Genomic DNA, 72,089 nt, shown 5'->3' with positions numbered 1-72,089 from the left:
ATGTTGGAAGGAAGGTGGCCTATAAATATTCTGTTCCACAACAGCCTAATCTCCACAGCAGTGTGAGATTCCATGGGTCCAGGCGCTTATGCAGGGTTTGTGTTTCCTTTTGAAATGAAGCACAGCGGAGACTGTGGTGTCTTTAGGATATATGGTTCATTTACACATATCCTCAACTTGAGTCTAGACGGAGGAGAATCCCAGCACTGCACCCCATATAGATTGTCCCTTACTTCTCCTAGCAGGCTTGGGTTTAAAGACAGGGAAACCCACCTTGCTCTCTGTCTTTGCTACATCCTGCCACTGTCAGCCCACATCGTGTCCTGCCCCCCTCCTTCCTCCATGTTGCTGCTAACCAAGTGAAACTATTTCCCTCCAACCTACTCCATCCCAACCTGAAATCCTTTTTTAAAAAAAGATATTTATTAAAATTTTCCAATTTAATACAAAAAGAAAAACAACAGACAAAAAAGCAAAAATACACAGTTAAAACAAAACAAAACAAATATAATTCCCATTTCTTATTTCCATTACCTTATATCCCGGACCTCCTCTCACCTCCCCCTTTTGTATTCCAATTCAAATTCTTAATTCAGCAAATCCTTATTATAACTTAATATAACTTATTTTAGCTTGTTGTTCAACCTTTACATTACAGCTGGTAACCATTTATTTTCTGTCCAACATCATTCTAACATTCATTAATTTTGCAATATTTCTGTAAATAGTCTTTAAATTTCCTCTAATCCTCTTCCGCCGACTCTTTTCCCTGGTCTCGGATTCTGCCGGTCATTTCTGCCAATCCCATGTAATCGATCATCTTCATCTGCCATTCCTCCAGAGTGGGTAAATCTTGTGTCTTCCAGTATTTTGCGATGAGAATTCTTGCTGCAGTTGTCGCATACATAAAAAAAGTTCTGTCCTTCCTTGGTACCAATTGGCCAACCATGCCCAGGAGAAAGGCCTCTGTTTTTTTCAAGAAGGTATACTTAAGTACCTTTTTCAATTCATTATAAATCATTTCCCAGAAGGCCTTAATCCTTGGGCACGTCCACCAGAGGTGAAAGAATGTACCTTCAGTCTCTTTACATTTCCAACATTTGTTATCGGGCAAATGATAAATTTTTGCAAGCTTGACTGGGGTCATGTACCACCTGTAAATCATTTTCATAATATTCTCTCTTAAGGCATTACATGCCGTAAATTTCAAACCGGTGGTCCATAACTGTTCCCAGTCAGCAAACATAATGTTATGTCCAACATCTTGTGCCCATTTAATCATAACAGACTTCACCGTTTCATCCTGAGTGTTCCATTTCAACAGCAAGTTATACATCTTTGACAAATTCTTAGTTTTAGGTTCTAACAGTTCTGTTTCTAATTTCGATTTTTCCACCTGGAATCCGATTTTTTTATCCAATTTATAAACCTCCATTATCTGATAATAATGAAGCCAGTCTCGTACTTTACTTTTTAATTTCTCAAAACTCTGCAATTTCAATTTGTCTCCCTCTTGTTCCAAAATCTCACAATATTTTGGCCATTTAGCTTCCATTGGTGACAACCACCTTGGGGTTTTATTTTCCAATAAATCTTTGTATCTTATCCAAACATTAAACAATGCTTTCCTGACAATATGATTTTTAAATGCTTTATGTACCTTAACCTTGTCGTACCACAAATATGCATGCCACCCAAAGGCATTATTAAAACCTTCCAAATCCAAAATGTCTGTGTTCTCAAGAAGCAGCCAGTCTTTCAACCAGCAAAAAGCTGCTGATTCATAGTAAAGTTTGAAGTCCGGCAGGGCAAAACCCCCCCTTTCCTTTACATCAGTTAAAATCTTAAATTTTATTCTGGGCTTTTTGCCCTGCCAGACAAATCTAGAAATATATTTCTGCCACTTCTTGAAACAGTCCATCTTGTCCACAATTTGCAATGTTTGAAACAAAAACAGCATTCTAGGCAATACATTCATTTTTATAACTGCAATTCGGCCCAACAAGGAAAGCTTCAAATTTGACCATGTTTCTAAATTTCTTTTCACTTCTGACCAGCATTTTTCATAATTATCTTTAAATAAATTCACATTTTTCGCTGTCATCTTAATCCCCAAATATTTCACTTTCTTAACCACAGTCAAACCAGTTTCATTCTGAAACCTTTCTTTTTCAGTTGATGTTAAATTTTTCTTTAAAACTTTGGTTTTTGACTTGTTCAGTTTAAATCCTGCCACTCCAACCTGAAATCCTAAAGCCCTCTTGTCTCTGCCCACTAGCACAAAGCTGGAGGAGGGGGACTACCCCTTCTTGTCTGGTACATCTTTGCCCTCATCATGGCTTCCTTGATGGGTTAATGACTAGCCATCATCAGCCTTTGTCCTCCAATGATCCATGCTCAGCTAGCTCTGCCAAGCTGCCCTGGCTCAGTAGCATAAGCTGAATCCAGGGGTTTCCATGTTTGGCACAGTTTAATCAAACCTTGATTAATTCTATCTCTTACTCTGTCCAAGAATTATGGGAGACTTGCACCCACAAACTCTGGCACCCAGAACCTATAGCAATACTAAACAAAGCAGTTTGCAATCCATAGGGGAGAAAACAATCTGGAGAGGAGGAGAAGCGAAGAATTGGCAATAGCAAACAACAGAAAAGCAGGTGAATGAGAAAGGCAAGGGGTGGAGAAGCACGCAGAAAATGTGCTTCACAGTATCTGGCATATTTTATGAAACACACACAAGCAAGAAGACTTACAGAGTACTGTCATTGCATTCACAGCGGTATATATACAGCCTATCAATGAACTTGGCTGCTTCTCTAGACAGAGAAAGGAAGATGTACTGGCTCGTTTCCCCACTAGTATTCTATTTCTGTCTAATCATTCATGCTTAAAGTTCATATGAGAGTTAGAAAGTCAAGATAATATCTGGATATGTGCAAGTCCACTCTCTTTTGGGAACAACACTGCATACCTTCCTTGTTATGATCTTTTGCCCTTTTACACTCATACTAATAATTGTACTCCAGGGTTTATGATGCATATGTGTCTGTTCCTCTCAGGAATACCCTTATTTCAATTTGCTTCACACTATTGGTATCACTCAATCATCTTTTCTTGGCTTTAATCCCTCACTAAGAACAATGTCTTCACAGAGAATCCATCCAAGCTATGAAATTAGTTACAAGCTTCTCTTGGCAATATATTGCAGCGTTGCATACCATGTGAAGATTCTCTAGTGCTTTGTATACATTGCTTGCAAAAGTTCTGGAGATACTCACTTCACAGTTTCTGAGCTATGATAGTTGTTGCCCTACTTTGAACTTGCACTCATGTTAATCATGTTAGGTTATAGCATTTCATTTGTTTTGGAACTAAACATTGCTGGAGTCTTTTTAAAACCAGTTCATGGTTATGAATTCCCGGCATGAACCTTTAATGGAAAGTTCATATTTTACATTCTGGAAAACAACTGATGTCAACCACAACTTTCTAGATATCAAGCACACTCTACCAACCTATACAAACTCTTTGATAGAGGTGATAGGTAGATGATAGATAGATCATAGAATCACAGAATCATAGAGTTGGAAGAGACCACAAGGGCCATCGAGTCCAACCCCCTGCCAAGCAGGAAACACCATCAGAGCACTCCTGACATATGGTTGTCAAGCCTCTGCTTAAAGACCTCCAAAGAAGGAGACTCCACCACACTCCTTGGCAGCAAATTCCACTGTCAAACAGCTCTTACTGTCAGGAAGTTCTTCCCAATGTTTAGGTGGAATCTTTTTTCTTGTAGTTTGGAACCATTGCTCCGTGTCCGCTTCTCTGGAGCAGCAGAAAACAACCTTTCTCCCTCCTCTATGTGACATCCTTTTATATATTTGAACATGGCTATCATATCACCCCTTAACCTCCTCTTCTCCAGGCTAAACCTGCCCAGCTCCCTTAGCCGTTCCTCATAAGGCATCGTTTCCAGGCCTTTGACCATTTTGGTTGCCCTCCTCTGGACACGTTCCAGTTTGTCAGTGTCCTTCTTGAACTGTGGTGCCCAGAACTGGACACAGTACTCCAGGTGAGGTCTGACCAGAGCAGAATACAGTGGCACTATTACTTTCCTTGATCTAGATGCTATACTCCTATTGATGCAGCCCAGAATTGCATTGGCTTTTTTAGCTGCCGCGTCACACTGTTGGCTCATGTCAAGTTTGTGGTCAACCAAGACTCCTAGATCCTTTTCACATGTACTGCTCTCAAGCCAGGTGTCACCCATCTTGTATTTGTGCCTCTCATTTTTTTTGCCCAAGTGCAATACTTTACATTTCTCCCTGTTAAAATTCATCTTGTTTGTTTTGGCCCAGTTCTCTAATCTGTCAAGGTCGTTTTGAAGTGTGATCCTGTCCTCTGGGGTGTTAGCTACCCCTCCCAGTTTGGTGTCATCTGCAAATTTGATCAGGATACCCTTGAGTCCATCATCCAAGTCGTTGATAAAGATGTTGAATAAGACCGGGCCCAAGACAGAACCCTGTGGCACCCACTAGTCACTCTTCTCCAGGATGAAGAGGAACCATTGATGTGCACCCTTTGGGTTCGGTCAGACAGCCAGTTACAAATCCACTGAGTGGTAGTATAGTCAAGACCGCATTTTACCAGCTTCTTTACAAGAATATCATGGGGCACCTTGTCAAATGCCTTGCTGAAATCAAGGTAGGCTACATCCACTGCGTTCCCTTCATCTACCAGGCTTGTAATTCTGTCAAAAAAAGAGATCAGGTTAGTCTGACATGACTTATTTTTCAGAAATCCATGCTGACTATTGGTGATCACAGCATTCCTTTCTAGGTGCTCACAGACTGTTTGCTTAATGATCTGCTCCAGAATCTTCCCTGGTATTGATGTCAGACTGACTGGGCGGTAATTATTTGGGTCCTCTCTTTTCCCCTTTTTGAAAATAGGGACAACATTTGCCCTCCTCCAGTCTGCCGGGACTTCGCCTGTTCTCCAGGAATTCTCAAAGATGACTGCCAGTGGTTCTGAGATCACATCTGCCAGTTCTTTTAATACTCTTGGATGAGTTCATCTGGCCCTGGAGACTTGAATACATCTAAACTAGCCAAGTATTCATGTACTATCTCCTTAGTTATTCTGGGCTGTGTTTCCTCTGCTGAATCATTTGCTCCAAATTCTTCAGGTCGGGCATTGTTTTCTTTATTGGAGAAGACTGAGGCAAAGAAGGCATTGAGGAGTTCAGCCCTTTCTGTGTCCCCTGTTTGCATTTCACCATCTTCTCCTCTGAGTGACCCCACTGTTTCTTTGTTCTTCCTTTTGCTACGAACATACCCATAAAAGCCTTTTTTGTTGCTTTTAACCTCTCTAGCAAGCCTGAGATGATAGATAGATAGATAGATAGATAGGTGATAGATAGATAGATGATAGATAGATAGAAGCATATAGACAGAGGTGATCTGGTTGATATAGGGCACTTGGATTTTCAAAAAGCTTCTGACAAAGTTCCCCACCAAAGACTCCTGAGTAAATTTAGCACTCATAGCGTAATAGGCAATGGCCTCTTGTGGATCAGGAATTGTTTAAGCTGCAGGAAGCAAAGAGCAGGAATAAATGAACAGTTCTCTGAAAGCGGAGTCCCCTAAGGATCATGATTTTAACTTGTTCATAAATAATCTAGAGCTAGGAGTGAGAAGTGAGGTGGCCAAGTTTGTTGATGCTACTAAATTCAGGGATGTTAAAACAAAGAGAGATTGTGAAGAGCTCCAAACATACTTCACCAAACCGAGGGAATGGGTGGCAAAATGACAAATGCAATTCAATGTATATGAATGTAAAGTGATGCATGATGGGGCAAAAAAGTTCCACTTTTTGTTACCTGAGAGTAAATGAAAACAAATACTATACTGAGACAAGCCTCATCTGCACTATACATTTAAAGCAGTTTCATACCACTTTGAACAGTCATGCTGAGCGTTGTTGTTGTTTAGTCGTTTAGTCGTGTCCGACTCTTCGTGACCCCATGGACCAGAGCACGCCAGGCACTCCTGTCTTCCACCGTCTCCCGCAGTTTGGTCAGGCTCATGTTTGTAGCTTTGAGAACACCGTCCAGCCATCTTGTCCTCTGTCGTCCCCTTTTCCTTGTGCCCTCCATCTTTCCCAACATCAGGGTCTTTTCCAGGGTGTCTTCTCTTCTCATGAGGTGGCCAAAGTATTGGAGCCTCAACTTCACGATCTGCCCTTTCAGTGAGCACTCAGGGCTGATTTCCTTAAGAATGGATACGTTTGATCTTCTTGCAGTCCATGGGACTCTCAAGAGTGTCCTCCAGCACCATAATTCAAAAGCATCAATTCTTTGGCGATCAGCCTTCTTGATGGTCCAGCTCTCACTTCCATACATCACTACTGGGAAAACCATGGCTTTGGCTATACGGACCTTTGTTGGCAAGGTGATGTCTCTGCTTTTTAGGATGCTGTCTAGGTTTGCCATCGCCTTTCTCCCAAGGAGCAGGCGTCTTTTAATTTTGTGACTGCTGTCACCATCTGCAGTGATCATGGAGCCCAAAAAAGTAAAATCTCTCACTGCCTCCATTTCTTCCCCTTCTATTTGCCAGGAGGTGATGGGACCAGTGGCCATGATCTTCGTTTTTTTGATGTTGAGTTTCAGACCATATTTTGCGCTCTCCTCTTTCACCCTCATTAAAAGGTTCTTTAATTCCTCCTCACTTTCTGCCATCAAGGTTGTGTCATCTGCATATCTGAGGTTGTTGATATTTCTTCCGGCGATCTTAATTCCGGCTTGGGATTCATCCAGTCCAGCCTTTCGCATGATGAATTCTGCATATAAGTTAAATAACCAGGGAGACAGTATACAGCCTTGCCGTACTCCTTTCCCAATTTTGAACCAATCAGTTGTTCCATATCCAGTTCTAACTGTAGCTTCTTGTCCCACATAGAGATTTCTCAGGAGATAGATGAGGTGATCAGGCACTCCCATTTCTTTAAGAACTTGCCATAGTTTGCTGTTGTCGACACAGTCAAAGGCTTTTGCATAGTCAATGAAGCAGAAGTAGATGTCTTTCTGGAACTCTCTAGCTTTCTCTATAATCCAGCGCATATTTGCAATTTGGTCTCTGGTTCCTCTGCCCCTTCGAAATCCAGCTTGCACTTCTGGGAGTTCTCGGTTCACATACTGCTTAAGCCTGCCTTGTAGAATTTTAAGCATAACCTTGTTAGCGTGTGAAATGAGTGCAATTGTGCGGTAGTTGGAGCATTCTTTGGCACTGCCCTTCTTTGGGTTAGGGATGTAGACTGATCTTCTCCAATCCTCTGGCCACTGCTGAGTTTTCCAAATTTGCTGGCATATTGAGTGTAGCACCTTGACAGCATCATCGTTTAAAATTTTAAATAGTTCAGCTGGAATATCATCACTTCCACTGGCCTTGTTATTAGCAGTGCTTTCTAAGGCCCATTTGACTTCACTCTCCAGGATGTCTGGCTCAAGGTCAGCAACCGCACTACCTGGGGTGTACGAGACATCCATTTCTTTCTGGTATAATTCCTCTGTGTATTCTTGCCACCTCTTCTTGATGTCTTCTGCTTCTGTTAGGTCCTTTCCACTTTTGTCTTTTATTATGGTAGTCTTTGTACGAAATGTTCCTTTCATATCTCCAATTTTCTTGAGCAGATCTCTGGTTTTTCCCATTCTATTGTTTTCCTCTATTTCTTTGCATTGCTCGTTTAAGAAGGCCTTCTTGTCTCTCCTTGCTATTTTTTGGAAATCTGCATTCAATTTCCCGTATCTTTCACTATCTCCCTCGCATTTTGCTTGCCTTCTCTCCCCCGCTATTTGTAAGGCCTTGTTGGACAGCCACTTTGCTTTCTTGCATTTCCTTTTCATTGGGATGGTTTTAGTTGCTGCCTCCTGTATAATGTTACGAGCCTCCATCCATAGTTCTTCAGGCACTCCGTCCACCAAATCTAAATCCTTAAACCTGTTCCTCACTTCCACTGTGTATTCATAAGGGATTTGACTTAGATTGTATCTTACCGGCCCAGTGGTTTTTCCTACTTTCTTCAGTTTAAGCTTGAATTTTGCTATAAGAAGCTGATGATCTGAGCCACAGTCCGCTCCAGGTCTTGTTTTTGCTGACTGTATAGAGCTTCTCCATCTTTGGCTGCAGAGAATATAATCAATCTGATTTCGATGCTGCCCATCTGGTGATGTCCATGTGTAGAGTCATCTCTTGTGTTGTTGGAAAAGAGTGTTTGTGATGACCAGCTTGTTCTCTTGGCAGAACTCTATTAGCCTTTGCCCTGCTTCATTTTGAATTCCAAGGCCAAACTTGCCAGTTGTTCCTTTTATCTCTTGACTCCCTACTTTAGCATTCCAATCCCCTATAATGAGAAGAACATCCTTCTTTGGTGTCATTTCTATAAGGTGTTGTAAGTCTTCATAGAATTGGTCAATTTCAGTTTCTTCAGCACCAGTGGTTGGTGCATAAACTTGGATTACTGTGATGTTTAAAGGTCTGCCTTGGATTCGTATCGAGATCATTCTATCATTTTTGATATTGCATCCCAGTACAGCTTTCACCACTCTTTTGTTGACTATGAGGGCCACTCCATTTCTTTTACAGGATTCTTGCCCACAGTAGTAAATATGATGGTCATCCGAACTGAATTCACCCATTCCCGTCCATTTTAGTTCACTGATGCCCAGGATGTCAATATTTATTTTTGCCATCTCATTTTTGACCACATCCAACTTACCAAGGTTCATGGTTCTTACATTCCAGGTTCCTATGCAATATTTTTCTTTACAGCATTGGACTTTCCTTTCGCTTCCAGGCATATCCGCAACTAAGCGTCCTTTCGGCTTTGGCCCAGCCGCTTCATCAGCTCTGAATCTACTTGTACTTGTCCTCCGCTCTTCCTCAGTAGCATGTTGGACGCCTTCCGACTTGAGGGGCCCATCTTCCAGCGTCATAACTTTTATATGCCTGTTGCCTTTGTCCATGGAGTTTTCTTGGCAGGGATACTGGAGTGGCTTGCAGGTTCCTGCTCCAGGTTTGGTCAAAACTCTCCACTATGACCTGTCCATCTTGGGTGGCCCTGCACAGCATAGCTCATAGCTTCTCTGAGTTATTCAAGCCCCTTCGCCATGGCAAGGCAGTGATCCATGAAGGGGCTGAGCGTTGTTAGGAGACAGTGTTTTCTGGGAAGAGGAATTGATCGGGGAATTGTAGCTCTGTGAGGGAATAGGAACAATTTTCCTAAGAAGTTTCAGCATCCTTAACCAGCTACAGTTCCCAGGATTCTTTTGGGGAAGCTATGATTGTTGAAATTGTTATTATACTGCTTTAACTGTATAGTGTAGATGAGGCCCTGTTGTCACTTAAAAGGGGTCCTTTAAATCCATCTACATTTGCCAGGCCCAGAAAGGATGAGACTTCATTGTGTTGGTGGAGGGTCATAGATGGTATCAACTTCAAAAAACTGGCTGTAAAGTTATCAATGACTGGTATTATGCCCAGGGCTGGTCAAAAACTTTTTGGTGCCTGAGGTGAAGGACATGATGGTGCCTTTCCATTCCATGTACAAAAATCTGACCAGATTGGCAGCTGAATCATACCTTAATGCTATTAAGGGAACAGTGTCCTCTGCTGCACCTGAGGGCAACACGTTGATTTAGGAGGGGAAAGAGCTGACCATGTGCCATACTCTGTTCCCCAACACCCCACTGCTCTTCTCTGCCCCTCAGTAGCTGCTGCCTGAAGTGGTTACCTTACTCTGCCTAATGGTAGGGCTGGCAATGCTCAAGATTGACTTCATGTAGCATAAGTTCAGTCAAGTTACTCCACTTTAGATTTAACCATTTTGTTTTTTCTTAAAACCCCAAAAGTCATTGTCAATGGGATGCTTGTGTCAGAAGTAACAAGACTCTGGAATTTGGTCATATATCACTAATATGAAGCATACTTTTCATGAGCCAATGTCGAGCTACAAGTCTGAAGATAATTCATCCATGTTCTTTAAATCTTTTCCCAAAGCAATTCAAAAATATGCAATCATTATAGGTCTGATATTTTAGGTTCAGCTGACCAAAGCTATTTTTGTCCAATGTTAGTGTAGTACAAAACTCTTGCTGGACTTTATGTCTCATGAAAGTAGTGATATTTGAAGCAGAGATGTTGACTGCGAGGTAAGAAAGTAAAATCTGTTTTCTAAATTTCTGTGGCCTTTTGAACCTGGTTTTGCAATATTGCTGCCTATCCAAATATGGTTATCAAAAACTTATTTCAGATGTCATGGGAACACTGTGGGCTAACATTTAAAGCAGCTAATGAATAAAAAGTTCTATTGAATTAAGCTAAAACAGGAAGTTTACAGACTTGAAATTAATGATGCCTTTCAAGAAAAATAATGCAGGGTTGTCACAAAATACATATTGAAGTGTCTTTCACTTTTAAGACACCAAATTTTGCTTGAACACTTGTCCTTTAAATGCATTATCTCTGCAATCTTTATATCAGGCCTGCAACATATGCCAGCATTCGTATATCCACATTAGAGATGAGGTGGAGAGAAATTAGGATGACTTGTGGTATGTATCCTGAGTCAGTTGCCTGATTGTTGGCTGACATTGAACAGGGTCATGCCTGGGTTAAGGATCACCTCAATTAGCAGGTCAACAAAGGTAGCCCCCACCCCCCAGCTGCCATTTGGAATTTCTATAGCCTGCCCACTCCCCCCCCCCGCCTGGACTCCTGGTCAGATTATTCCACCCAGATTCCTTTACCAGGGTACCCTGAAATATTGCAGTGGACCGGAGGGAAATCTTGGTTCATCTGATCTGCCGCTGAAGCCGTGACTCACAGCCAGGCCACCATTGGCCAGTTTAAATTTAAACTTGGCAGTCTAGACCATTGTCCCCCATGGCAGGCCGAGGCAGTAAACAAATGTCTTTCTGCGAGGGAGGATACTGTTGCTCCCTTCCTTCTCCTGGCTGTCGTGGGCTGCACCAGGATGCAATCGCCTCGTCCCTGGAAAGATAAATGGTCTTTGATGAAAGAGACCAATTCATCATATATAGCTGCTTCATTTTAAAGACCTTGCCAATAACTCCAAAGAGAAAATAAACTAGATTTTTTTTTTAAAGGAAGAATCCTCTTTCGTATCAAGGCTCAAAAAAGGTTTATAATGCTATCCAAATGGTAGGCAGTAAGAACCTGACATTCTTCTGTGTTGAGTAAGCTTGTTGCTGAACAGACTGCAAAGCCAAGGACTATAAGAGCTTCCATCCAGGGGCACAGTGACATGTTCCTCCAGATAAACTAGGAAATAATCCAAGTAAAATTCACAGGCCCTTTATCTTGCAGGACAAACCTCCAGCAATCAGTGCTGATGTATAGCATGTCCACAGTGAAATGTATTACATTTTGTCTGACTGTCACTGTGTCCAGGAAGACAAACACCATTTAGAAAAAATGATAGTGTTACCTTAACCAAAGTTTGTTCTCAAAAGGAGTATTCTTTATTATGTCACTTCAGAATAATAAGTGAATGATACTAAATTATGCTTTCTTTTATACACTAGCTTAGCAGATGAGAGATGCCTACATTTACAGTCCTATATATTGAGGCGGGTGGCGCTGTGGTCTAAACCATAGAGCCTAGGGCTTGCCGATCAGAAGGTCGGTGGTTCGAATCCCTACGACGGGGTGAGTCCCATTGTTCTGTCTCAGCTCCTGCCCACCTAGCAGTTTGAAAACACGTCAAAGTACAAGTAGATAAATAGGTACCACTCCAGCGGGAAGGTAAACGGCGTTTCTGTGCGCTGCTCTGGTTCACTAGAAGTGGCTTAGTCATGCTGGCCACATGACCTGGAAGCTGTGTGTGGAAAAATGCCAGCTCCCTTGGCCTATAGAGCGAGATGAGTGCCGCAACCCCAGAGTCATCCGCGACTGGATCTAATGGTCAGGAGTACCTTTACCTTTACCTATATTGAGGAAATGCCTAAAAGTATGTAAAAAAAAAAAATGTGGGAAAGAAATGTGTCGTTTAGGAAAAACAAAGCACACAAAAACCTAGTCCACATGAACCCTTCATGGACTTATCTGTAAACAGTGGTACCTCAGGTTACAGACGCTTCAGGTTACAGACTCCGCTAATCCAGAAATAGTACCTTGGGTTAAGAACTTTGCTTCAGGATGAGAACAGAAATCGGGTGGTGGCAGCACGGCAGCAGCGGGAGAGCCCATTAGGTAAAGTGGTACCTCAGGTTGAGAACAGTTTCAGGTTAAGAACGAATTAAGTTCTTAACTCGAGGTACCACTGTACTAGTATTGAGCAGGACAGCCTCAAACAAAGATGTGCTCTTCCAAGCCCACATTCCCAGCATGTTCACACTCCTGTCTCAGCTTGCTTGGTTATGTCTACAGAATAGAAGATGATCCCCCAAGGATGTGCTCTATGGGGAGCTGGCTTCAGGCACCAGGTCCGATGGCAGACCAGCTCTGTGTTATAAAGATGTTTGCAAAGGTGACATGAAGGCTGGCAACATCAACCCTGGCATGTGGGAATCCCTTGCAGACACCTGCAGTGTCTCGAAACAGACAGACAGGTCATGTATGCATAGCAATAACCGGAGGAGGAATGAAAAAAGCAAACTAGGAGGGGCCGTATTGCAGCAGGCATAGGCTAAGAGCCATAAGATCCAGTTAATAGACTTGGTATTTTACCCAGGTCTTTGAGCTTGTTGTCAAGGTTCAATAGGTAACCGAATACCTCTGAACCGGTCCTTGCACACAGCATAATGGGGAGAGCTGAGGGGTGTGTGTGGGGTGTGTGTGTGTGTGAGATCTGTCCTCTAGTTTGAGCACTTGTCTGAATGGATTCAGGCTTTCCTCCAACACCAACCATCTCCCCTCTGGCAGTATCAGTGATGTCTAAAGTAAACAGCAATCAAAACCAATGACACAACTCCCTGCTCCCCCCCTATCCCAGTCCAGTTCTAGGATGTGATCACAATTCAAATTACAGGAGGAAAATGTGCATCAGCAAGCTCCAGGGAAGAAAACAGAGAACACTTGTTCTGAGCCTTGGGACTGTACGCACTTGTTTGCTCTGGTACTGCTTCCTCCATGTTGAACGTCAGACCCGATCGCTCACATTTACAGTTGGAACGTCTAAGAGGGCTATGATCTGATGCCTTTTCTATGTGTTGGCAAGTTCGACCAGAACAGATGCCAAAAGACTCCTATAAGGATTAAACTGTTAACCACAAATACACTGATTCAGTTGGGAAGAATTATACGTTGCTGACCTTATTAGCAGTTGCAATTAACTTTGGCTCAGGGAAAGCAAAGCTTTGAACATGTGCCACAGATAGGTTGAGGGGAGGTCAGAGAGAGCTTATCTCGTTTATTTAATGGGCTTGTGAAATGGGAGCCTTCCAAATCACTTGGCACCAGTAGGCTATACGTATAGCTAGCCTATGTCGTTGCATAATCATCTTATCGTTGTTGTTGCTGTAATAGCTGTGCTTCACTGCATTACCTCTAACTCTGCATTACCTCTGTGCAGTTTGCTATACTTCACTTGCTCTACCTCTTTGTAGTCTTGGCCTCTGCTTTGCATGACTTCAGCAGGACTCTGCATGAACCCAGCTGTACAACTGCCTGAACTAATTTGCAGGATGGAGGCCTTATCTTAGAAACATTTTTTTTTTGGGGGGGGATTGTTGTGAAACCTGATTATTACTGGGATTTTGGAGGAATACAAATAAATTGTACAAGTACAAAAGTTATTAAGAGCACTATGGTGTCCTTCACTAATATATAATTTTACTTTGAGACATTTATTTGAAAAGCACCCTTCATTAGCCAGATCACAATTTTTCCTTTCACGGGAATATTAGGGTTAACTAGACCCATGACAAATGTGTTTTTGTATTTCATGTGTAGGTGGGTGTGTGTTTTTTAATGCAAATAGCAGCAGCTGGCGTTGGGGTGGTAATTATCAGGAGCACAGCAGGCATCAAGGGGGAATTTAACAATTTCTTAGAAATTCTGTGCATGGATTTTTTGAAAGAAAGTAGCAGGTGTTGATGCCCTGATTTGGAGGGGGACCCTGACATTGTGGCAGGGGGGCCTCAACCTTCTCCCCTGCTGTAATTCCAATCCAGATTGAGCTCCACACCAAAATAAAAGCTGGAACAGTGCTGGTGGGGGGCAGGCGAGGCAAGGTGGAGTTAAAGCCTTTGCTCCATGCATCCAGTCTGGATCCTCTGCCCCAGCCCAAGAGCCTGCTGTTTACTCTTAAGAAGTCATTCATGCATTCACTAATTACATGAATGGCATCTGATCTGATCTGGACCTAAAACACTGTTCAAGTAGTGCTACCACCACCTGGTGGAGCTCTCATAATAAGCCACTGATTTCTCAGATGACTATTTCAAGAGTTTTAAAACACAGCAGAGGAGAAGTATCACCCACAATTTTTGAGTGTGTGAAATATGGTGCTTTGGGGATGTTCAATCCTTCCCCACCATAAGTGTCTTGAATTAGTTTCGTCAAACTTTGTAGCCACAATGATTTGTCCCTCTGCTGCTGCTATGTGCTTTTTACTTGTTTCTGTGTTATGGTCTGGTGGCCCACATAGCACCAAAAAAATAGGGGCAGATCCCTGGTTGCCCTGGCAGCCTGAGAACCCTACCCTATCTTCAGGAGGGCAGCAAAGAAGACAATAAGGGCTGACTCTCCTTATCTTATGACGCTATCTTGCAGCACATCACAGACAGAGAAGTGTATCCCTACTGACACCTTCATTTGACGTGCCCATGAGCAATTGATAATTGTGCACCCCACCTGCCACCTGTAGCATTAATGGAAGGAGGAAGTTCAACTTGGTAGCCTTCAGTCCCTGTCAGGGTATTAATATAATATAATATAATATAATATAATATAATATAATATAATATAATAATATCAATAATAATAATTGAAAAGTTGAAAAGTTAGGTGGTCTGTTTTGGCTCAGTCTCAGTTTTAATTACGGGGGTGATGTTGGCTCTCTGTAATTGAAATGCTGATGTGGAGAAATGTTATTGACTGGCTGGCAATGTATCTAAATATGCTTTCCATTATATTGCAATGACTTTGGTCAAATTTTGTACATAGGTACCTGGTTAACATCACATATGGACATATGGGGCACTCAGCAACAGCCACTGTCTTCTCTTCTCTGCAGACATCCACCAAGATAGGATATGAGGGGGGAAGGAAGTGGGACGCCCTGAAATCTGGTGTTGGCCCAGAGTGTTGCATAAAGTCTGCATTAAGGATACAGAAGAGGTTTCAAAGCTTCTAAATGAAATCCTCTGGTCATCACAAACTGGTGTTACAAAGCATTTAAAGGCAGGGAACATCACAACCCCCACTCCACTAAACATCATAATAACAAATCATGGATTCAACTCTTTGTGGTCAGGAAGTGTATATTATCAGGATTCATAAGAACAAAGGAAGAGGCTGCTGAATCAGGCCAGTGGTCCATCTAATGCAGTATCTGCTCTCACAGTGGCCAACCAGATGACTGTGGAAAGCCCAAAAGTCAGACCTGAGCACAAGAGCACTTTCCCCTTCTGTGGTTTCCATCAGTTGGTATTCAGAGTTATTACTGTCATTGGACCCTGGAGGCAGAGTGTAGCCGTCATGACCCTGAGCCTAATTCCAGATCACAAGAAGGCTTTTAATTGTGCTTCATGAAATGCCCTTGGAAGTCCCCTTCAGAAATAATGCCTGAACAGGACTTTTGTCTCAAGTCATTGTAGTATTTCCATGTTATCTCTTCTTAGAACTGTGCTTTTTTAAAAAAAGCAAAATGGAAGTGTGAAATCAGCCCTACAAAACTGTAAGGCTCATTGGGTTGTTATGATAAAAAGTTGGAGAAATACAAAGTGATGACATATCTGGAATTGAGTACAACGCTGTGAGTTAAGATGTTGTCAGACACATAGTGAGTTTCAGCTGGCAAGCCCACTTTGCATGAGGCTAATGATAAGCCGGCAGATGTTAAGTTGTTGATGGTGTTTTTTGGAGCAGGGTTAGTTCTAACATTGCATAAAGTCTACATTAAGGATGAAGAAAAGGTGTCAAGAGTATGTAGCAGAAAGTCATTGATCACAACAGATCAGGAATTTGCAGAGCATGGGAAAGGCAGAAGATAAACACAAAGAACCTGAAGTATACAGTTAAACAATCTGAGATTTCAAATATGTGATATTGCATATCTATTGTTGGAATATGTTAAAACTAATACAGAAATGAAAAACAGAAACCCTGAGCTAATGAAAAGTAATTCAATATTTAACTTTTTTCTTTTAGAGGTTTTTAAAGTAATTTACCACACTAGCAGCTTGTTTAAAAGTAGATACTCAAAAAACATTTCACTTTAAGTAATAGTCTTCTTGTAGCCACCTTTATATTACAATGTGGGACGTGATCAGAGCAAGCATTCTTGACACATGCTGAAGTAGATCAATTGACAGTAATGTGTATATTTATGTTATATTTTAGCATGAGTGGGCAATTGATGTAACCTCTCTGAGGCACTTTTTGTAGGCATTCATCCTAGGCAGCATCAACTTTAGATCTACATGTGAGATATTTTGAACACTGGCACATAGCCAATGCTCAGCTGTTCTTCACAAAATATACTCTTGGGAGATACCTAAAGAGGAGATATATTCCTTGGAATACATTCCTTTGGAATGTTCAAATGGTTTGCCCAAGTACCATTCTACAGTAGTGGGAGAAGCTGCCTTCATTAAAAATATGTTTTCTACCCAGGCACAAATATCAAATGAGAGTCCATGCTGGATTGATTCTGGCAATCCTATCTCTAGACTGGCTTATTCTGCTTCCACCCTTTCCCTTTTCTCAGCTGTTCATCTGGATAGTGATCTTGCTTTGGAAAAAAGACTGCAGTGTGTTTTGAATTAGATGCTGACTCTGCCCAACACTAATGGCCTGCCTGATGGTTCTTTTAGAAAGCCCACACAACACGTTTGACATCACTTGGTGGTTGGCAGCTCCTGGACAATCACTCCAGGAAAAAAAAATACAGGATAGCATTGCCCAAGAATTCCTAAGTTCCCATCTTGGGACAAGTGGGAATCCTTGAGTCTGGTGGCTATCATGAAAACCATCTGAAGATCTTAAACTTATATATTTACTGTCAATTCTAATCTTATTGGTAGATGTCCTTATGTGTGGAAGGGCTTTGTGTAGGAATAGGAAGGACTTCTCTCTGCAGCCTGGTGCCAGTCAGTGTATATTAGTGTATATAACTTTTCTACATTCCTATAACCCATTTTTTTTTAAAAAAAACCCTTCTGATCAGGCATCAGTAGTTGTGCTTCCAAGGTAACCCAACCTGATGATCTGTTCCCTTCTTGGTTCAGAACCACAGACCTTGAAGGGACCACAGGTATAATCCAGACTGACCCCCAAACCAATAACATAATATTTGAAGCAACATGGCAAACATAAAAAACAGCAGCACCTTCATACATCTGGGAGAGGCTCCTTGTGTTCACTACTTCTTCTTCTTCTTCTTCTTCTTCTTCTTCTTCTTCTTCTTCTTCTTCTTCTTCTTCTTTTGAATTTATATACTGCCCGATACCTGGAGGTCTCAGTGTGGTTCACAGAACAAAATCAAAATATAAAACCACAAAATATATAATCAAAATAAAAACAACAACCCAATAGCCCCCCACAACCCCCTCATTTTAAAAGGGCATGTCAATCAAATCAACCAAAAGCCTGGTTAAAAAGGAATGTTTTTGTCTGGTGCCTAAAGGTGTACAATGAAGGCGCCAGGCAAACTTCCCTGGGGAGAGCATTCCACAGATGGGGAGTCACTGTAGAGAAGGCCCATTCTCGTGTTGCCACTCTCTGGACCTCTCGAGGAGGAGGCACACAAAGATTATGCATAGGGTCAGGCTCTGACCCTCACTATGTGTTCCTTTGGGTATTTGGGTTTTCATCAACTAACTTTTACTCTGAGCAGACCCACTGAAATTAATAACCATGTCTAACTTAGGTACCTTAATGAGTTTACTTGTAGTAAAATTTATTCAGATATTACCCTTGAAGTATGCTTCCACTTGTGGCATGTGCATGAAAATGGGTCAGATCCTGTTGCCCTCTCCCAATGTGCAGTCACATCCCACCTTCTGCAAGTCCAAAGAGAGTGAATGTCAACAATGAAAAGAGCAGGAATAAATAATTAAGGTCTCCTAAAACTTTGTTATCTTTCATCATTTGGGGTTACAGTGACCTGTACCTGAGGTGGAGAGGGGTACTAGAGGGAGTGCACTAGCAAAATTATTAGACTTGGGGTTTGTTCAGAGCCACAAACATCCTCTGTTCATGAAACATTTGTAAGTATGAGTTACTGCCATTAAACAAAAGTGAAATGGCTTCAACTCTAGTAAACAAAACCACATTTTCAGCCTCTAGGCTGCAATAAAAAAAAGTTTTGTAATTACTGTGCAGCTTTGTGAAATTTTCTTCCAGTATTGTGATAGCATCAGGGGACCCACTTGCAATGGAAACTGTAGCAGTGACATCATCAGTCTTTCCTGTGTGAGAAACCTTGCTCATCTCTCCACTCTTGGTAACCTGTCTGGATATGGGATATGCACTGATTACGTTAAGTTCTCTTCCCTCAATTCCCAGCTCCAACTAAACTTTTAAGGCATTGTGTGTATAAGTCAAATATAATGTATTACGTTTACCTAGGAAGGTTACATATATGAGAGCTGCTATAAAGCCCAGCATGAAGTTTTGCAAAAGGTCCCAGGGAAGCACCAAAGAACAATGTTCATGCTTGTTTTCCTTCTGCTCCTGGTTCCCTTGATCCAGCCCTATAGCCAGAGAACTTAACGGTGGGTTGGGTAATTGCTGTAGATGCAGATCTATAAATAACTTGGCAAGAGGGGTTGTAGGGTCAGTCAGAAAAAATATTATTTAGACTAGCCTAGAATAGAAAGGCATGTGAAAAATTCCAGAGCAACTTAATAATAACCATTTAATATTGGGTCGGGGGAAAATGAAATGTACTGCGTGGAACCCAAGGAAAGACAACCAGAATACTTGAGAGCTAAGACATCACCCCTTCCTACAAAACAGTGAATGCTCTTACTTTTAGGACCAAAGTTATACATATAGGATATTGGGCCTGGCATACTTTCTTTTTAACCAAAATTAGCTGTTGGGGGCTTCCTGCTGGATTGGAGCATGATGTGGCTTGAAAAAATTGCCCCCCTGAAGCTGCTGTTCTTAACATGTCTAGGATTAGAACCAAATCATGCAGGAAGGTTTAAAGCTGTGTTTTCTAACAGGGAGATTGGCTATTTCACTGCATTCTGTTGCAGTTGTTCTGTATTATATTGCAAAACTGTGATAGTTTACACTGGTGTTTTACACATCAGTCATAACACAAACTAGAACAAGGTACGGTAATCTTGTTTTTCTCTTTCATCGCTTGGATCCCCCCACCTTTCTATTCTTGGAGGAGCAGGTGTATCTTGACATTGTTCAGACTTCCTGGAGCCTTTCGTCAAACAACAGATACCATGTATGTATGTGCAGTCTTTTAACTTGGTCAAAAAGGGTTTATACTGTGAATTCTGTGACCTGAAATGCCAACTATGGTAAATATCGTTTCACATCATTCCCACATTGATCAAAGGTCCGCAGTACCTGAGGGCTGATGGCAGACCTTGACAACACCCACATATGGAGCTGCTGTAGAATGGCCAAGCAGTTTTGAACTAAGTCCTCTTTGCTATGAATTCTTTTTCAGTGGAAAGTGATCTAAATTTAGTAAAATTCAAAACAAAACAAAAACACACACGGGGAGAGGAGAGAACCAGCAAGCAACAGCAAATTCCACTGTTGGGATGAATTGGTAACCAGGCCTTATGGTCTGATGCTCATTTTCTAACACCCTGCCAGGGCAAGAACTAGACTGCATCCAAATTTCTTTGTCTTTGTTGGTATTTTCTGTTTTACCCACAGGGCTCCTATTTGAGTCAATGCAGCATAATATTTATTAATTTAGCATAGTGGTTAGAATGTTAGTTCAGGAAGACCTGGGTGCAAATCAGCCATGAAGAAGACTGGATGGCCTTAGGTTAGTCACTAACTCTCAGACTAGCCTACCTCACAAACTTGTTGTGAGGATAAAATAGGAGGGGGTGTAAAATGATACATGCTGTGTTGAGTTTGCCAAAGGCAGGGTTGGATATAAATGTAATAAATAAATACATCTGATTCTTCTTTCAGGGAAATTTATTTCCAACATTCTTCTTTCCCATTAACCCAATTTTGTCTTCATCATGTTTCATTGTATCAATATATACTTGCTTGCATAGCATAAACTTTTACTATACAGTTACTGAAATATTTTTATTTAATACAAGCAACGCAAAGGGAGTAGGATTATTTGGTTCCTTCTAATACAAATGCCCTTTAACTTTTCTCTCTGTCTCCCTATAACAATATAAGAGTTTGCCAGTTATATATTTGGCAACACATTTGGAGGTACTCAGATTATTAATCTGCAATGTTATATAAAAAAGAAAGATTTCTAGGAAATTGTACAGTATACTCATAATTGGCAAACTCAGCAATAATACACCTACAGATTCCAATATAATATTGGAAACCTTCAGAAATCTATCCCAAGTGCCAGCCAAAGTTCTCCAAACTTTCTACTCTATTGTAAAACCCTATAATGCTTTCAGATGTTTGAGAATAATGGATCATGTGAGAGAAAAATGTTTAGCTAAGGAAAATTCCTTAAAGGCATGTACATTTTTCAAAGTCACTTAAGCTAGGGGAGAACAAAGCAATAGAATAGAGTGAAAGAAAATATACTTATTGAACCTCCAAAGAAAATATTGTTGGGGAGGTACTAGTAAAAGGGTCAGGAGCAGGCAGCCTGAGATTTTTATTTGAGTGGTGCAGAATTTGGATGTCTAATTTCAGGATGTTTTGTGCTGGTTTCAGTAACTGGAGGGAGTTGCTGTAGAACGTCTCTGCTGTATTCTGTGGGCATAATTATATGACCACCATACTCTCTACCATGCTAAATGATTCTCCTCACTGGGACATTTGTTTTCTTTTGCTCTGATGGTGTTCTGAGCTCAAGAATTTGAAACACTCACAAATATCCTCTGAACATGTGCAAAGTGTTCTCCTCTTACATATCAACTACTATGGCCACCCACTACCACACATTTTGGATTGAGGAGCAGAGCTATCAAATTAGGGTATCCTGCTGTAGACTTTTGTATTTATTTTCTTCCATATAGTTTGAGATAGCAAGGCAGTTCACCATCAACAAAACAGTGAAATACAAACCTATAACAATATACCAGCATAAATTAAAATCCGGAACATTTATAACCCATCCTATCAACATGCGATCAATAATAAAAAAAGAACTCCACAAAGACTAGCTGAACAATATGAACTCATGTTCAGTGCATAATGTCAAGCAATAGTTATATGCCATTCATTTGAAGGGGAAGAAGTTGAAAGACCAAACTGTCCCTTTTAGGGGGAAAGAACAGTGTGCATTTTTGACACAGAGAACTGCTTCTAGCCAGTCCCAGTTCTAAAAGAGAACTATATGTTGCATTTCGAATAAATCCAGTTTTACTTTCAAGACTTTGTGTTCCAGTTCGAACAATCTGAGTTGAGCAGAGCTGAGCACCTCCCCACTGCTCCGAACGTCAGTCCCAGCTCTCAGTATGACATGTGTTCCTCTCCGCTATTATCCCATCTGCAGTTCTTGGAAATGGGTGTCATCCATCTTCTAGCAGTGGTGGTGAACGGCCGCTGGCTCTAATCCAAAGTGGCTGTTGCGATGTCTAGTGGGATGACTTAAGAAAACAAGTCCAAAGGCTTTCCCAAGATTTTGTGAATCCTATGGAGTTTCTAGATGTTTCTGTGACCAGCAGGCTCCCACTTATGGACACAGTACTCATAATGTCAGTTCAATGATTCACAAAGGCTTTATTCCAAAAATCACTATATGGCTTAACCATAGATCAAATTACAGGTTGTCCACAGGGAATTCCACAGGAGAGTACATGGCTAGACACAAGCTAAGGTGTTGTCTTAACACCTGGCATGCATACTTTGCCTCCCTTTTGCAGAGCAGAGTGGGCACCAACATTCACATATTTTGGGTCCTGAGCAATGGAACTGGGCAGGCAAGTGAGCACTCCTTTGAATAGGCTGTGTCTGCACAATATTGTGGTCTTAGATGGGGTTTGTCCAGCTGACTCAGGTGCCTCCCCAATTATTGGGAATATCACATGAGTAGGAGGTTGGGGGGCACTGAGGTTGCTTTCCTTCCTCTGCTGGGACATCCAATGCCTGCATGATGGGTATGTTTCCCTCCCTAGCAACAAGCTCAGCACTCTTATCCCGTTCCTCCTCCGCCTCTGACCAGCCCTGCCAAGAAGTCTTCATGATGCTCATAACAAGCAGGCCTTTCACTTCCATATCACATCACAAATTATTTCAAGGCTGCATGAAGTTACAAAATGGTTTCACATTGGGAGCTGCTCTTGGCTTGAAGCAAATAGCCAGCTTTGGGAAGATTTTGACATGGTAAATCCCAACCAGCTGTTACATCAGTAGACATTCATGAACATCCTATAACTATGTGAAATTTCACCAAGGAGCAGGGCAGGTAGAATCTCACCCCTGCAGCTGATGCCAAGATTCACAGGGTAGGGTCCTGGAAAAGTAATAATACAAGATTTGGTGCTAGGAGCATGGGAAATAATAAAACAAGATTTGGTGCATGACCAAAGAGCCAAAGCAATTACATTTGGCTACCCCCCCCCCATTTTCCAGCCCTGTAAGTTAATGATGATCTCAGGAAGGTTCCCAAGGACATTTGCTCTATCTACCAATATGAAGTAAGATCAACACCTTAATCTGAAGTAGAGTGGATCTCCAGGTCATCTATATGTAATGTTTCCAAAAAGGCAGGAGTGTGGAATTGTGGCCCTCCAGCTGGTGTTGGGTGTCAGCTTTTATTGTCCTTTTCCACTGGACATGCTGGCTGGGACTGGTAGGAGTTGGAGTCCAACAACATCTGGGAGACACAAGTTCTCCACCCCTGCTGTTAAGTAAATGTTTCCTGTGTGGTGAACAGATGACAAGCACAGATCTTTTATCCTACACATGTGTCCTCAGAGGTTAGTGGGACTTGCTCCCAGGTATGTGTACATAGGATTGCATCCTAAATCTCTTTATTGCTCCATTAGGATATATTCATATTTTTATTTGTGCTGGTTAGAAACATTCTTGAATATTTTCTTGTTCTGTCCCCCCCCCCTGTGAATGCCTGATATAATTCCTTGAATCATTTCCCCATTCAACTGTAACTTGTAAATTCCTGTTAAGAAATGACCTGCCATTCATTTTTGGTTATGACTGGTATGTTTCTAATTATTTGTAAACCTAATGAACTCTTCGTCTGGTTCTGCTGACCACACTACGTGCTAAGAAATAAGTAGCTGGGTGAAATAAGTAGAAATAAGAAATAAGTAGGCTCGAATCCAGAAGCTAGAGGGGTGCCTATTGGGGAAAACCCTTCCATCGATCCCGTTTTAAAAGAAACATATCTCCACTCCACGCCGCTAGGGTATGTAGAAAGGATATATATGACAAGGCTAACAGCTTCCAAATAGTTTTGGCCAAGTGTTGACACTTATCGAGTTGAGAACTGATTTCAAGTCAAGTGAAATGAGTATACACTGAAAATGTTTAGAATACTACCGGTTTGCTATGTCAGAGCAGAAATGCTTGTAACACATATTGTTAAAATATGAAAAGATTTAGAACCCGAAGCTAACAAATTGTCAGGGACTGGGCAGAGGAGGAATGGTGGAGACTGCCTCCCCAGCCTGACCCTTCCAGAGAAGAAGAAGACAGTTCAGAATTTCAACAGGGGTTTGAGGGAGGTCACAGCTCAGAGGCATGTGAGGGGGAAAGCTAGAAAATAATGGGAGAGGAGGAAGAAGAAGCAACAGCTTCTTTACAAGAATATCATGGGGCACCTTGCCTTGCTGAAATCAAGGTAGGGAACACAGTGGATGTAGCCTACCTTGATTTCAGCAAGGCATTTGACAAGGTGCCCCATGATATTCTTGTAAAGAAGCTGGTAAAATGCGGTCTTGACTATGCTACCACTCAGTGGATTTGTAACTGGCTGACTGACCGAACCCAAAGGGTGCTCATCAATGGTTCCTCTTCATCCTGGAGAAGAGTGACTAGTGGGGTGCCACAGGGTTCTGTCTTGGGCCCGGTCTTATTCAACATCTTTATCAACGACTTGGATGATGGACTCAAGGGCATCCTGATCAAATTTGCAGATGACACCAAACTGGGAGGGGCGGCTAACACCCCAGAGGACAGGATCACACTTCAAAACGACCTTGACAGATTAGAGAACTGGGCCAAAACAAACAAGATGAATTTTAACAGGGAGAAATGTAAAGTATTGCACTTGGGCAAAATAAATGAGAGGCACAAATACAAGATGGGTGACACCTGGCTTGAGAGCAGTACATGTGAAAAGGATCTAGGAGTCTTGGTTGACCACAAACTTGACATGAGCCAACAGTGTGACGCGGCAGCTAAAAAAGCCAATGCAATTCTGGGCTGCATCAATAGGAGTATTGCATCTAGATCAAGGGAAGTAATAGTGCCACTGTATTCTGCTCTGGTCAGACCTCACCTGGAGTACTGTGTCCAGTTCTGGGCACCACAGTTCAAGAAGGACACTGACAAACTGGAACGTGTCCAGAGGAGGGCAACCAAAATGGTCAAAGGCCTGGAAACGATGCCTTATGAAGAACGGCTAAGGGAGCTGGGCATGTTTAGCCTGGAGAAGAGGAGGTTAAGGGGTGATATGATAGCCATGTTCAAATATATAAAAGGATGTCACATAGAGGAGGGAAAAAGGTTGTTTTCTGCTGCTCCAGAGAAGCAGACACGGAGCAATGGTTCCAAACTACAAGAAAAAAGATTCCACCTAAACATTAGGAAGAACTTCCTGACAGTAAGAGCTGTTTGACAGTGGAATTTGCTGCCAAGGAGTGTGGTGGAGTCTCCTTCTTTGGAGGTCTTTAAGCAGAGGCTTGACAACCATATGTCAGGAGTGCTCTGATGGTGTTTCCTGCTTGGCAGGGGGTTGGACTCGATGGCCCTTGTGGTCTCTTCCAACTCTATGATTCTATGATTCTATGATTCTATTATTCGAACAGGAGGGTAACAGCTGAGGGTAACACAGTGTCATTAGAAAGCATTCCAGACCCTCCTCTCCCAGAACCTGGCGAGCCTTGAAAGTAGGCGAGCAAAGGGCTCAGAAGCAAAGGCCCTCGGAGCCACCCATAGGGGAGAAGGTGACAAATGAGGAAGTGGGAGAAAAGGGGGTGGAACTTTACTCAGGGCAACGCCATTATTCCAAGAGGCTGCATTCCCAAGCCTCTCTGTGTAAACATTGAAGAAAAAGCAGATGGTAAGAACTTTTCTTGTCTCATCTGGCAATCTGCCGTGGTGGGTTGGTTCCTCTGCTGCCTGGCACAAATACTCTCAAGAACATAGGAACATAAAAAGAGTCTACTGGATCAGGCCACTGGCCCCTCTAGTCCAGCATCCATTTCTAAATAGTAGCCAACCACATGCCCATGGGAAACCCACAAACGACCTGAACTCACCGGCACTCTCCCCTCCTGAAGTTTCCAGGAGCCAGCATTCAGAAGCATTACTGCCTCTGACTGTGGATTGTGATCTGGGGACCTTAAGGACAGCTTTCTGATGCATGAACTTGCCTTGCTCTAAGAATGGCCTTCTTCTCTGAGCTCCTCTGCTATTGAAGGTGAAATGGGACGATTGGAAATACACCCATTTCAGTTGTGGTACCCCAACTTTGGAACAATCTCCCTGATGGCTAGTGAAAAAACTTTTAGCCTCCTAGATCTTTATTTTAATGCTATTCTACTGATTTTGACTGGGCTGTTGCTATTCTTTCATAGAATTATTTATTTTAACTGTTTTTATTGGTTTTATGTAAGCTGCTCTGGGATTTTTGTTGCCTAAACAGCAGAGTAAAACATACAAACGCTAAGCAAATAAGTAAATAAATACTGCATTGGATCCAAAGATTCCATTCTTCAGTTTTTCTCCAGCAGAAAGAATCACGTGATGGAAAGAGCCTTTTCATTGGATCCAACCTTTTGTCAGCTACATAAACTCAACAAGCAATTTATGTGCTCTTTTTATTTTACCTTACCCCAAGGTATGAATCCTACCACTTTGTCAGAGCGAACATGTATCGGTCAGTATGGTAGTCTGTATTCTTTATTATTATCCCAGTATTACAAATGGGGCCTGAGAAATATTAGGTTACCCACCAGTGACTGATACTGAACATGAAGATTTCCTAAAGCACATCCTTATTAAACATTTTTCCATAAGATCTCTCTAAACAATAGCAGGAGGCACTCTAAATATATATAGTCATTGTTCAGTTATTTATAGGAACTTTGAAAAGTTTAACAGCACATAGCTAAACTCCTGCATTAAAACCCTATGGTAGATATGGTGTCTTCTTTGGTGCTGATAGGGTAAAATACTGAAAAATTGTGCTGGAGGAGCTGTTACCACTTTAGCTAAATAAGATGCCATGTATCTTATGGTGGAGGCAAGGAGAGGAGAGTTAATCCTTTTCCCAGTATTGCTCTATGCTTTCGTAACTGCAAGTTTGAGAGATATAATAAAATAAACACATTGTTTTTAAACAGAAGTTTTCATGCTGCTCTGCATGGGAACAGCTGGTATATTATGGAATAGTCTAAGACCCAGTTCAAAAATAATATTTAAGTTGGAACAAGTGCCTGTGTGATTTACACCTAACGTTGGTCAAAGTCTGACAAATAGCCAAATTGTAAGGGGGGGGGGAGTAAAATGTCCATAGCGTTTTCTCATTTCTGGTTTAGCATTGAAAGACTATAACAAAAACAGCCCAAGTATTAAAGGTAGCCCAAGCACTAAAATTGTTTTCTGTATTACATGGGTATCCCAGAAGAATAAGAATAAGAATTTTATTATTTATACCCTGTCCATCTGGCTGGGTTTGCCCAGCCTTCTGGCTTCTTGGAACTATTAGGTACCATGACAACTTTTTTGTACTCTGCCATATTAACAGTGCAAGTTTATGAATGTATATTCAGAACGAAGCCCTACTGAGTCCAGTGCAGCCTGCTTCCAGGAAAGTGTGTATAGCGTTTCACATAGAAAAGGATAAATACTTGTTCTGTGCTTCCTAGTGGGCAGCACCAAGCCTAATGGGCAGGGGCGCCGACTTATAAAAAATATTGGGGGGGCGGGGGCTCATACCGACTTATAAAAAATATTGGGGGGGCCCAAGACCTCCAAACCGCTGCTGCTGGGGGAACGAAAGGGGCGAGCCCCGGGCTGCCCCGACCTTAAGTGAACCTGTGAGGGCCCGCCCTTTGCGGCAGCCGATTGGCTGCCGCCGTGGGCGGTGAATATTAATGAGCTAGGGGGACTCCCCGCTTCTCGCGGGGCTGACGCCAGCCCCGCGAGATTGTTGATGGGTCGAGAGCCCGCAACCCCACCCGCTCTCTAGATCGGGAGTGGCTTTGTTTTAACTCATTACTGAATGTATTTTAAAAGGTAACTATCGTCAAACAAGGAAAATAAAAAATACCAACATAATTTTGTGATTTTACAAAGCATATAACAACTAATAATTTTCTTAAATTATTGGGGGGGCGGAGCCCCCCCAAACGAATTTTTGAGGGGGCTCGGGCCCCCTCAGGCCCCATGGAGTCGGCGCCTATGCTAATGGGGTTAAGTTTCAGGTGTGAAGATTTTGGTTGATCAGTAAGAGAATCTTCTTGACAGTTAAAGTAGTTTAAAAATGGAATCCAGTACCCCGATGAGCTCTTCCTTGCTGGATGTTTTCAAGCAAAGGCTGGGCACCCAGACCATCTATCAGGGATGGTCTAGCTCTCTACATTGAACAAGATGTTAGACTAAATGGTCTACATGAGCCCATAGCTATACTATACAGCACTGGGGGTGGAGAGAAGGCGGGGGCATGGCTGGCGTGCATCCTGAGGGTGTGGTGCGTGTCCTGGGGGCAAGGTGCACCGTCTGTGGGGCCGTGGGACCCAGCATGGGGAGGGGGCAGCTGCGATGGCACCCCACTGGGATTGTGGTGCCAGGGGCAGTGTGCTTCCCCCGCCCCCCTCTTGCTCTGCCACTGGCTATGCTCTGCCAATTTAGGGACAAGTATCTTTTGTCAAGTTAGGGAAGATAGCCCTTTAATATCATAAAAGCAGCCACATATTCCTACTAAAATGAAACAGAGATTATGGTTGCACAAAAAGCATACATTTAAAGCACATGATCCCCTCCCCCCCAAATCCTGCAAACTGTAGTTTGTTAGGGGTGCTGTGACTTGTATCTCTTTAAGGGGTAAACTACAGTTCCCAGACTTCGTTGGGTGATGGAATATGTTTTAGTGTATGCTGGGCACACAGTCCATATTGATCATGTTTTCTCTACAGACAATGACCATTTAGAAACGATGGGCAGAAAACAATCACATCACTTTCAAGGTAACATGAAAACTAGTAGTATATGTGTTAAAGTTTGTCCAGGAAAATTAATTACAGTGTTTGCAACCAAGCTAGGAACTAAAACTTGCATGTTAGTGAAGCAGGGACATAATTACTGTATTTTCTTTGCTTCAGTCCAAAGTGAGTTGTGGAGCAAACAAGGATGTATATCAGATTCAATGGTGCCTTGTGCCATTGGAACCCGTAGGGCAGAAGACAGGGAGACTGACAGCAGGTGAAGTCAGTGCCAATGATGGGCAGAGCCAACTAATTTCAGAATGTCTCGATCCTCCTCCCAGTTGTTTTCCACAAGGGCCATAATGAAGCCAAGGAGGAGGAAGCTGGCAGTTAGACTGATGTTGGTGGGGCAAAAGCCCCATTTGTCCTGGTCAGATTAGTGTAGACACCTGTTGCACTTCTTAAGTTGCACTGTGTATGTTGTATCTTGTGATATTTCTTGTCCTTTCTTCAGTGGTATTGTTCTCTTATACTTGCTGAAATCCACAAATAATTATTAAACAGCGATGAGGCTTTTTTTTTAATGCCAGGAGTGCTTTTGCTTGTTTTTAAGGAGTTCACAGGGCTCTGCCATAGTAGAACTCAAATCATCTGTTGAAGTGAAAAGATGCCCACAAGACATTTCAGTTCAAGCGAAATGAACCTTGTCTCAGCTGTTAATTTTTATGGGCTCACAACATTTAAGTCCTACTTTTGAGTTCTAGGGTTGAAAGCCTGCACATAACTTGACTAGTCTGAAGGGTTGGATACAAAGAGCACAAATCAGATGAAGTTCCAGAGAAAATGGGCTCAGTTTCACACAAAGTATTCATAAAGTATTTTCAAATATATAGTTGTAGATGCTGGAATGATTTCACACTGTTTTAGGTGCAATCAACTTATTCTCAGTTAGAATTGGGGCAAAAAAGAGTCTTTGGTTATATGAGCTAGCTAGTTCAACAGCCAGCTTGGGCTCCATCTTTTCCCTTGCTCCTCACCCTACAATGACTCTTCCCTACCAAGAAAAAGAAGGCTCACATTGAGGATGGTGAAAGAGGCAGTGAAAAATACTCCAGGTGTGATCTGCTGTGCTTCTCCTCCTTTCTGAAGTTAGTAAAGACACTACTAAAAGAGAAAAAGAAAATACTTCATTTCCCTTAATCTCCAGCAAAAAGGCTCTGCCAGCATCACAACTGTGCAGCAATTGCTTGTGTTGGTCCATGGGGTCAAGCTGTTATCTTGAAAGATCTCATTTGGCTAGGAGCATGAGTGGTTGGAGAGGAAGACCTGGCATTAACCAAGAGAAACTTTACTCGAATGTGGCATAGCAGATTTAGACCCAATCCACAGTTGATGTACAGGATCAAGCTGTCAGATCCATAGTTGATATATAGGATCATGGTATCAGTCAGTATAGGCTCAAGCTACATATGGAATAAATATAACTTAGTAGGCTTTTTCACAAATTGAGTGATGTCAAGGGCAATACATGTATTCATACTGTCATAAATTTATAACCAATAAAATTTTGCTCTTGGTTTCTACTATTTTATTCCAGTTGTATCAGTTGCCACTCACAGGTTAATCAAAGGAATACCTAGGCTGACAACAAGCATCTAAATTTATATAAATAATTTTCATATAGTGTATGGTGGCATTTAACCTCTAAAACAAATGATATTATCTCATTTGAAAGACTGGGGCTCAAATGAGCTATTTTTTCAACCTGGTATTATTTTTAACATTGGGTACGTCAGATTTGAAGTACACACATGTACGTATTTTTCAATCACAAAAGGAGTGACTTCCCATTGTATTTGAGAGGGGAAAGTGCTGAGAAATACATGTCTGACATCGTATGTGTGAACTTTTTGCTTTGGTCTCCAAGTTTAAGAGTATCAAATCTGAAGCAGTCTTCAGAATTCACAAATTTGCAGAAAAATAGTACCTGCTTCAGTACTTATATTCACATTTAATAAACAGCTTTCCCAAATAAAACTTCCCTGCCAGCTGTAGGAAATCCACAGAGAGTGGATATCATTGGCATAAGCACAGTGAAGAATTTGGGGGTGGCAGCTACTAAATCGGGAAGGTTATCTGGCACTAGAGGTTGTAGCAGGGGCTTTCATCTGCATAGGTATAAAGCAGTAAGAATTCTATGGTTATCACTGGAATTTCTCTTCTGAAAAAAAGAGGAGACACCCTCTCCCACCCACATAGACTATGAGAAACTCAGAAAAGCTCAAGTCAACATTTCCACAGCTGGAACTCAGTTTGACATGGATGACATTTATCTCTCTCTTAGCTTGCTTAGCTCCCATTGTTATTTTAAATGATTTGTTTAGAAACATTTCAGTGTAATATGACAAGGAGCGTTTCCAGTCAAAGTCAGTAAAAGACTGGAGATTTTCTTTCAGCGGCTAAATGCGTCACACTGTGTTGGGTTGTCCAGTTGCCAGGATAAGTTATGATCTGTTGAAGTGAATCTCGCTTGGCACAATGTAAAGCTTGGAAGGGTTTTCACAGAGTTACGTACGCTTGCAGGATGAACAAATCCACTATTCTGTGTAATACTGTACACTGTATCAAATCAAAAAGTCCTAGAACTGACCGAACAGATGCTTTTTCAAGGAGTGTGAGCCTTCATACTTTTCATAAGACAATGCAGACTTTTGGCTGGATGTTGTTTTCCCTAGCATGAAGATGATTTCAAAAAGTAGTGTTTACACATTCTTTGCCTATAAAAATTAATATATTTTTGAGACTGTAAAGCTCAGCTTCTTGCCCACAACTACCTCATATGTTATATATAAATAATCCATTAGGAAATGCCAGGAATTGCTACTTTTGCTCATAGGTTCAATCCTATGCACACTTTTCCAAGACTAAGCCTCATTGAACTCAGTGGAACTTACTGTGGAGTTGACATGTGTAGGATCATGACTTAGGATGCTAATTTTTAGTCTAAAAGAATGACTTGTGTGATTTTAACATCAGAGAGACAGGGAGGATTCTGGTATATCATCACTGTAAGAGGCCATTTCAAATTTCAGAAAGGTGTGTGTGTTTGAAGGAACACAGGAACATAGGTAGCAGACTTAATCTGAACGACACCATTGGTCCAAGTAGCTCAGGGGTGAGCAAACTTTTTCAGCAGTGGGCTGTTCCACTGTCCCTCAGATCTTGTGGGGGGCCGGACTATAGGTTTTTTTTGGGGGGATGAATGAATTCCTATGCCCCACAAATAACCCAGAGATGCATTTTAAATAAAAGCACACATTCTACTCATGTAAAAACACCAGGCAGGCCCCACAAATAACCCAGAGATGCATTTTAAATAAAAGGACACATTGTACTCATGTAAAAACATGCTGATTCCCAGACCGTCCATGGGCCGGACTGAGAAGGTGATTGGGCCGCATCTGGCCCCCGTGCCTTAGGTTGCCTACCCCTGATCTAGCTCAATATTGTTCACACTCACTGGCAGTGACTTTCCAAGGTTTCAGGCAGGGGTTTCTATGAGTCCGACCTGGAGATACCAGGGAATGATCCTAGGACCTTCTGCATGCAGATCACATGCCACTGAGCTGCATGGCCATAGCAGTTCTTGGACACCTTCAAGTTTAAATAGCACATTTTTGAAAGTTGGAATTCATTGCTTGGAATTCCACCGGTCTAAACTCTGTTGTGAACTTACAGAAGATACAGATTTGGTTCTTGTCCCTCAGTTCTTGTCTGCTATTTCACATGCGGGGAAAGTACCTTGGGCATAAGGTATGGAGAGGGAAAGTGGGAGATATGAAAGATGTTAAGCACTCCTTATCCGCTGTCACCTTTCTGCTTTAAGATGCTCTCTCCATATGATATTTTCCAAAGTAAATGAAATTGCTGAGTAGAGTAAGAAATACCAAATCAAAGTACAGTGGTACCTCGGGTTACAGATGCTTCAGGTTACAGACTCCTCTAACCGAGAAATAGTACCTCGGGTCAAGAACTTTGCCCCAGGATGAGAACAGAAATCGCGTGGCAGCAGCGCGGTGGCAGTGGGAGGTCTCATTAGCTAAAGTGGTACCTCAGGTTAAGAATAGCTTCAGGTTAAGAATGGACCTCCAGAACGAATTACTGTAAGTTCTTAACCTGAGGTACCACTGTAGATAAAAGCTACACTGACTCCTTCATTTGAGTTTATTAGCTGCTAACAATTTGAGAGACATTTCACTTTGAATCAGAAAGAACTGTTGTAGACAACTGGTAAACCAAACTTCATGTTTAGGCTTTCAAAATAAGGAATGGAGATTTGTGTTTTCATCCCTTAGCAAAATAGTAGGAGCATCAACTACATTTTGGAAAATATTTTGACTACTTCCGTTACCAGAGGCTTTTGTTTAACGTTTTGGCTCAATGGCAAAATAACGATTGTGTAGCTCAATGCATAAAACTGTAACTAATCTAACCAGACATACAATATTGACAAAGTTAAAGGGGTCTTCTTGGCAGAGTAATTCTGTATTCACACTATGCTGGGACCAGAGACATGCAGCCACTACACCAGCGGAATGGCAGCTGCATCCAATGTATGCTCAGCCTTGGGGTGGGGGTGGGGGTAGGGGAAGGATACAACACACGATCAGAAAATACAAAATGGCAGATACACTCGCAGCATTCCTGGCAGGTCTGGCCCAAGGCTGGCCCTGTTATCTTGTCATTTTATTTATTTCTCTATCCCATTTATGAACTGCTTCCTATAAAGCATTTCAAAGTGATTTCACAGTGACATGCAGATGTAAGATGTTATTTGCAGGATGCCGTCTCCTGCAGAGCACAGCGATGGGCTGAATAGAAATCCCAAAATTGATTCTATCATACCCTCCAACATTTCTCCAATGAAAATAGAGATGTCCCCTCCAATATTTCTCTGATGAAAATAGGGACGTCCTTCTAAGGCCCAGTGTTGCCTTTCAGAAGTTAGCAAAGAGGAAGATGGGTATGAAACTAGAATTTGTTGAGCTCTGTCTGTCATTTGCTTTGACTTCACCTACTGTTGGTCTCTCTGCCTTTTGTTCTACCAGTCCCTATGGGCACAAGCAACCAATGGCCCCACCCCAAGCGAAACAATATATAACTGGACACTGTGGAGGCAGTAGCAGGGACCAACTTTTTCTGTTTCACAATTCCAGCTCAGTTCAGGAGATTATAGAGTATGCTCTGTAACCTTCTTTAATTTTTTGCTCCCCAAACTGGGAAGAAGACAGCAGGACTATGTTAAAGTAAAAGCGTAGGATTGGCTCTCTTCCATAGGCAGTGTAGGCCTGTCATCGTGCCATCACTAGGCCCACAGACCCTCCAGCATCTATCCAGATTTCTGCTTCCTGGGCTGCTGTTTTGCCAGCCATACTGTGGACAGCACCATATTTATGGCAGTGCAGGTGGTCCCCCCACATAGGACAACAAGCTGAGGGGGCGTAAAATAACAACAACAATCAATAGGCAGTTTCTGTACATGCTGTCAAAGTGAGGGGTAGATGGGGCTCATCAACCTGGGAAGGTAGCCCATATAGGAGAAGGAAAACTCTGGTCCTAAACCTCGCTGCCTTATGGCTATGCTTATGTGTGAGAAAGTCTTTGGGAGTAAACCCTGAGGAAAAATCTGTACCTGCTTTGGGAGAAGAAAAGGAGTAAACCCTACACAAATTTGAGGTGGAGTCCCTAAGAAGGTTAGATGGCATCTTGTATGCCTCCTTCCATCAACTCCTGCAGCCAAGTTGGTGCTAAATATATTGCTCTGCTTTCCTTTGGACCACATCAATGAGGCCAAAAGAGGAGCTTTGTCATCTGGGCAGCCCAGGACCTCCATACACACTGCCCAGGCTTGCGCCCCAGAGAGGTCACTTTGGTGCTGCTAATGCAGCAAAAACAATGGGAGAGGCAGCAGTTACAAGTTACTAGCCTCTGCAGCCACATCAGGCACTGTGATTCTCCAGCAGATTGACTTCACCACTGGAGGTGCACTCCATTGTCTTTTGAGATAGATGAATGCCAGGAAATACAGGTAGCTACTCAAAGTACCAAAAGGAATTATTGTGAAAACAAGAACTATTCGGTGTGTGTGTGCGTGCGCCATATTTTGTCATTGCTCAAGTTGCCTTATTACCAAAGTCTGGCCCATTGTTATGATCCAGGAACGTCATATATATTTTCAAGAACATTCCAACACCATATTATTTACACCTTTAAATAGACCATTGAGCCTTATGTAACAATGAGGCATTGAGTGGCCTTCTTTAGGCATCTTTGTGATTTCTTCGGTAGAATTAAAGTGCCATTGCTTGCTGCTTGTTGCTTTAACCACTGTATCTTTCTTCCACAATGGCTGTCCATTAAAAACCCCCACCTCTGTCTGAAACCATGCCAGTCAGTGTGTATTAGACTATCTTTTTGGGTCAAGGGCTGTATGTTCCTGGGGAGAAAGTGGTTGGGTAGCACATACTAATGGCGGTGTCCAGGCCCAAAACAAAAAAAGGAGAAGATACACCCCACAACTTCCTCTTCTCCCCTCTTTCCCCCCTTCATTAGTCAGCCATCCATTCTCTCCCCCCCTGCCCCCACTCTTTCACACATTCACAACAACAGACATCTTCATTCATCTCTCTCTCTCAGAGCTTGAGGGGCCACCCCAAAGGAAGTGGAGGGCCACAAGTGGTATAGTCAATACTGTGGTATAGTCAATACTGAGCTAGATGGATCTGCGATCTGACTCGACTGTGAACCAGCTTCACATGTTCTCTGTATGCAAAGTAGGTAAGCACCTGAGTATATTGTGTGTACACCCACAGTGCTCCTCTCTGTTTCTCCTGTGAATACTTTGTCCACTGACATCACACAATATTTTTACTGAATGTTAGAGGGGCCTGATCTTGAAGATTTCCTCAGGCCTCCCAGACCTGGCACTGCTTCTGCCGAACATTGAAGGCGCTCCAATCTGTAACCCCATAATATGGGATTCCTGGCTCTGGGTGATTGGCTACCCTTCCTGCTGCTGTTGCATTCTTCACAGACCTAGTGTTATGCCCTCAGCTTTTGCTGTATAAGTGGCTGAAATGCTCCCTGCCTAAGTAATTCCAACTATATTCTGCTAAATGTGAACCAGATGTTTCCCTGACCCCCTTTTGCTCTCAAGTCAAGCTGCTTCTGTAGCTTTTCATAGGCAGGCATTCAGGTGACTGAACATCTTTCCCAAGTTATCAGTTTATTCATTCCGGCTTCACAATTGCCATGAAAATAAACCTATTAGCAGTGCTTCAAGTGTCGGCTTCACACAGTACTGCCTGATCAACCAAACACTTCTCTGTTGCTTTAAGCTACTGATTGTACATGCTATAATATCATTATATAAAGAAAACTTACGAAAAACAAAATATATGTGCAATTTATCAGATATATATTTATCAGCACTAGGGATTAGGGAACCAAACTGGATGCCAACCGTGTGTGGGAAGGGGATGGTGGGGGCAGGAAAACTGTGGGAAAGGTTGAACATTTTGAAAGGGAAAAGGGTTGACTTTTGCCTCTTTGTAGTCAGGGGTAGGGGTGAGTGAAATAATAACCTAATATCCCACAGTAAAAAAAACACCCCCAAAACAGATGGTACCCAATCACTGTGTTTCCTGTGCAAAACTCCTCCCCTTTCATTTTTGGCTGTGCAAAAGACTCTTGGAAAGATTTGCCCTTCGTGGCTCGCACAGACTAACATATAAAAGCTGTTAGCAGCTCCTGTAGCCAGCCGCTAGAAAGCTTGCAAAGTTTCTCTCTCCCTCTCCCTCTCTTTCTCTTTGAGGGTTTGTAATAAGACACACACTTCTTTCTAAGGGTTCACACTAGAGCACAGACAAGAGCTGTTTAACTTGGAAGGACAATACACTAGGCTTTTTGGTTCTGCAAAGAGGTAAGCCATTGAGCTCTGTCAGTTTGCTTTGCATGCACTTTTTTATTAATGCACATCCTATTTTGCTGGACTCAGTTATTAGCCGTACGAGTGAGATACTGTGTTTCCATGTCTTCTCAGATTTCTTGTCTATCGCTTTGCAGCTGAATATTTATTGCGGGTGTAGGGGGGGGGGGATGAGTGCAAAAGCACATTCCTAATCACCAGGATGGATGGAGCTTTCATTGTCAGGCTATTAGATGCTCTATGCTGTAGTCAGATGGCCAGTAATAAATCCTGTTGTATGTTATAGGGCAATGTGTGTATATGGTTGCTAGGCAACTTGAGACAAAGCAAGGCATTATTTGACTCTCTGGAAACATTATAGTTTGAGTTACCTTATGTAGATGACTAAACAGCTGAAGAGCTAGGTAAAAATACTATAAATAAATAAACTCAAGGTTGGGGGAAACTCATCTGAAAGAGAAAGATATTCACATTCACCCCAGTCACATTATTTAACCATTTTCCCTTCACAGATCTTCTGCTTACCATAGTGAGTTGAAGTAAATCTTTGCTCCCCACCCTACCACCAGGGCCCAAAATGACAGTAATTTCTGCCATCAGTGGCACCCTCTTGATTTCCATTCTCTGTGAAACAAGTGCAATAGAGTCACACAACTCCACTGAGCTGTTCTTGTCAGCCAATAATTACACAGACACTGGAGTGGCCTTGAACATTCCTCCGGATTCTGCAAGCCCTCCCAAAACCAGGAGGAAACGATATATTTCACAGAATGACATGATTGCCATTCTGGATTATCACAACCAAGTCAGAGGCAAAGTCTTCCCGCCAGCATCTAACATGGAATATATGGTAAGTAGATGTTCATTTACTTCCCTACCCACTCCTGAACTTTAGAAAGTATAAAAAGCTGATGTTTCATGCTACTAAACCAAAGCGGCGCCAAACCGGATGTTGTTGGACTACAACTCCCATCAGCCCCAGGCAGCATGGCCACTTTCCAGGAATGAAGGGAGTGGTAGTCCAACAATGACTGGAAGGCAGTACATTGGCTACTCTTAATATTACACTATGTCATTTCTCCCCCTCTCCTTTCCCACCCTCTTTTAAATTAGACCAGTAGCTTTTGAAACCTCTCTAGAGCTTTGAATGAGCAGAATAACCCAGGCCACTTATGACACAGAAATTTGGGATAGGGTATAATAGTGGCTGCCATGCCACTATTACAGGTCTGTCTTCAGTTGTGCATATTCTGAATGTCAGTAACCTCTTGCATTAATGCTGCATTGTTTGTATCACTGCAAGGTGCAATATACACTGATGGTGCTTTCTCTATGAAATACACAAAAACAATCAGAAGCAGGGGTGGAGGGGCTTTTCAATCTTCTTTGCAATGGTTTATCTGAATGTAGGGTTCCTACTATACCTAAAATAACAGAATGACCTCCAGATGTTGTTGAATTCCAGTAGTCATCATCTCTAACCAGCAGGGCAGGGAATGAGGGAATCAGCACTTCACCCATAGTTTAGTATCCATGCTTTAATGCTCCCATGGTTTTTAAGGGTTTTTAAGGGTTAAACATAGCCCTAAAAACCATGGCAATATTAAAGCATGGATATTTTTTTAACATTCCGGTTATCATGATATGTTTGTGTGATACTTGTGTGATACTCTCTTTTGAGAGAGAGAAAGCCAGGAATAAAAGGAAGCATGTTAACATTGCTATGGGACATATTAACATTGCAGACTTGAACTATGTGAACTGCCATTCCCTCTTTCCAGGAAATCATGGTGCTTGTGGTTCTGTGAGGGATATTACTGATCTGTAAAAGAGAATTCTCATCCTGTTCTGCAAGCTACAGTCTCCAAGATTCTTTCTTTCTTTTTTTTAAGGGAGAGAGGGAATAGTCATGGCAGTTACCTAATGTGAAGCCAATAAAAGTTTGTAGAGGATTGGCTTAGGTTAAATTATCTTCCACTGTACCTGACAATGCAGGCTATTGTTCATGAAAGCTCATGGTGCATTTAGTAAGTGCAACTGTGCCATAGCACTTTTGAATTTTCTTCACCTTGGTTATCTCCTGATACAGGGACAGCCCTCCAGATGTTTAAGACGACAACCCCATGAGCCCAAGCCAGGATGGCCAGTGGTCAGGGATGATAGAGGCTGTAGTCTAATAACATCTGGAAGGTCACAAGTTTCCCATCTCTACCTTAAGCAGTGGTGTAGGAAGAGGGGGCGGGGGGCGGCCCGCCCTGGGTACCACTCTGGGAGGGGCGACAAGATGGCCATCCATACACGTGCTGTCCGTATGGGCTGCCTCTCGCATGGCGACTCAAGCGGCAGCCCGTATGGCCGCCATGCGCAAGTGGCAGCCCGTACGGACTGTGCATGCGCAGCATTCCTTACGGACTGTGCATGCGCAGCATTCCTTACGGGGTGTGCATGCGCAGGATGCTGCAGATGCGCAGTCCATATATGCTGCGCCGCCCCAGGTGCAAGAGAGGGTTCTTCCGCCACTGAACTTAAGGACTAATAATATAAACAGATATAAAAGACCCAGGACGAAAACAGAGAGAGGGAGAGAAGGGATCAGGGAAGAACAACTTTAAATTGGAATTCAGCACAAAACCGCCTAGAACGGACCATCCTCAGCTTATCTATGAGTTGGGATATAGATCATAGATTTCCTGCCACCTTCTCCTACCTGCTTGTCCCCCACAAAAGGCAGCTAATGTTGCATGGCCATTTTGAGGAGCACATGGCACCGTTTCCTTGTGGTTGAATCTCATACTGCAGCAGTAACATCTATTAATTATAGGGGATTGCCTGGTACTTTACCGCTCCCATTCAAGCTGCCCTGATGCCCCACATGACCCATCCAACCCACATGCTCACCAGATATATTTTTTTATGTGATTGTTTTCTTTAGCTTTGATATTAGAAGAGCATCAAATATGCAACAAAGTAAACAAGAATAGAATGACTTTCTTTGGCTGAAATCCCTCCTTCCTGCCTCATCACCAAAATAACCACCCCATTCCCAGAAAATATAAATTCCATATACAGTGTTGTACATCTAGGTCATTCATCTTCCTACAACATCACAAGAGACATCAGGGAAAAATATGTAAAACACACAAACACATGAAAACGGGGATCAGAAAGAGCAGGAGATAATCCCAGTGACTGAGCAAACATGCCAGTAGCCCAAGTGTTTAGTCAATGCATTCTAAGGATGGATTCCTGATTCCCTCCCCTCCCCCAATGTTTGCAAAGCTTGCTGTCTTGTATAAGCAGTCTGTGTCTTGGAAGCCAATTTTACCATTTCCGCCATTCAGGTTTGGATTACCTTTGCTGTCGAAGCTTTTCATACCAGACATTTGGCAATAAGTGCAGCACGCTGGAACCAAGCTTGCTGAGAGCCAGGAAATGCCCATGTTCTTGGAATGCAGCCAATCATTAAGTTTGTGGATTCTAAGGGACCAGAATACCTTGTGGTATTGACCAAAAAAATTTCAGGACCCAACAGAATCATCAGCTGAGTGAGAAGGACCCAACCTTAACTGTATTCCCCACAATGTAAACTAGAAGAAAAACACTTGCTTAACAAGAGTCATGGGGCGAACCAGTTGATATGCAAGGAAATGGTTGGTTGAATCAGTCTTGTAAATCTAGCAATTCCCATAGTTCTCTCTATGCATGAAACCATTGCAAATATATAATTGCACAACCAGATTTAGAGCTCTGTTTGCACATTAAAGATTTGCTCTTCCTCCCTCATTAAGTTATAATGTCGGGATGGGGGGGGGGATGTCAGACAACAACCCAATGTTCAAGGATAGTGGGAAGGTGTTGAGCGGATGTGCAGTAGCCCTGCTCCTCTTTAGCTGCCACCATTGCAGGGAGTCCTGGCATGTGCTGTCTGTGTAGTAAACTAAATGTACAAATACCTTTCTCACTCACTCTGAATGCACAGATGTAGGGGTGAGCTAGCTCTTGTGTCCCAGTGACCCATCTCTAGCATTCCTTGAACTTGTTGAGAGGTTGTATGGTAAAAGGTAAAGGTAAAGGACTCCTAGATGGTTAAGTCCAGTCGATTTGACTGTGGGCTATGGCACTCATCTCTGCTTTCAGGCCGAGGAAGCCAGCGTTTGTTTGCAGACAGCTTTCTGGGTCATGTGGCCAGCATGACTAAACCGCTTCTGGCACAACGGGACACGTTGATGGAAGCCAGAGCATTTGGAAACTGTTAAGCAGTACCTATTTATCTATTCAAGTTGGTATGCTTTCAAACTGCTAGGTTAGCAGAAGCTGGGACAGAGCAACAGGGGCTCACTCCATCATGATCTAGCTCTCCAAAATTTCAGACAGAAGTCTTTCCCAGGTCCACCTGGAGATGCTGGGCCTTCTTCATGCATCTGTTCTGCTGCTGAGCTACAGCTCAGTGAAGCACTTCTGAGGGTACTTCCTTGTGTGTCCTCATTATTCCCACTTGATGCACAAAACTTGTAGCTGACAAGATTTTTATTTGATCTTACAGGTGGTTATGAGGTATGGGGAAAGAGTTAACTTCCAAGATATGTTGCAGTCATGTTATTTAGGATTTTATAGTTTATGACCAGCATCTTAAGTTGTCCCTGGAATGCTTCAGGAAGCAAATGCACACTCTGGAGCACCTGCCAGTAATGTGATCCTGCCATTCTAGCCCCCTGGAGATGAATTACTATGTACTACAGTAGCTCTACATATAAAATTTCATGTCTTTGCAGCTTTCGGTGAATGCATTTTAATGTAACAAATAGGCTGGCTCAGCATAAATTCTGTTACCTACTGAGTAAAGAATTCACATAGTTCTGAAAGGGCTATTGTTTTATTATACAAGAATAATGTTCATCTTAAAGTCACAGGAGCATCTTAGATGGCCACGTATTGCTAACGACTTATCAGCAATATTGACTTATTTTGAGTAGAAAATTCAGAGGAAGGAAGGAAGGGCATAATTCAAATTTAATTTTAATAGGTGAACCTTTTTAGGAATAATTAACATATATAATATCAACGGAGGTTGTTTTTGACTATATATAATAAATAAGTACACAACAACAACAACCAAGCAAATCTTCCCTTCAGGACTAGGAGGTGGTGCTCCAGTGTCAAGTTGTCTTACTCATGCTTCCCCATCTGAGTTCTGGAACTGTGCAGTGCCAAGAAAATCACTTCAAAAGCAACAGTACTTTTCACTGCAGAGTTCAGGAAATTAATCAAGATAAACACTGGAAATGAAAAGGGGGGAACCCAGAACTATAACAATGGATATTTATTTAATCAATTTTGGAGAGAAAATCTAAATTACTTGTTCTACTGCTACAATTTCTTTTCAGGCTCCTGTTTAAGATCCACAGGATTCAGCATCTCTATAGGAAACTATAGTTTCCTAACTACATTGCAACACTCATTATTTGAATCTTGTCCACTATTGTAGAGAGCTTTACTCTCTATCTTTCACATCATGGTGGTCAATAGTGGGGAAGGGGGAATTCACTATGTGATGGTCAATTTTCATCTGGTGAAAGTTCTACTAAACAATAAGGGAAGGAGAGTGGCAAATGCATCACATAAAAATATAAGAAGAGCCTGCAGAATCAGGCCAATGGCCCATCTAGTCCAAGATTCTGTACTCACAGTGTCCAAGCAGATGCCAACAAATTGGCAAACAGGACTCAAGCACAAGAGCATTCATTTCTCCTGTGGCTTCCAGCTACTTAAGTACACAGAGGTCTTAAGAAGACACTAAAAATGGCAGACCAATTAGGGGAACAACAGCATGTCCCCAGTATGCAGTTATTATTGGCGTCCAGTATCATCACCTACAATAATTCTGCAGAGGAGTCTGTCCCCTTTGGGATTTCTACCTTGCTGGACTCAATGCCCTCTTTGATGTACAGAGCGACACCACCAGGTTTCCTTTTTGCTCACTATATCAATACTATCCTCTAACTCTTTCTCCTAGGGAAAGAGTTCCATAAGCTTGGCACCACCAAAGAGAAGGCACCAACACATGCAATTATTAACCTAGCTCCCAAACACTTTAGTTGAAATGGCATATATTTTGTATCTCCAATCACACATGATCCTTCTTGGCATAAATTCTTACTGCACAATCCTGCCTATGCCTAGAAGTATGCAATGGGATTTACTTCCAGGTAAGTGTGTCTAGAAAGTGCAGCCTGAATGAGCCTTTAATTTGATTATAAACTATCCATGTTTCACTGAGAGGTAGTCATTGCAAGTGACACTGGATCCCCTAGCATATTTTGAAGCTCAAATAGCAAATGTCACATGCAGTAGTTAGGAACACATTGTTCGTGCCTACAAATGTGCTGCGCTGAAAGGTCACAAAATGGGTTTGTATTCCAAGGCCACTGGAAAAGGACAAGCCTTCAGAAAACCACAATTGCATGTTTGTGTCAGTTCAGTCTTAGGGACACAGGAAACTGCCTTGCATTAGATCAGACTGGATGCTCATGTAGCCCAATATTGTCCACAGTGATGGCAGCTGGTTTCTAGATTTCAGGCAGAGGTCTCTCACATCACCTAGTATCTGATTCTTTTCACAGGGGAACCTGAGAACTGGGCCCCGCTGCATACAGATTATGTGCTTTACTGCTTGGGGCTCACTCACACTTCCGCTTGGGTCTGAGCAGTTCTCTGCTTGTCTCATGCTTTCTAGCCATGAGTCCAAGTGGTTTTGCCTTTGCCCCACTGCTTTCCCCTGGAAGACCCACTCTTTAGTGCTGAATCCATTAAAAGCCTAATTGGCATTTGTTCCAATTGTGTGCTAAATTGTGGGTTTTCCCAAGGTGGGGGGAGTGTGGCGGGGCAAATGGAAGTGTGGACAAGTCCTTAGATAAAAAACCTTCCCAGCTCAAGTTATGATCTTGCATTCAGTTATGGTTGCATAAAAGACCCTCTGAATTGTTACAAACTAAAAATGCACACTAAATCACAGGCATAGGTTCACTCCACTGAATAGCCTTAGAACCTTGCAATATTGTTTTGTACACAACAGTAGGTGGCAAAGAGCTGGGAACTGAATCTTGCCCTACCTCCAAGTTCCTTTGTTAGCAGATAAGTAGACTTGGGCACAAGGGGTCTTGTGACATGTTTGAATTCTGTACCAATTTACTGTTAGTCACTCAAAGCTACTCTAAGAAGTTGTGTTGATGCAGAACCTGGTGGTTCTACTGCTTCATCTAACTTTCAATAATGTGTACTGTAGTATATAGAGGACAAGATGTGATGTGGCACCAGCACTCAGAGTTGTTCAGGAGCAAGGTCAGAGAGAGATGGGGAAATGGAGCTACAATTGATATAGCTTAGACAATGGCTCTGTGGACTTGCACTGCCAGCCAAATATGAAAGAGATTGCAATTTTGAATAATGTATGAAAATGTTAGGTCCAAAGACATTGCTTAAGTAATGTCTGAAGAGCTTGCATTCATCTAGGAGCCAACTGCTACCTAGGTAGCATATGCAAAGCACAAGTAGCAGGTGGTTTGGGCTCTACAGCACCCAGGAGAGCTCCCAAATGGCACTTCCAGGAAGTCAGCTGTTGACCCGCTAGAGTGCAATGCTCTTTTGAGCCTTTATATTCAAACAAGGCCTGAAAACTGTCAGAGTGCTGCTTCTCAGTTCTAGGAACAACATGCTGGCCTGTGACATTGAATGGTCTTGGACTGTGAACTATGCCCAGCTAATCAGATACACAATAGACAGTTAATAATATCAACCATGCAATAAAATTAATCCCACTGAAGATTAACCTCAGTAACCACCATACTATGTTGACTCAACCTTCAAACCACAGAGAAGGTGACCTTCCCATTTTTTCCCCCATAAACAAAAAGTACTTAATGAGTGAGTAAGCTCTTACATAAACAAACCTGCTGTCAATCATCCTGCAGTTACTTCGGGTAGTTTGTAAGTTAATTATTGTGCTAATCAAAATGATGGGACGGGAAAAAGAAAAGAAGAGATGCGTGAGTGAAGAAGAGAAATACATTGCTCAGCCAAAGATTTCAAATATTTTCACTGCAGTGATGCCCACTGCCAAAGTTAAAAGTTACTGTTCAACTTAAAAAGAGGCTTATCTCTTCAGCAGAGGGAAACTGCTGTGTCTGGCAGAGGAAGTGGATTTCTTGAAGGGAAATCTCTTGTGCATTCATGCCTCTTCTTTAGATCCCAACCCAGAAACCAACTGGGTAAAATCCTTGTCTCAGCGCTGCTTTCAGTAGCTCATTTCTATATTTGAGATTTGAAAACACATGCAGGGCAGTAGCCAGGAACTAATTGAAAGCATACGTCTTCAAAGCTTTAGAATACCAGAGGCAAATATTATAAATGCGTCTAATAAAGATCCTGGGACTTTCTCTGCAGGCCACTGCTTTTTACTGACATGTGACCATTCTGACATTATAAAGTAACAGCTCCTGTCTATGGCTTTTTGTGGGATAAATCTTTGCTTACATTTCCAACATGCGAGAAAGGAAATGCAACATCAGAAGCAGCCGTCGGTGTGCAATGTCAGCCAAGAAACATTAACAAGGTCATAGTCATGTTCTTATCATTGCTTTGCCTTGATTTTGGCCAGACTGTCAAAGTGAATGTTTCCAAAACTGAACCTTGACTGGGATATATATGGATACATTAAGAGCACATAATGTCTTTAACATCACAAGATATGCATCTGTTTAAATGCATAGCTATGTTTTTGAAAATTGGCCAGGTCCCTATGAAGCTTTTAATAGTGTATTAAAATCTGAGAACGTGTAAAAAGCTGTAGATTTTTCAATTGACTTCCCTTCCCAGTCCCCCCAAATGATATAATCCACATGGTGGCTTTTTTGCAGCAACCGGCTACAGACTGAACTAAAATTCTTACTGGAAATGTTTTTAAAAAATCAAGCCAGGAAATGTGTTAACAATGAAAGATCACAGAGCAGTTTTAACAAATAGACATTGGAAAGGATCTCCTTTTAGTACAAAGCGCTTCCTGAACTATTAAAAAAGAAAGAAAGAAAAAAGAAAGGAAGGAAGGATGCAAGGAAGGAATGGCCTAGTTTGAATAGCTATGGCATGAGTGCTTCACTCCAGTTGTCCCGAAAGTGGTTGGAGGAATATCTGATTGGAGGAATATGTACCATATGCAAATTTAATATTTGTGGAAAGTCTTTTAAAAGATCAGCCATCCCAAAATAAATGCAGCCAGATCCCTTGTGAAAGGCAGACATCAGAATTAGGTGTATATTAATGATTTAGTACCATTACTGTCTGACTATTCCCTCAGCTCTGAATGTAGAAAGATCCTATCAAATGAGATTCTATATTTGACATATCAAGGAGTTCAGGACTGTGCACCGAAACATATGGAAACTATTCCCCTTGACATCATTAATTCACTTCCATATCTGAAACAAAACAAAGGAATATTGCGGGTTTTGAGCTATTTAAGTTAACAACAGAATATTCAGTGATGTCACAGGATAAAAATTGCATCCAAAGAATATAATTCCTAGAAATGCTGGGAGACTAATAGTGGAATATAGAATTAGGATTTGCATGATGAGTTTGGCAAGCGCTAAAATCAATCTGTAAGACTTTGCAAGAGGGTTATTCTGCTGATGAAATAACAGAGGTTTTGTTTAATTCAACACAAGCAAGGGAAATTTTCAGAAGAACTCCATAGAGCATGGCAAATACAGTGCCTTGAATTTTGACAGGTAGAACATGAGAGGTTTCGATCCAGGTCTATGTGCCATCATGCACAGACCACTGCCTCTTGGTCTTAGTTCTCACTTTGTGAAATGGAAACAGAAGTAGTTAGCCACACAGGATTAGAAGTAAGCACTGTGCATGTTTTGATAATAAAAGTTAAGTATTTTAAATTAGGGGACAGGGCTTCCAGATCAGCTTCATCCCTAACTTGGTAATGTACAAATGCTACTGAATTTAGTTTGAAAAAGAAGCCTAAAGCTACCAGTTTGGGATAGTGAAATGTTCATATTTGACTTTGAATAATTCCAATATTTTGAATGGATAATAGAAAAGATTTTTAAAGAAGCAGCCTTTCACTGTTTCTATCTATGTGTTCACACACACACACACACACACACACACACACACAAACACACACACCAGTCTGCAAATGGTCTTGGAAATACACAATATAGTTTCATATATGACATTGTTTCCCCCCTGTGCTTACCTGTGAGCCCCTATAGCTATTGGCTGAAGTGCTGTGATGTCCTAGAATGGTAAGAAACAAACATTCTACATGTTGAAAGGAATGACTCCATTTTGGAAGTTTGGCAAACAGTTCAAGGTCAATTAAATATTATTTTGGGATTGGAAAACTATAGGCTGCATCCAACTAAGTTTTACTTGGAGTAGATGCATTGAAATTAATGGACCTGTGTTAGTCCTGTCTATTGATTTCAGGAGGTCTGCTCTAGATACAACTCATTTATATTCAGCCAGATCTGTTGACCCACACTTCCTACCAATAATTGGATGGCGTGTGAAATAGGACTAGAATTAGATGTCTGAGAATAGTTTATTAAGGGGAGGGGATTTCTCACAAGTGTAGCAACCTCTTGCTGCATGCATACATTTTTGTAAGTCCAGAAGTGAGGTGGTGTATGGGATTTTATTCCTGCTGCACATCAAGACAATTTATGCATGGCAACCTCAGTGGATGGATACCATTGACTTGAAATATTGAACCAAACCTTTGTTTATAGTTCTTTAATAGATTACATAGTTACTAATCTAAAGCACACACATGCAGTTGCTCGTAGAAAAGTGCCAATTGCTAGCTGATCGCAGTATTAATTCATTTCTATTAGTATATGGACTTTCCAATAGATTACAAATGCAAGAATGATTTCTTTGCAAAGGGGCAGCTCAGAATCCAGGTGATCTCATAGCTGAAATAAATACATAATGCCAGCCAAATCTGTCTGTATAAATTCCAATGAGCTCATGTGTTTTCATCACTTAGTATGCACTGAAAAGGAGAGGAGAGGCATTTTCCAGCCATGGGTAAAAAGCAGGCAGATAGAGAAGTGGTTTCCTCTATATTAAATACTTGGCCATATATGGTGATTGCTACATAGGTTGCATGTGTCCATTGAACTGCTTAAAGAAACAAAGGTCCATAATACAAATGGCCAAGAAAACATCTCTTTCTACCTGCATCACATAGCAGACTGTGGTTGGATGGTGGTGTTAGAGCCAACTTCAGCTGCAAAACATCTTGTACCCTATTTGTTTTCCCAAAGCTGTGGCACAAATGCTTGTCCACTGTTCATGTCAAGAATCTTTGGATCCGCCTACAAAGGCTGATACATAGAATCATAGAATTATAGAGTTGGAAGAGACCACAAGGGCCATCGAGTCCAACCCCCTGCCAAGCAGGAAACACCATCAGAGCACTCCTGACATATGGTTGTCAAGCCTCTGCTTAAAGACCTCCAAAGAAGGAGACTCCACCACACTCCTTGGCAGCAAATTCCACTGTCAAACAGCTCTTACTGTCAGGAAGTTCTTCCTAATGTTTAGGTGGAATCTTTTTTCTTGTAGTTTGGAACCATTGCTCCGTGTCCGCTTCTCTGGAGCAGCAGAAAACAACCTTTCTCCCTCCTCTATGTGACATCCTTTTATATATTTGAACATGGCTATCATATCACCCCTTAACCTCCTCTTCTCCAGGCTAAACATGCCCAGCTCCCTTAGCCGTTCTTCATAAGGCATTGTTTCCAGGCCTTTGACCATTTTGGTTGCCCTCCTCTGGACACGTTCCAGTTTGTCAGTGTCCTTCTTGAACTGTGGTGCCCAGAACTGGACACAGTACTCCAGGTGAGGTCTGACCAGAGCAGAATACAGTGGCTCTATTACCTCCCTTGATAATAATAATAATAATAATAATAATTTATTATTTATACCCCGCCCATCTGGCTGGGCCTCCCCAGCCACTCTGGGCGGCTTCCATGAAAACCAAAAATACAGTAAAATATCACATGTTAAAAACTTCCCTGAACAGGGCTGCCTTAAGATGTCTTCTGAATGTCAGGTAGCTGTTTATCGCTTTGACATCTGCTGGAAGGGCGTTCCACAGGGCGGGGGCCACTACCGAGAAGGCCCTCTGCCTGGTTCCCTGTAGCTTTGCTTCTCGCAATGAGGGAACCGCCAGAAGGCCCTCAGCGGTGGACCTCAGCGTCCGGGCAGAATGATGGGGGTGGAGACGCTCCTTCAGGTATACTGGACCGAGGCCGTTTAGGGCTTTAAAGGTCAGCACCAACACTTTGAATTGTGCTCGGAAACATACTGGGAGCCAATGTAGGTCTTTCAAGACCGGTGTTATATGGTCTCGGCGGCCGCTCCCAGTCACCAGTCTAGCTGCCGCATTCTGGATTAGTTGTAGTTTCCGAGTCACCTTCAAAGGTAGCCCCACGTAGTCCAAGCGGGAGATAACCTGAGCATGCACCACTCTGGTGAGACAGTCCGCAGGCAGATAGGGTCTCAGCCTACGTACCAGATGGAGCTGGTAAACAGCTGCCCTGGACACAGATTTCACCTGTGCTTCCATGGACAGCTGTGAGTCCAAAATGACTCCCAGGCTGCGCACCTGGTCCTTCAGGGGCACAGTTACCCCATTCAGGACCAGGGAATCCTCCACACCTGCCCACCTCCTGTCCCCCAAAAACAGTACTTCTGTCTTGTCAGGATTCAACCTCAATCTGTTAGCCGCCATCTAGATGCAATACTCCTATTGATGCAGCCCAGAATTGCATTGGCTTTTTTAGCTGCCGCGTCACACTGTTGGCTCATGTCAAGTTTGTGGTCAACCAAGACTCCTAGATCCTTTTCACATGTACTGCTCTCAAGCCAGGTGTCACCCATCTTGTATTTGTGCCTCTCATTTATTTTGCCCAAGTGCAATACTTTACATTTCTCCCTATTAAAATTCATCTTGTTTGTTTTGGCCCAGTTCTCTAATCTGTCAAGGTCGTTTTGAAGTGTGATCCTGTCCTCTGGGGTGTTAGCCGCCCCTCCCAGTTTGGTGTCATCTGCAAATTTGATCAGATGCCCTTGAGTCCATCATCCAAGTTGTTGATAAAGATGTTGAATAAGACCGGGCCCAAGACAGAACCCTGTGGCACCCCACTAGTCACTCTTCTCCAGGATGAAGAGGAACCATTGATGAGCACCCTTTGGGTTCGGTCAGTCAGCCAGTTACAAATCCACTGAGTGGTAGCATAGTCAAGTCCGCATTTTACCAGCTTCTTTACAAGAATATCATGGGGCACCTTGTCAAATGCCTTGCTGAAATCAAGGTAGGCTACATCCACTGCGTTCCCTTCATCTACCAGGCTTGTAATTCTATCAAAAAATGAGATCAGGTTAGTCTGACATGACTTATTTTTCAGAAATCCATGCTGACTATTGGTGATCACAGTATTCCTTTCTAGGTGCTCACAGACTGTTTGCTTAATGATCTGCTCCAGAATCTTCCCTGGTATTGATGTACAACTGTCAGAGCTGCCTCAAGGTCCCAGCTCACAGAGGACCAACGCCAGGTCGTCGTTATGTACAAAAGTCTTTATTAAAGTTCAGTTTCCATTTCAAAGCCGCAGCGCGCAGCTCTACGTCTTAAACCCTAGACCGTCGAAGTCCCGTCTGAATCTCCTCCCCCCTGACACCAGTTTAAGATCCTAGCCCTGCTCCACCTCTTCCGCTGCTCTCTCCTCCTCTGGGTCCTCCTGCCCGCTGGGGCATTCCCCTTTCTGGACTCTTCTGACGCTGAGTCGCCTGACTCCTCCCCCTGCCTCCAGCGGGCTTTAGGACCTGGTTCCCAATCCTCATTCTCTGCTGTCCTGCGCTCCTGTACATTTGAAATTGTCTCTCGCGCCAACCCTGTGACCTTCCTCCTGACCGTTACACTGCTTCGGTCACTGCTTCCCTCTTCCGGGAGGCTCGCTGGACTTGACCTCCCCTCCTTTCCCTGACTCTCCGATGGAGGCGTGGTCAGCCCTGACTCATCTTCTCTCCCTGGTGGGGGATACGCTGGCCCCGATACCTGGGACTCTTCCCCCCCACTATGCTCTGGTGGGGAAGCTGGTCCTGATTTCCAACTGCTGCTCTGGGAGTCCCCGCTGGCCCCTTGCTCCTGGGGTGTCCCCCTTGGGAACCCCCTTGCCCTGGCCACCGGCGCCCCCTTCTGTGAATCTTCCGATTCGCTGGAGAGGCTCATGGAATCTCTCGGGCCACTGTCATCTTCTCCTACGCTCCCCTCGGATTCTTCCCCTTCACTCTCCATCTCCTCCCTTCCCTGTGCTTCTGCTCTTGAGCCCCTGACAACAACAATCTCTCTTTAGTGTCGCAAAATACTCTCCTTTAAAGTTGTCGCTGCCTGGATCTCCCAGTGTGTTCTTCTCTTCCTAAAAGCAGCTGTAGGGGAGGGGTTTTAGATCAGGTCATAATGTAAATGGGGTGTGGTTAACCCTTTCCCTTGTGCTAATTGATGCAAAATCCCTCCTCTCTGAGCTGCTTAAGCAAGAAAGGTGTTTGTATTGTGCTCTATTCCCACCCACCCCTTCTGGAGCCAACAGCAATTTCAGAGGGTTGTTTTGCATCATGGAATCCATGCTGGAGAAAGAGTTAAAAAATCCCTTCTGGCTTGCCACTGAGCCCAATCCAAATCTTCCTGCCATGATATATGGCATGTGGGAGATCTAATCACAGAACCCTTGCAACATGTGTAGTTTGACCCTAACACTATTCAAGCACTATTCATTTAAAGCACTTTGATACTACTTTAAACAGTCATGGCTTCCCCCCAAGAATTCTGGGAGCTGTATTTTGTTAAAGGTACTGAGAGTTGTGAGGAGACTCCTACCCCACTCACAAAGCTACAAGTCTCAGAATAGCTCTGCCAAATGGATCACTGTGCAGTGAAAACATTTCCCAAGCACCCTAGAAATGACTGTATATTTGGATCTGATTATTCATGTTATGTCAATTGGGAAGGGCATTCCAGAGATTACATCAGGTTTATTCACACCCAATATCGTCCATATTATTTTTTTAAACAGAGGGACATGATTTATGCATATGGACTCAAGTGCCTTGGAATTGGTTTCCTTGACTGAAATGAAAAACCTGTCTGTGTGTGTGTGTGTGTGTGTGTGTGACGGGATGTGCTCAGAATCCTCCGTGCCACCAGGGGCAAACAACAACACATAGGATTGTAAGCTTGCCCAGCAAATAAACGTGATGATTCCCCTTCAGATCTCCCCCCCTCAATGCACCAATGTCATGGATAAAGCTGGCAGGGGCAGAGATGCTGGGAGCAGGTGTACTGCACACAGCCCCATAGCTCCCTTCATATATTGAGTTTCCAGTACGTTTCTGAGCACAATTCAAAGTGTTGGTGCTGACCTTTAAAGCCCTAAATGGCCTTGGTCCAGTATACCTCAAGGAGAGTCTCCACCCCCATCGTTCTGCCCGGACACTGAGGTCCAGCGCTGAGGGTCTTCTGGTGGTTCCCTTGCTGCGAGAAGCCAAGTTACAGGTAACCAGGCAGAGGGCCTTCTCGGTAGTGGTGCCCGCCCTGTGGAATGCCCTCCCATCAGATGTCAAGGAAATAAGCAGCTATCCTCTTTTTAAAAGTCATCTGAAGGCAGCCCTGTTTAGGGAAGCTTTTAAGGTTTAACAGACCATTGTATTTTAATATTTTGTTGGAAGCCGGCCAAAGTGCCTGGGGAAACCCAGTCAGATGGGTGGGGTATAAATAAATTATTATTATTATTATTATTATTATTATTATTATTATTATTATTATTAGGCAAATGCCTGAAAAAGCTTATACATGCATAGAATTAAGCCTCAGGGGCCTGCCAGACATCATTTTTATTGTGCATTCATGATGATTGGTGCTCATGATGCTATCGAGGCAGTCTCTTGTGATCCCATGTCCAAGACTATTTGCACTTGGGTGGTCATACTGCTTCCAAGCAATGTACACCCTGTAACTTTCTGCTGAAGTCCTGTAACTTTTTTTATCATAAATGTTCAGGTTTGGAGTTTTTGTCACACTTTTGTTGTGCCAGAGCACCTAGCAATTACATGGTAGCATGGGTGCAGCACAGCGGAACTAAAGCAGAATAATTCCATCACCAATGCACTAATGTTGTATCAATAGCATCTTGCAGAATACACCCACAATAAAGCACCCATTTAGAGGGGTCCTGAGTTAGCTGAGTCACCACCATCATGTTTGGTCGATCCATCAGGCTTGTGTAAGAAACACGGCAGAAGTGACCAATCTGATTTAGGGAAGAGGGAAAGTTTTGCCACACCCCATACAGTTGCCTTCAACTCTCTCTGTTTCATTTTCAGTTCTGTTTTTATAGAAAAAGAGGTGCTGGAATTCCCCACGAATGCCTTCCTTGTTCTTTTCTACAGTGGTACCTCTGGTTAAGAACTTAATTCATTCCGGAGGTCCGTTCTTAACCTGAAACCGTTCTTAACCTGAGGTACAACTTTAGCTAATGGGGCCTCCTGCTGTCACCGTGCCACCGGCACATGATTTCTGTTCTCATCCTGAGGTAAAGTTCTTAACCTGAGGTACTACTTCTGGGTTAGCAGAGTCTGTAACCCCAAGTGTTTGTAACCCGAGGTACCACTGTAATGGCAATGGAGCCCACTTGAGAGGTGCGGAATTCCATTGAACTCTGGCTGAAAAAAGCCCTGCTCCCACTTAACGCAATGCAGTTAATATTTTAGAACTCCCCACCCCGTTTCTGTGTTCAGTATTACTAAAGAATATGTATTTTTCCAGGTGTGGGATGAAAATCTAGCCAAGTCTGCTGAAGCGTGGGCTGCCACCTGCATTTGGGACCATGGCCCTTCATACTTAATGAGATTCCTGGGACAAAATCTGTCGGTACGGACTGGAAGGTGGGCAGATGACTTGTAACATATCTTCATTCAATGTATTTTGGCAACAGTTACCCTGGTGTAGAAGATTCCTGAGAACACTGGCACAAAAGCAGCCCCTTTCACTTAGTTAATGAGCCAGCTTCACACATGCAATAGCATCCAGGCACAGAGCATTCCTTTCCAGTGAAGTAAACAGAGAAGCCTATTTGTGCAGGAGTACTCTGTGTACACTGGAGCACATGGATCAGCAATGGGGTCTGACACAACGCAGTGACTGTTGCTATTTTGGTAAAGAAAATTATTGCGTCGTGGGTCCAAGAATACATGATATACAAATTAGGCAAAGAGATCACTCTTTAGTTGTTGTAAATGTATGCAAATGTTCACATTTCATTTTTTAAAATACTGTTTTATTGTTCACCATTTGGAAACTGCTAAAATTTTAAAAAATAAAATAATCACCTTCACAGCTCTGTCCATCCAGCAAAATCAGAAGCTATATAAATAACAGATTATGTATAAGTATCAGCAACACTCCAGCATCAAACAGAGCATGCATTTTCTTCAGCATGTCCCAGGGCTTATTCACAAAAATATAGGTCAGTTTTTCAAGACACCATGATCATGGAAATCGTAGTCACTCTGTAAGAGGCCAGAGCATACCTGAGAACTTGATCACGTGGAGGAAATAACCACAGCCTAATATCTGTCTTATGCACATCAATAATGCTGAACATTCAGAAATGTCCCTATCTCTCTGTGACTTCAATCACACCTAGGTATCGATCTATTCTCCAGCTGGTGAAGCCATGGTACGATGAAGTGAAAGACTACGCATTTCCGTATCCTCAGGACTGTAATCCAAGGTGTCCGCTGAGATGCTATGGGCCCGTGTGCACACATTACACCCAGGTGATTTGAGTTCAGCTTTTCATACGTCAATATCATGCTTCAGTTCAGTGCTCGGCTCCCTACGCTATCTGTGTTTCTCTCCACATTTGACTCTAACAAATGGATATTAATCTTTCTTCAGATGGTTTGGGCCACTTCCAATCGAATAGGCTGTGCAATCCACACATGCCACAACATGAATGTCTGGGGGTCAGTCTGGCGACGAGCTGTTTATTTGGTATGCAACTATGCCCCAAAGTAAGTAGCTTTCTTTTCTTTTCACCAGCTTTCATATTAGCATGCAGGCTATCTGACTGAGCCGACTCATCATCTTTTTAGTAGTGCAACAGAGCAAGAAGAGGCTGGAAGTGCAGATCTGGGGCTTTTTTTTACAGTATGAGTGATGATGTCATCTGCCAGAGGGCCAGGGATCCTCTTTGCTCTGGACAGCAAATGAGGAGATAATGGCACTTTCACATTTTTTCTGTCTACTCTCTTCTATCATTTGTGACAGATGAGAGTAAAACAAGGGTGGGTAATCAGACTCTGAATACCATTGACCCCTGAGGGCACAGTCAATGGGCAGGGATGATGGGAACTGTAATACAGCAACATCTGGAAGGACATGGGTTTTCCAGCTTTGACAGCTTCTCTGCCCCTTCTGGGTGGCAAGGCCAGGCAGGGGTTCTTCTTCAAAGCTTGGCATTCGTGGTTAGGTGGCCAGGCTTTGTCCATATGCTTCCAACCCTACATTCGTAGCCATGGGGCCTAGAAACTTGAATAACATGAATATCACATCTGGTTATGATACTATTCCGTATCAAGTACCAACTCTGTGATTTCTTCTTCTTCTTCACCGAATCACACAATAGACTTAGCCCTACATACAACAACAACAGCACGTTATTACGGTCGTAGATTAGCATAAGGAGGGAGGGGTAAAATCATTTAAAAAACAACAACACATTTCTTTTATTAAAAAAAAACTAAAAGGAGGTAAAACAGAATATATATATAAAAGTCCATAAGAATCCAAAAGAGACGAAGAAGGTCTAAAACAAGGGTTAGGAACATCAGACAAGAGTGAAAGAGCGCAAAAGGCTAGTATATATAAGACCACAGCTAACAGTCTACAGAGTACTCCAATATTAGTACAGTGGTGCCTCGCAAGACGAAAAGAATCCGTTCCGTGATTCTCTTCGTCTAGCGGTTTTTCGTCTTGCGAAGCAAGCCCATTAACGGCTTAGCGGCTTAGCGCTATTAGCGGTTTAGCGGCTTTTAGCGGCTTTTAGCGGCTTGCTTATCGGTTTAGCGGATAAGCGGCTTAGCGGCTTAGAAAAAGGGGGGGGAAGGAAAAAAAACCCCACAGGAACTCGCAAGACATTTTCGTCTTGCGAAGCAAGCCCATAGGAAATTCGTTTTGCGAAGCACCTCCAAAACGGAAAACTCTTTCGTCTAGCGAGTTTTCCGTCTTGCGAGGCATTCGTCTTGCGGGGCACTACTGTACTCATTATATCTAGTTTGTGGCACAGATCATCTGAGCGCTGCTGTGCAGAATCTTTAGCCCTACATAACAGATAGAAAACTAAACCTAATTGATCTGTTGGAGAGATACTTCAAACAGTGATTCTATGTGCTAATCACATTATTACTTTTATTCCTCAGGGGGAACTGGATTGGAGAAGCGCCATATAAAGTAGGGGTGCCGTGTTCTGCTTGCCCTCCCAGTTATGGAGGATCCTGCACTGACAATCTTTGCTTTCCAGGAGTAACATCAAACTACTTATATTGGTTTAAGTAAAATAGTGCAGCATCCCAATAACTATTCTGGTCAAATGAGACTGTAACAAAATATTGTATATTGAACTTTGCACATATTGTATGTAAATAATTTTAATAATATTAATAATAATAAATGTACTTTGTGAAGTAGTTTGAATAATTAGATTTCTGGATGTGGCAAAAATCCTCTTCAGCCCTGCTTAATTGACAGAGTCAGCCTCCCAGATCACTGATAGGCAGAGAGGGATATCATATATTTACAAAGAGAAAGAAAAGGAAGCTATAGAAATGGCAAGTAATGGAGTGATCCACAAACAATCTCAACTGGGGTACTTGGATTTAAGGTAATGAAATTCTGCTTCCTTAAATGTCATTGGGAATATATTTTCACATCTTCAAAAACTCCACCATTACAGGGTTGTAGTGATATGCAATGTTCTGAGTTTTACAAATGTCTTCTAGCCAAACTGGCAAAATAGACGATATGTACAAATCAAGCAATTTAAGGAACGCAAATTAACTCTGTAATAGAACAAAATCACCTATGAATTATTCTTTTGTGTGTCTGTTATTCTTTAGAATGAGAAAAGCAAGTGCATTTTGGTAAAATAATAATCATAATGTTTGTAAAAAAAAGGGGGGGAGGCCTTCAGATGATTTTGTAAGGGAAAATTTACTTAAACCTTAGCAGTGTATGTTTTGTAAAGGGTTCTTGTTCCAGAATCTAAGCAGTATTGAGCAAATGTTCTAGTTTATTTCTTTTCTTCAAAGCATGCACGTTACTGCAATTGTGGCTTGGTGCTATGGTCTGATTTTATCTGTGAGAGCACAAATAATGGGAAACGTTGCTGCAGCAAGTAACATCCTAGCCATGTCAAAAGAGGCAGAACTTTCTGGCGATGCCCTTCTTGACATACCTTTTCTGACCAGATGCTCATACCTGAAGCCATAAAAGTTTCTTTGGGCACTGCAGGGTGGTCCCCTTCCCCCTTGGATTGGTACTCCCTGTTGAGAGAGCAGACCTGATAGCTGCTGTCGTGCTGATGCAGGTCCCAGGACCACATCAAGATGTTCAGTAACATTAGATGGAGCTGTTAGGCTCCTTCATTCGTGGTAGAAAATTTGCTGCATTTGCCTTGTTCAGATTTGCTGTTCCCTATGACCAAGTCAGACTCAGTTCAGTACCTTTATCTTTAACTGGCTCTGTTCTGTTAAACTAGGTAACAGAGTTGTGAGTGATAGTTGTGGTTGAACCTTTGCAGTCATATATCTGAATGAAATGCCAGGCAGAGGAAGCATAGATGTATTTGCTGCAGATGACCACAGTAACATGTGGATGTCTGGAGCTGGGGCTAGCAGCATGCAGATGCTAGAGGTAGGGCCAGGAACACAATACTGCCCCCCATAATTATGTAATATCCCTTTCACACGTTACTAAAGAGCTAAAGCGTAACTGATATTCATGGGTGCAACATCAAACTGATTTTACCCTTGTGAAATAAGCTGTTGTTCTTTTTGTATGAATGATCTCCTCTAGGGAGAGGATGAGTGTTGAGAAAAATGCAAATCCTATATATTTTTAATATTTTTTTTTGGGGGGGGGATAAGTATGACATTAAAAACGCAATACTTTTTTTAAAAACAGTGTTTATGCTTTCTAAACAGAACTAGTAACTGTAAATATATGATTCTGTAATGTAGCAGAAACTATTACATACATATGGTACTATTAACTGTTATTCTTCTACATTGTATGAATAAGCTGGTTCTGTGGAATAGCTGTCTTTCAACAGTTCAAGTAACAAAAGTTTTCTATTATCAAAGAGGTGCATAAGCTTTTTCACAGTCTACAACAATGGTGCTAAGAATGGGCGAAGGTCTGGCTGCATTGAAAGCAATGACTTTTTTTTTTTTTAAAAAAACATTCCTTTCAGTGAAGCCAGGATTAACCCATTATAAACACACTGTTAAGTGCAACAGGAAACAAAAATGAGATAAGCTATTTCATAAGAGCAGCTTCGTTTTAAAAAGGCAGCAAGTTTTGGAGGGTTCAAAAAAAGTTTCCCCTCCACACAGCTAGGAGACATTTCAATGCATCACATATTTGACTTATATGACTGAAGAATAGTAGGATGTTTTAAAATACTGTGTTTACCTGTAATCTTGTGTTACTTACTATCAGCTTTCGATTGATTGATGCCAGTGGGTTTTAAATTAGGTTCCTCAGAAACACAGGGTTTATCAATAAGACGTTCAGCAGTGGCAGTCAAACTTTCCTGAAAGACAACTTGGGTCATCTCTATTATTATTGATCTTCTGTGATATAAAGGAAAGGCGGTTATATTTCGGGAAGAGCCTAGCAGGCCAAGTCAATGACTGATTGGCAGATGCATAGGTTCCTTAGCAGAACAATATGGGTCCCTTGGCAAACAAACTTATGTAGAAAACATTCCTTGACTATATGAGGTTTGAAAGTCATGGTTATATAATAGCAAAGTTGAGAAATATACATTTACCTCCATGGCCAGTAACAAATGGTGCTTGAGAGAACAGCTCCGTGTGAGGCTATGTCTTTTTTGCTAACAACAATGGGACAATTCTAGAGAGAGCTTAGACAACAATCCATCAAATATCTGGAGCAACAGCTACTCAACTGCTGTCTTGCTTCATTGCTGGCAAATACACAGTGTACAAAATTGGAGCAGCACAAATGTTGCAGTACGAATGTGCTGCAGTTTCTTTTTTAACAGAGGAGAAATTCTGGTGACTAGTCCCTGCGGTCTTTCACTGGAATTGCTATTTCTCTCAATGCCTTCATTATTACAGGGCTGCATGTTGATTAAGTTTAGGCTGAAAACTGATCAGTGACTTCCTGACTGGTATAGGCATGCCATTGTAAAAATACATTTTTGGAACATTGCAATCTTTTTCTCCTTCAAATATGAAACAAATATTTACCAAAAAATGGGGATGGGGGGGGGAGGACTAGAACAGAGTAAACTGAATTGGACTTCCAGATGCATGGTGAATCAGTGGGGTCCCAGGAATAGGAAGTGGCTAGCTTGTCCAAAATGTTGTTAGCAGTCTAACACAGCTTTCACATGTTTTAATAATTACTTGAGTATTTTGGCTGATTTCCTCACCAAACAACAATTTTTGGTGCTAACATTTCATGCTTATAGTGTTAACTACACATGATGGTGCTAGAAATGTTTTCTTTGAGTGGTAGCTTTAATTTTGATATTACCAAATGTGCCCTGATAATTGTCACCTTCATGACAAGGAGAAGCAGATTGTCCTATAGGATACACAAAATCTCTTTACCAAAGCACTCCACATCCTATGACATCAACGTCAGGTTGTTTAAATGGCTATAAAATCAATCTTTAGTAAAACAAATGAGATGAGAAAAGAATATAGGGCATGCAAACTAGTGGCTTAGGTTTAAAAGGGAACCAAATTGCTTTGGTAGAGTGCAGTACCAAAAAAATAGAGTGGTACTTAAAAAAACCAAAACCCTCACCTTTTTTGTAGGCTTGGAATTTATAACTTATTGATAGAAGCCTTTTGATTCATTTAAGAATGCCCTAATTAATCAGAAAGTGGTTGTTTTTTTAAAAAATAAACCTTACTATTTTTTTAAAATATAAGTAGTTATAAAAAGCACAAGAGGAATTCTGTCACACAGGAGGAAATGCTGAGCCTTCTGTTCATGCATCATCTAAAAAGCAAATAAAATATTAATTTTGCTTCAGGACTATTGTTCTTACTCAAATCCAGATTTCTGCAAATTTAATTGATTGGCCAACCAATTACTTAACTAAGAATGGTATTGCTTAAGGCGGTTAAACCACCCCACCTGAAGCTCTGCTGGGCTCTTGCCAGCAAGGCAAAGTGAAGGCGAAGGTGTGTTGTTATTGTGCTTTTCTGTTATTTTCTAGCTTTGAAAACATTCACACTTCAGCCTTCCCATTGGGAGCAATCAGAGTAAAAGACTTAGACCAGCACTTAAGCTTGCCTAAATCTCTGCCTGGTTTGGGACCATATCAGGTGTCTGAGAAAGCTTTGAATCCTTTAAATCCAAGCCATTTCCTGTTCCTCCATTAGCAAGCCCAGAAACCACCCCGAAACACCATTCTTTTGGGCCTTGTCAATGTTGGTTTGACCAGGGCACCAGAGATTTCCACAGGGATGGGGCAGGGCTGTTCTGCTACATGAAGGGAATAGGAGTCTTCTAACAACTCTTGGCACCCTGAACAAACTACAGTTCCCAGGGTACTTTGCAGGGGAAGCCATGGATGTTTAAAGTGGTATGATACTGCTTTACATGTGTATAGTGCAGATAGGGCCTGGCATAAGCAAAACTGATGATTGCAATCCATCTGAAAGAATGAATATGAAAATGATGGCATATTCAAATAGATTTTTTTTATCTTCTGCAAGAAGGAAAATATCAGTGGAACTGAGTATCAGTGGGATCACAACAATAATCAAACTTCACATTCTGAAGCTGTAATGGTTTCTTTAAAACCCTTGTTGACCATAGTGCTATAACCATATAAGTAAATGGTTTCAAGACTCTGGGCATTATGTAGGGACATTTTTTACATTCATCATAAGTAACTGTAGCAGTCCTGGTCACAATGACCCAAATGCTCCCAAACAATGATAGTTGAAAGTAATAGGCAGCCTAGTAATAATAAATGTACTCTCTTTCTCCAAATTCAACATGCGATTAAATGGCAATCAAGCTGTTTCACTAAGCATGTTGTTGCCAGCCAGCTGAACAGCCCATATATTCTACCACTGATGGAAAATCATGCAATGATGCACCAAGGAACCCATAAAAACAACTATCTCAGATGTATTCACTGATAATACAGCAACCTGAGGTATATTAACCCATAAAGCTTGAGGCCGCTTAAAGTCATACACCCGAAATGTTTTAAATGTACCCATAAACCTTGTGAATTAGGAATGCAACAAATACATCTTGAACCTGTATATCATAGATCAGATGTCAAAGGCAAATTAGGAATATGGTAAGTAAGTAAATAAATGGAATAGAGATCCATGCACCAGGGAGCTCTGGTTATCTGCGGCTCCATGACAAGTGTGCACTTTGGCCCACATTCTGCTGCTACATGAGCAGCCCCGATAAACCACTGATTTTGGCTTTTGCTGCAAAATACTTAATATATCTCAGTTTGAACAGTTTGTTTGGGAGCAACTGCCATGGTAGGGCAGTGCTATGGAGTGAACGAAAACATAACCTGCTGCTCACCTGGAGGGTGCAGGTTTGTGGCAGGGTGCAGTCAGGTTGAGGTTTTGTGGGTGCACTGGCAGTCAGTCCGTTTCCAGCAGTGTACTCATGCAACCCAGCCCCCACAACGTCTAGGCAAGTAGTAGGAACACAACTGGGTGTGTGTGTGTGTGTGTGGCTCTGTGGCACCCGTCTACCATGCCAGCTCCTCCTGTTCCTTGTACTACAACAAATGCCTTGTTTGGACATCACCACAGACTATAGCTTGTCATGATGTATGAAGTGAGAACTGCTTTTCATTAGCTATAGTTTGTCTGAACTTGCCAGATTTGTAAACAATGATTTGAAGTTGGTTGCTTGGGCATATAATTGGTGAAAATGAAAGAAAATATTTCCAGTCCTCCTTCATATGAATACTTGAGTCTGAGGAAGTGCACAAACCTGAAGCTTACTCAGGTAGCACTACATTACGGTATTACATCCAAACGCAGCCGATGTTATGAGGACGGCTTGAGGAGGACTTTCAAACTTGCTAAATACAATATGCTGATTGCTATCTGGAAGCAGCACTTAAAATGTATTTTTATGTATTTATATGACAGAACATCTGTTTCCCTTTTATATTTCTGTAACCTTTGTTGGGTGTTCCCCACCTTTTAAGATTTCCTGAGAATAAAGTTCATTGTTTGACACGGGTGTTGCAATGAATAAGCTTATTTTCCCCCATATTATTATGGTTTTATTATGAATTGTGGCAAATATTACACTCTCTATTCTTGATCCTCTGGAAATATAAAAGTGTAGATGGTTTTGAGTGAATGTATAAGAATATGCATTTAAATAAAAATGGTCAGTATTTCATCAGTTTCATTGTTATTTTTGCCCCTTTGCACAAAAGTGTGGGATCAGTTTTCATTGGAGGAGCAGAAAATGCATGAACAAGCATGCACTATATCACCCACATGCCTTGATTGGAATAGTGTGAATCAGTCCTGATTGGTATGAATCAGTGCTCTATTGAAAGCGTATTTTGTGTCTCTTAGCTTGTTAGTCTGCACATGGATGTGAAGGGCTGGTCTGCCAGTCAAAAGACAAATTTGGTAAAGGACAGCTTCTGAGGGGAAATCTCATTGGGGAAAACCTTAGAAGATGCAGATTGCAGGACTCAAAAAGGCTGATTCATAGTTAAATTTGTCAGCAATTGTAGCTGCATTTTTCCAGGAGCCACAATCACAGTGATGCCTTCCAGCTCCCTGCACATAAAACTGAATTTACACTCGTTTTTTTCATGTGGTTGTGTGAAAGAATGTTACAACTACTATGAACGAGGGTGAACCAGCCATCATGTTTCTTAAAGCACATGCAAAATAAATATGCCTCAGAGTACCATTTAGTACTATGCCCAGATTCCTAATTAGAGCAGTTTTACATGCATAGGTTATATATGAATCTGCACCCAGTTTCTTGGTTGTGTGCCAGTCTGTAATGTTGTATTATTATAGCAAAGTAAAACTAAAAATAGTTTCAAATAACCCTTTGCTGAACCTTCAATTTTGTCAGTAATTATAGCAGCTAACTGAAGACCAAAGCCAAGAATGTGATTCAGTGGGTTCATGAAGTAGGTTTATAATGCTGTCAAACTGCAATAGGTCAGGTTCTGGACTGTTGGGTTCCAGCAAAGGGGGGAGGGGCATTGCTCTAGGCTGAAGCAGGATTGGCTTCCAGAGTTGGGTGTGTGTGGGGAGAGAGCCATGGGCCAGGAGGTGTAATCAAAGCCACAAAGAAATCAATGTCTCATAGAGAAACCTGTATGAGGACCAGGTCAGAAGCACATAAGCAGTCAAAACCAGGCAACCTCTACAGCGGCAAAACCCAGGCATGAGTAGGTTCTTGGGCAGTGTCCTCACACCATGGGCAAGATCCTCAGACTGAGGGTCAAGTTCTGGGGATACTGCTTTACAGGACATGCAGCACAGGGATTGGCCCTTGGGAGTCAGATGACTGAATAATCAGGAGTGTTGGTACTACAGACAGATAGTGCCTTTGAAGCACAGAGCTCAGCCAGCCAGGTGAACACTGTAGTGGAAATGAATAAGGCAGGCCTGTTTAGGGAAGTTTTTAATGCTGATGTTTTATCGTGTTTTTAATATTCTGTTGGAAGCCGCCCAGAGTGGCTGGGGAAATCCAGCCAGTTGGGTGGGGTATAAATAATAAATTATTATTATTATTATTGAGCATTGAGCTCTTTCCCAGAGGAATATATGTGTCAGGACCAAGCTGAAATGGGGGCAAAATGGGGGGGGGGGGTCAGCTCTCTTAGGGGGTCAGAATGAATGACCAATAAATGAATGACCTGGAGGACCCCAAGTTGCTTATTGAAAAGAATGCAAGTGATGAACCTTCCACACCAGTACAGGATCTGGCATGTTCTAGAATTGCGACCACTGACAGGAGACTGAATCAATCCACAGTTCTTTCATCAGCAGTTCCCTCCATGCTTCTCAGACAAACCAGACTGCAAGTGTAATTAGGAACCACTGACAAAAGCCAGCTGAGCACTGACATGCTGGGAATTTCACCTTGCCCCCGACAGGAATAACTCTTAACTTGCAGGGAAGTGGCTCTTTAGAATTTCTATCAGTCACCTAACTGCATACTGTACTATCATAGCTTGCAACTCTAGTTGGCTCTTGGGGTTTGTTTTCATATGGATTCCACTCTTTGAAAAGAAGCCAACCCAGCAATTATCACATAGTCATCATTTATTGTACTGCCCACAGTGTGATAAGCGCTTAAGCTAATTGAGAAGAGAGGTGTGTGTTGTTTTTTTTAACTTGTAGGCCTACCATCTGTCTCCCTCTTGCAGGATCTCACAAGACAGCTGTAAACCCAGTTCCAGGAAAGTTATTTTATAAAGAAAGTACTTCATGTCCTTCAGTACTCTTTATGTGACAAGAAGCATGCTGTGCCATGCTGCTTACTCTACAGCATGCGTATTGTTGATGATACTCTCCTTACCTGAATGGATCTTGCTCCTTATTTCCATCAGTGAAAGACCTGCCTAAAGAAGGTGGTAGTTGTATCTCTCCTTCTCACAGGTCCTTGTCCTTCCTTCATCCATCTTTTTCTGGTGGTAGTTGTATCTCTCCTTCTCACAGGTCCTTGTCCTTCCTTCATCCATCTTTTTCTGGTCCCCTCTCATTTTGCAAATCTCTTCTACAGGACACTCCAGCCTTTAGTTCTCTATGGATGTTGGGCAGCCATCCAATTACAGACGCATTTTAAAATACATTAAAGGGTATGTAAAAAGTGATTATATTACACTAGCAGCAAATACGAACTGTTGCTTTATAGGAAGTCTTTCATCACCTTTATAATGCTACATGCATGTCAATATTCCATATATTTTAAAAATACACAGAGACTATTTAATATATGACTAGAAATCTGATCATCTGATGGGGCTTTCCTTCTCCACTTCTTCAGTGAGGTCTCCAGAACCTTCTGCCCTCCTCAGGGAAGTCCTATAGTGGGGCACAGGGAAGTATATCAGGAGTGGGTATGGGCAACATTTAAGGCAGATGTTGGGAATGGAGCTACCATTCATGTAAATTATACTGGCAAAATATTTTCAATTCCTCCCTCCCGCTGCTAGGGATAGATAGACCAGTGATTTAGGGGGCCATATCATTTTCACATTTCCATACTCTCCAACATTTCTCCAATGACAATAGGGAAGACCTATATATGGCTATGGATAATGATGATAATAGGCTCACTTAAAAAAAATTATTATTATTTATTAAATTCATCAAATCAGAAACCTGGATGGCTTCTGTGATGGTCCCTGGAAAATCAGAATACTTGGAAGATGTGCATTTCTCCCTACAAGTTCATTCCATCTCATTTCTGTATGAATCAGCTATTTTGTAGGGGGGTTTTTGTTTGTTTTTTACGAATCTGCGTGAAAATTTTTAAATGTGTATTTTTGAATGCATGGTCTCTAGACATAGGCACTTCTAACTGTAAAATACACATTTCAAAGTGGATTTTGATATTGCTTTGAGCCAATAAATGTGTTGCAATCTTCAGGAACGTGTATAAACTGATGGATCACTACACTCTAATTCACAAATGTGGATCAAGTCAGCTCAGAACAGAATGTGCACATATCAAAATCCTCAATCAGCCCAGACCAGGCCATTTTGAGAGACTTTTTCAGTGGTGAAGAGAAGGACAGTGAGGAGATGTGGGTGGGAAAACACCACTGGGGAAGTGGACTTCCATTCTCACAAGTCTGGATACAAACCAGCTCAGTTGCACACAGACACACAAATTGGGAACCATTTCTGAACTCTGAAGAAGAGAAATCAATTGAAGCAGCATGCAAGAAATGGTTCCCACCACCAGAGAGCACCACAGCATTATTGAGAATAAATGACATTTCTGTTACATGTGGTGAATTCCTAATCAAGATGGGTGAATGATTATGCTAAGTATAGTAGACTGCTAGGTATTGAAATAGTGGTGCCAGCCTGAGTGCAGAAACATGACAAAACTGTTAGCAGAGTGCCTGGAATAAGGCTGTTTGAGTCCAGAGGGGAAAGAAATGAATAATATTGTACTGAGATAAACTGAATAAAAGCAGTATATAACTTGGAGAGAATCTTCTTTACAGGCCTAGAAGAGCAAGTTGAGACATATAGATGACTCACAACTAACGCATGTTTAACTTGCTCACATTCAGCTTTACATGATTGGCTAATAATAATAATAATAATAATAATAATAATAATGAACCTGTCCAGGTCTAAGTTCTTCAGGAGAGGCCCTTCTCTCAGTCTCACCACCCTCACAGAGTAGAGATTGGTAGAGATGTGGGAAAGAGCCTTCTCTGTGGCTGCTCTCAAACATTGGAACTCGCTCCCTAGAGAAGTTAGACTGACTCCCTCCTTGTTGTCCTTGTTCAAACAGACTTTTGGGAACTGACTGTTTTTAAGGAAAGGGCTGGTGCTGTGTTGTTTTTATTGCAATTATCTGTATGTGTTAATTTCTCTCTCTCTCTCTCTCTCTCTCTCTCTCTCTCTCTCACACACACACACACACACACACACACAATCTGTATGGTTTAATAGATCTCATATAAATGTTTAATTGTATTTTAATTATTGCTTTTTCCCTTCCTATGTTTTTAGCTGTTCCTATTTTCTCTGTAAGTTGTCTTGAGTCCCTTTCAGGGAAAATGGCAGGAAATAAACTCCTTTGAATTTATTTCTTTACATTTGAAGGGGGGCGGGGAATCAGCACAGTGAGATAAAGATTTGCACATAGTAAGGAGCCTCATTACTTTCACATTCTAATTAATGCCTTCGTGGAAGGTGATTGCTATTACTGGCTCTGCCGCAGCTGTAATCCTGACAGGCTAATAGATTGTGGGAAGTTATGTTGATGTAGCGTATGGCTGTTTGTGGCTTTCCCATTTGAAAGGATATATTAAGGCTGGGTCCAGATTACAAATGTTTGACCTGGCAGAGAGATGTAGTGGCCGCTAAAGCAAATATTGTGTCATTAATATAGCACTATCCACAAATGGGACTGGCGACATATAATGCTGTGTCTGTGGATATATTCAAATTGCCTGGTGGGTCCTTAACTAACCCCATTCTGCCTAGGTACTCTTCCCTTGAATACCTAAACACAACAGAATGAGTTAAGGCTATATTTTTAGCCTTAACTGTAAATTCACTAGCATTTGTAACTTCCAATAAGATTCTTAATGCCATGTGACTCAAGGTTTTTCTGTGGTCTAGTGAAAAGTGCATACTTTTTAATTTGGGCCTGTTGATTTTGCTTTTGTTTTTTACAATGGTACTATTAAAAATAGAAGCATGCTTCAGATAAATCTAAGCTGACATGATAAACCATAATCACACTGTTTAGCACGGCTGATTACATAGATCCATGCTTTTCCGAATGAGTTTTGACCCCAACAATCTCTTTAAACTGCTACTTATGTTCTTATGCTACAAGATAATGTATTATCTCAAAGAAAACCACAAAACTTTTGCAATAAGAGGCATATAAGAAATCCAAATAGTAAAAGTTAGGGGGTTTTTTTTGGGGGGGGGAGGTGCCATATAGTAGCCAGTTTGTAAATGATAATGTGATTATGTGTGCGATCTTTTTAAGACCGAAACTGTTTCCATCTCTGTTTTGTATAATGAACAATATGCTGCACAGTTGCTACTCAATTAATGCAATGCTATAAATATGGTCCTTTTTCTTGGTGGTGGTGGTGGTGGAGCTATCTAGTCAACACTTAGGACTTGGTCAACTGCCTCTCATTTGCTTTATTATTTTAAAATGTTTTTCTTATTCCTGGCATGAACCTATCTGGATCCTAAGATCATCTACTAAGGCTCTTCTCTGGATTTCCTCTCTGAAGAGGCTCAGGCGGCAGCAATACATGAGAGGGCCTTTTTGGTTGTGGGCCCCTGCCTTTGGAATGCTGTCCCCAGTGAAACCTGCCTGGTACCAACACTGACATCTTTTGCATTGCCAAGTTAAGCCTTTCCTCTTTTCCCAGGCATTTGATTGAATAGAATCCAGCAGTGTCAAGGCTTTATGAAAACGTAACTTTGAATTGTTGGTATGTCTTTGATGTCTGTGGAGGTTGGTGTTTTATGTTAAATTTTGGTGGCAGTTTCAAACAATTCTTTATGTTTTTAAATCTGCTTGTAGGTTGTCTAGAAGCTGCCTTGTGCTAAGTGATTGGGGGGGGGGAACAATGACAAGAAGATAAGCATAATAATATATATATGTAATAGGATTAACAACTGTAATAGCACAATACTTCGGCTAATAAAATATAAACCCATACTTAAAAATGAAATCAAATTGCATCAAAGAAACCTTTATATGGTGTGGGCTTGCATCATCTACATTTTATTAAGGGGGTTTATTTCAGTTTGAAGCCTTACAATAATTGTTATATTCTCTCTCTCAAAACCCCCCCATACCTCTCTATGGTAGTGGTACCCAATCTTTTTGGAACATGCACTACAAACCATGTACTAAGTACGTGGCTGAAGCCTTACAAAACACTCCAAACCATCTTTGGCCCACAGGGATGATTACTCCAAAGTAAGTGTGCATAGCGTTGCAGCCCTAAAAAACTTGGCAGCATCAGTTTCTGGCACAGCTTCAGTCTTGCCTTGTAAGAAACTGCTTTTAAGGAACAAATTTTAGAAAGACTTCGATCCAATGCAGAGTTAAGTGTGTTTTAAGTCCTCTGATTTCAGTGAACTTGGGCATACTTCACTCTTCATTGAGTTATAGCCAAGGTATTTGTGGCTGGGAACGTTAAATGACTTAGACCTGAATCTTATAAAAGCCCTGTCCAAATGATAGATAAGCTTCCTCTGTGTATCTAAATGCTGAAGCATTTAAAGTTGCTTTGGCCCTAAAGGACCGTAGGAGTGATTTTTCTGTTGCACAATGCAATAATTACCAAAGACCACATCAGGAAAATGATAGTGTTTCACTGCCATCTAATGGATTTATAAGGAAAGGAAGTGGAATGGGGAGACTGACAAACTAGGCCCTTCTGAACTAGGCCTAGAGATTTACTCACTGCGAATGTTTAGGTCATTATTCTTCAGGTCAAGAATGGCAAGTCTTGGTAACCTGAAAATCTGCATGCTCTTACCAACAAATATTGATTTTTTAAAAGCTAACTTTATTTCCCTGTGTTTGCCTTTTATTCTATTCACATGAATTTCTGGAAGATTTCATGGCCTAATCAGAAATATTATTTTCCTAAGCAGATCGAGTGACAGCATATTGGAAGGCTTAGAGGTGACAGCAATCAAGAAATGAGGCAAGAACTTTATTGTTTCTCTCAAACAAGAACAGAACAGCAACGGGAAATGCCTGTGTTCATAACAAAAACCTATGTTCAGTGCCTCCTAGTGTCTAAAATATATAATGACACTATCCACACAGGCAGAGTTCCATATATATATATATATAGAGAGAGAGAGAGAGAGAGAGAGATTGTTTATAGAGGCCTCACTGGTAAAACATTACAGCTCACTCTGTTGTCCATTGCTATTGAAAGGATGTTATTTTTGGCATTCCCCCACCAAGCATAGTAGGTGTTAGAGTAATTTGAGATGTTTAAGTCCATGCAACTTAATCATCTATCTCCATCCTTAACACATTAACAGTTCATTCCATCAGTCAACTATACAGAAGTAGTTGGAATGAAGCCAATTAAGTTCTACTGACATTTATTCACTTGGAAATTCAGGGAGCCCGAGATGGGAATAATTACACACATTAGGCTGGGTAAGCATGTATAGAAATGCGTAATTAATAGGAACTGGATTCATATGGGTCTGGACTGCACCACTTCAGATGGTATCACGAGCTCTCATAATTTAATGCCCTCCATACTGTGCTTGCGCTAGATCTCATACTGCCCAGGCCTTAACTTGCAACTTCTGCCCATTGTTTGACACCTTCAAAATTCATTTGTTCTATAACAGATTGCTTGTCTTCCATTGATTTAAAAGCTGGCCAGGTTTTTATCCTTTTGTTTAAAGATGTAATAGAAAAACAAAATTGTTATAGAGTATTCATTTAGTTACTTAACCCTGGATAACAGTATGCTATCAACTTGTTAGAGCTGCGGTGTGCGATTTGGCAGCAATGTGTCTTGATGTTAGTGCAGTAGCAGATGGGGCAGTGGCACTTACCTGACCCTCATCGTTGCATACCCCCCAACATTTCTCCAATGGAAATAGGGGCGTCCCATTCCAGAATGATAATTTTTAAAAATTATCTTGGCCTGACAACTCTGGCTGCCAATTCAAAGTGCTGGTTTTGACCTATAAAGCCTTATATGGCTCAGGACTACAGTACCTCAAGGACCACCTTTCCCCATGTAATCTCACCTAGATTCTGCAATCATCATCTGAGGCCTTGTTTCGTGTGCCTCTTCCATGAGAGGTCCAGAAGGTGGCAACATGAGAATGGGCCTTTTCTGCAGTGGCCCCCCATTTATGGAATGCTCTTCCCAGGGTGGCTTGCCTGGCATCTTCATTACATTTATTTCGGCAAAAATGTTCCTCTATCATCAGGAGCTTGGTTGCTTGAACATTCAATGTGTTTGAGGTTTTGGTTTGTTTTTGTTCTTGTTTTATTATGTGCTTTACAGTGGTACCTTGGGTTAAGTACTTAATTCGTTCTGGAGGTCTGATCTTAACCTGAAACTGTTCTTAACCTGAAGCACCATTTTAGCTAATGGGGCCTCCCGCTGCCACTGCACCACCGGAGCATGATTTCTGTTCTCATCCTGAAGCAAAGTTCTTGACCCAAGATACTATTTCTGGGTTAGAGGAGTCTGTAACCTGAAGCATCTGTAACCTGAGGTACCACTGTATTTATATCATGGACCACCCTGTGAAGTTCAGATGAAGGGTGGTATAATTAATTAATGGGTGGGTGGGTGGGTGGATGGGTGGATGAATGGATGGGCTGAGGAGGCAGTTTAATAAAATTTCTGCAGGGAAAATAAATTGTCTAACAGTTACTTTTCCCCCGTGGCGTTTTCCTGCTCCTGCCGCAGCTGGGGGTAGCAGAAACTCTGTTGGTGGCCTCACATCCTTCTTAAAGACCCAAGCCTAGTAATGTTTGAGGGCATTGCTGGGAATGGTGGAAGTGGCCATGAAAAAGTTGGAGAATATCCAGCGATAATATTTTTTTCAGCAGGGGATGCTAAAATGTAAAATATCATAAATTTTCCCTGAAGGATGTCAACTGAGAAATTTTGGCTCAGCAATACATAAAACATTTCAACAAGGTGTCTCCTGGAAAGGTCAACAACAACAGCAAACACAACCACCACCCAGGGTTAAAATAAAGAAAATCATTTACTAGAGACAAAGAGCAGAAAATAGGGAATATCTCTGGTAAATAGGGAATGTTGGTGCATATGAAAGTAGAGATGTCAGAGAGAAGGATTCTGTCCTTAGCTTCTCCCTGGAATGGATGAGGCGGCTATTGTTCAGGGAACATTTTGTGCTAGGAAGAGCAATCAATCATGCTGAGGCTTCATCTGCAGCCTGAAGTCGTACAGTTTCGATGCAGGTTTGGTACTTCAATAAGAGTAAGGCCTGTACTATGGATAGATTGGAATGGATGCTATGCCACAGATTATAACTTCAGAAACAAAGGGTAGTTGCACACCAACATGTAATGAGTGAGGAAGGACTTATCGCTTTAATCGGTACTGGCCCGAGTCCATTTCAAAATGAAACACCATCACAAAATGTCACTCGTATTGATTCACAGCACATAAAGCCCTTGAGACCACCTTCTTTCTCATATGCCATTGTGATTCATACAATCAGTCATGGCTGTCTCTTGATGATGTGTTCCATGTGGCA

At 41.9% G+C, this 72,089-nt stretch overlaps 1 protein-coding gene across 1 annotated transcript; it reads left to right on the top strand.

Moving 5' to 3' along the window:
- Positions 1 to 36,488: 36,488 nt before the first annotated feature.
- On the top strand, positions 36,489 to 58,285 carry PI15 (peptidase inhibitor 15). The gene is made up of 6 exons (XM_081874763.1): positions 36,489 to 36,692; positions 37,211 to 37,548; positions 53,602 to 53,720; positions 54,482 to 54,614; positions 54,736 to 54,851; positions 56,259 to 58,285. The coding sequence occupies exons 2-6, from the start codon at positions 37,276 to 37,278 to the stop codon at positions 56,392 to 56,394; spliced, it is 777 nt and encodes a 258-aa protein (XP_081730889.1). The 5' UTR covers positions 36,489 to 36,692; positions 37,211 to 37,275; the 3' UTR covers positions 56,395 to 58,285.
- Positions 58,286 to 72,089: the final 13,804 nt, after the last annotated feature.

Source organism: Podarcis erhardii (genome assembly GCF_964252035.2).
Source record: "Podarcis erhardii genome assembly, chromosome: 8".
NCBI classification, from domain to species: domain Eukaryota; kingdom Metazoa; phylum Chordata; class Lepidosauria; order Squamata; family Lacertidae; genus Podarcis; species Podarcis erhardii.
This window is presented reverse-complemented; position numbering and strand designations above follow the sequence as displayed.

Coding starts and splice junctions, on each gene's coding strand:
- PI15 (XM_081874763.1), top strand. CDS start 37,276: ATGACAGTAATTTCTGCCATCAGTGGCACCCTCTTGATTTCCATTCTC. Junction 53,721..54,481: donor CTGTCGGTACGGACTGGAAG/GTGGGCAGATGA, acceptor AATCACACCTAG/GTATCGATCTATTCTCCAGC. Junction 54,852..56,258: donor GTATGCAACTATGCCCCAAA/GTAAGTAGCTTT, acceptor TTTATTCCTCAG/GGGGAACTGGATTGGAGAAG.